Source organism: Ischnura elegans, chromosome X (genome assembly GCF_921293095.1).
Source record: "Ischnura elegans chromosome X, ioIscEleg1.1, whole genome shotgun sequence".
NCBI lineage: Eukaryota > Metazoa > Arthropoda > Insecta > Odonata > Coenagrionidae > Ischnura > Ischnura elegans.
In genome coordinates, this window is record NC_060259.1 from 88,310,320 (window position 1) to 88,382,408 (window position 72,089).

The 72,089-nt window shown below is 37.1% G+C and overlaps 1 protein-coding gene across 1 annotated transcript; it reads right to left on the reverse strand.

Moving 5' to 3' along the window:
- Positions 1-23,589: 23,589 nt before the first annotated feature.
- Positions 23,590-59,668, reverse strand: LOC124171204. Its single transcript, XM_046550346.1, has 14 exons — positions 59,464-59,668; positions 55,845-55,927; positions 50,433-50,863; positions 49,124-49,248; positions 48,127-48,168; positions 47,508-47,557; positions 43,652-44,302; positions 43,043-43,138; positions 42,057-42,161; positions 41,441-41,557; positions 39,803-39,977; positions 27,065-27,360; positions 26,738-26,980; positions 23,590-26,657 (listed from the first exon to the last, which is right to left on the reverse strand). The coding sequence occupies exons 1-14, from the start codon at positions 59,666-59,668 to the stop codon at positions 26,541-26,543; spliced, it is 2,736 nt and encodes a 911-aa protein (XP_046406302.1). The 3' UTR covers positions 23,590-26,540.
- Positions 59,669-72,089: the final 12,421 nt, after the last annotated feature.

A 72,089-nucleotide genomic window follows, 5' to 3' on the forward strand; every position in this document is an offset into this window, starting at 1 on the left:
AAAGAAATGATTATGCATATATAATGAAACAGTGTGATCATGGGACCTCGGATCAAGTCAAAGCGAGATATTTTCGCTCGGCCACCCCTACCGTATATCCTTCCTAAAATCCAGCCCCTTCCGAGGATAAAGGGTAAAAATGTCCACAACTGCGCACATACACAAATGGCCACATATACAGCGTGGATATGAATCGCGTGGGATCGTGTTTCCTGTCGATCAGGCAGCCCGCAATGCGAGACGGTACTCGTGGGTTGCAGGTCATACAATATATTCTCTTTCTCACCGAGAGACCACCTCCACAACTTTTTTGTTTTTATATGCTCTATCAACTATTTAAATTAAAAAAAACTACAAGTAAACTAAGGAGACAAAATATTCACATTATACGCGCTAAACCTCATTTCTATAGCTCAAATATTGGGAGAGAAAAGATCAAAACGGATGCAGAATGACTGACTGGCACTACAAAAGTGCTACTAATACTACATTGCAAAATTAAAATATGTAGATAGATAAAATACATATAGCCCACCTCGACACCCATTAATAGTCATAGCTGCTTTATCAGTCTCTTACATCAACTTACGTTTCTTCCTTTCCGCTGACGTAACCTTCAACCCCTAACCATCTCAATTCTCCCCTTCCCACCTTCAACTCTGTTATGTATACCCGACCAGTCGATAGAAATGTTATCCAGGTAATGGTACTTCTATTGTGTTAAAACCTGGATTGATTTTTCAATTTGTGTGTGGATTTAAGACAAATTATTATTTATTCTCATTTGGATGAATATCCGCTCTACGGCCACTATGTAAATTCGCGCTGAATGGATTTCACGGATAGCACCACGACGGTCACTTAAAATCTAGTAAAAACTAAACCTACACGACAAAATGCCGATGGAAAGTGTCTGAATGGACAGAACACACAATACACGAACATTAGGGTGTTGCCTTTTTTCCTCGGATTTTTTATACCTACCTAAATATGCTGAGGTGCACAATGGATATCCTAAAAATTTACATAACCATTTACAGGTCGTTGAAAGAGCATAAATGCAATGACATTCAATTTTCTCGATTTTTGGAAATAACATCATTTTTGGGGTCACGCACAATTTTACAGCCCTTACGTAAACCTAAACATTCATCACTGCAAAAGATGAAAGTGCATCGATTGCGACTGAAAATATTTGCTCAATGCACATGCACATGATTGATACAAATTTAAATGACGAAACACAATTTTCCGAGATAAATTCGATAAATAGGAAAACATTAAACATGCTATATTTTCCTAGCCGGTAGCCAAAAAAAAAAAAAAATTATTTTCGGCACCTTGATGCATCGCTTTTTTATCAATTGTTTTGAAACCAATTTTGTAAAATTAAGTATTGTAAATTGTAAAAGGGCAAGCGCAGCACTTCGATGTATATCAGCATCAACAAATCCAATTTTAAATCTCCAATACTCCGATTTTGTAATACTTCATCACCCTCTATGTAGCGTGTCATTCAGTAGTACACGGTACTTCCATTTATATTCGTCTCTCGCGATATATCCGCTTCTGTTGAGCCTGCCTCAATCAAGCCGACTAATTTTCCCTTCTCGCCTGGTGACAACGGTATTTCAAATCATGATAGGAGGATATCCTTCTCGGCTCAAAGAAAAACGCGTTCTGGCAACATGCACGTCAGTACTGCTAGCAAAGCTAAAGCTTCTTCAAAATCAACAATATTTAAATACGTGGCCCATCGAATCTGCTCGTTTACTGTTTTGCTTACCTCAAAATAAAGCTTCCTATGGCCCGCAGTGATTTATGTCGTTTCGTTGAGACTTTCGAGGGAAAATTCAGAGGAACGTTTCCAAGCGCAAATCATGTCGTCGAATACGCCTCAATTCTACGGAGTTCATCACGAGTCATTCTCTGGGTTGATGGAGACTCAGTGATCGGGCGCGTGTTTGAACGACAAAGAAAGAACATGGTTTGCCTTGTTTGAATTTCTCTCACCGAGCAAAGAATAACAGCCCGCTGGGAAGGGAGCCTAATTTCTCGTGGAGCGATAGTGGCGGCACAACCTTTGTTGGGATACTTTTTTCCCCCCATAGTACATGTTCCGTTCCAGTCCACGAAAATTGGTCATGCATTTAGACGTTAATTCGCACGGGTTTAAGCTGCGGATTAAGGGGGGGGGGGGTCACAGGGGCCGTAACACCCCAAAATGTACGACAAATTTTTAATTTGTGTTAATTTATTAGTTTTTCTATCCTTTTAAAGGAATAAAGGGAGTGTAGCAAATTTTAAAAGTAAATAATTCTCCCGTGTAATATTTTAAGAAAATTTACACGGGAGAACGCCCCTCTCTCTCGGGGGGTATTCTATACTCCATACTGGACCCAGCTCATCACCCTCCCAAAATTTGATGCTGAATACGCCCCTGGTTTCGCGTTGCCAAGTATCGTGTTGCCAGGCCCTGAATTTGAAATTTCCAAAGGATATTATTTCTATTAAGTCTGTTGTTCCGTTTACATAAGAGGGAAAAGCTTTCTTCTGGTCGCTGAAGCCCTTGTTTACGAAATAGTGGCTTCTGTGGTGGTATTTCAGTTTCCTTTTTCCTACCTAATTGCTTGAATGTACACGGAGATAACTTCATCGTTGAATCCATTTATGAGCAAGATGGACTGTATTTTTAAAAAATATTGGCATCAAGTATGCTTTTCTTCAGAGAAGTTGGTTCGGTTGCTTATTGTGCAGAAGCAGTGGATTTAGGCATTGATAACTCCATTCATTTTAGCTGGGCTAGAAAATTGGATTTTGGATATTCTGTAATTATGCTATTGCCGTCCTTGTTGAGCTGATGTAATAAGAGCTTGCATTGGAAAGCCGTCTTAATGATTTTCATATATTCTATTTCTCCAGGAATTATGGTGGGTGGGGGAGGGGATGGGGTTGGCCATCTTCTCCCCTCAATGTGACCATGAACAGAGTAATTATGAGCTTTTTCTCTTCAACATGGGCATTTGAAAAATAAGCATGTGTCGTAAGGATATATCTGTCAAACAGTTACAACTCTTTGCTTGAAATAAAATTACCTTCCATTGGAAGGACTAATAAAATGCAGAATGCAGCTCAAAAATTGCTATAAAGAATATTTTGACTATGATGAAGATGTTGAAGTATGCTTGTTTTCCAATTGTGTCCAAAAATGGAAAATTGCTGTAGAATATTTATAGTGACTGTGACTTGTTTGCCTATTTATATTTTCTTTATTTTGTTATTTATATCCAAACTCTAATACAAATATTTCTACACCAGTGGTAACCCAAAGCTGATGATTTCCAAAGATGGTGATTGCATTAGCTATTCTCTGTGCCTTTTCTTTTTTATATTTCAGAATATTCAATCAATTTAGCATTTGCTCATGCTGGAGTTCAACGCCCACCTTTGAAATTCCATTTGCTATTAATATTCAATTATATTATTTGTCTGGACTTCAGTGAAATCTCTATTGTGCAAAGTCAACTTTCATGGCAGAATTTATTAAAATTATTCGCTCTTTTGTGTGTGATGTTGGCTGTGGCAACTCACAGGAATTTTCTTCTGGACGAAGTCCCTGCCAGAGCAATGTAGAATCCTTTGAGAAAGGTGTTTTCTTTTTAACTTTTTTAACTCGACAGTCGTGTTTGTATTTTTAAATCCAATTATAATGGAAGACGAGCGGATTGAGTTTGATAGGGAGTCCAGGGTATTTTTATTGATGAGTCCTTTTTTATGCTTGAATATTTTTGCTGATTAAAGATAGTGCAATTGAAAATAAAAACACCTGATTAAAAAAAAGCTTTGACATTCAAAGTCAAGATCACCTATTTGTGTGGGTATTTACACCTTCATCAATTTATTACTATGTCCATAGAGTATTGCAGTAAAAATCTGGCTACCAACTAGCAAATTTTATCCTAATGCTAATGAAGGGCTGTTAGTTTGAGTCTACAGAGAGACACCCATGTTATTCAGTTTCCAAAATTTGGTTCTAGGTTATGTTAGCATATGTGCTCAATAGGTAGTAGTTAGAACTTGACTAGCATATCCTCAGTGCCCTAAGTTGTGGTGGATCCATTATTTATAAAGCATTTAGGTATAGGGTGATTATGATCATGATCAATCATCTAATGATGAACATATACTATACATATGTGGCAGATTTAGGTTTCTTTTAGCACGTGGAGTCAGGTAATCTTAAACAGAATGGTATTCAACCTTACTTTTGCTTCTTCTTTTGTATTATTAAAACTTTGAAAGTATTTTTTTGCAATTAACCTCATTAAGAGTAAATGAATTTATATTTGATGTTGATCATCTATGAAATGGGGTTCCCACAGCTCTGGTAATGCTGACCATAATTATAAAAGTGTTGTTTTTGATCCTGGAAGCTTACTCTTTGCAGAAGCTTTTTCAATGGATCATTTGATTCCATTTATGAATTCACTTGCCATAATAACACATTAGTTACATTCGTGAGGTCTAAGTTGTATGCTTCCGTGAATTAACTGACACATAAAATGTTACTACATAGTATGTTAATACCTTCCACAATTAGTTTCATGCCTCTCCATTAGCCCACATTTTTCCCACCTAAAGGAGGAAATGCATGAAAGAGTTAGCATTTTGAATGATATCCCAACCTCCTTGGACTTCATCCTTGCCAGAGTTTCCCTTTGAATAGCGCATCTCTGGATGGGATGGTTGGGAGGGCTCTCGGGACACGAAATATATTCTGCCTCACTTTTGAGTGTCTGCATTGTTTCTAGCACTAGGCACAGCCAATCATATTACAAAATTATGTAGCGATAAGTATTGATAAATTAAACATTGTCAGAATTATTCTCTGCCGTAATTTAGAGGAAAAGGGAACTGAAACATAATCAGACTTCAGGCAAATCAATCAAAAAGGCAATCTGGCAGATACAATTTCAATGCAAGTTAGTTGCAAGAATATCAAGAGAGCTAACATTGGATCAGTGAGGCTGAATCTGCATTCATTGTGCAATGGAAGCGAACCAGGTCAAATATTGGTTATAACGTTAAAAACCAGTATGGACACAGTCATTGGTAATTGGATAGTATATTTTCATCATTAGATGATTGATCATGGTTATAATCATCCTATGCCTAAATGCTGTAACTACCATTCACCATGAAAAGAAAAAACTTTATGTATTTAATGCATTTTTTTGGGGTCTCATGGGTAGTCAATGGCCACTGTTGGTAACACTTCGGAGAATGAAACATGCATTGGTTCTCATCACATCACTAGTAATTAGATAAGACAAGTACCAAAGAAATTACCATGTTGACTTTATTTGGATGCTAATGTATTGTGCCTTTGTTGTTTCCATGATTTCTTATTGACACCTTTCTATTTTTACCGTGGTGCACATTCTGATGGAGACAATAATCTGATGACTCAAGTCATTGACAAAGTGCTCATTGATGGCCTCCAGGCACCCTTCCTAACCCCCTTGCCCCTATCCTGAATCCGCCACTACCCGTTTTTTTTAAGAAAATCATTCTGATATTATTTTCGTGTTATGCTCATCATCCATATGCAGCATTTTTTGCTGTAAATAAGGCATTAGGGTGGCTATATTTGTTTCCCAGAAAGTAAGAACATTTGGGTCCAAAATGAGTACTTATAATGACTCAGTTCTCTAAATGTCATAATCACTTGTCAATGTATGTACCACTAGGGTGGTCCTTATTTTTAAAGTTTTTGAATTTATTTTGAGACGCCCCCCAGTTTTGTTCCACTTGGTGAGAAAATAAATCATGAAAATTATTTTTGCAATCGGATACTGGGAAAACGTTTCATCAAACGGGCATTAAGTTTTGAAATTTTGGTATTTTTGGGTGTTTTTTGGACATAAGTGAAGATGATGTCACTATCAGATTATTCTATCGCTCTTTTGTCTTCTATAACGACTCGTTAGACATCTGCGGAGTATCACCTCAAATTTCTTTCATTTCTGCCCTTTGGTTCCCGAGATATCGCACCACCCCAGAGTGCGTGCCACCCCAGTCAGACATTTTGGGTGACACGCGGGTAGCATACGCTCAACATTTGTTGATCATTCTCACTCATCGTAAAAGCATAAAATTCTTTAGATAAACTTTAAACTTCTTCAATATAACCTTGAATGCTATATTTATCATTTTTCATTGCCAAAACTGCCTTAGTAGCGACGGTTTATTCTCCATATCTAAATCTTATATCTTAGTGCTTCTACCTAAATTCAGCCTGGATGTTTGCAAAATATTAAACTTTTGGGCCCAAGCGGCAGTCATTAATAATTTCCAATTTTGAGAAATTTCAGATCTGACCCCCTAATGTAAGTAGGCAATAGGGTGGTTTCCTATTATTTATTTATTGCCTTAATCGAAAGATTATTACTCCTGGAGTACGTATTTCACGCTTTTAGATTTTTAAATGACAATATCTATTTTTCGCGATTAAATGAAAAGTGAAAATTTTCTAGCGCGCGAAAACGCGACGCTCAAGTATGAATGCCGGGAAATATCTCCGTACGTCGTATTTCTGGTTCTCCCTCCCGCCCGGTGAGGTGACCTTGAGGCGAGGATTAGCGCTGATACGTCGCAGGCTGCCAGCGGGTAGCTGAGTACCTTGCTGAAAGGTAGCGCTTGGCTTAAAAAAGGTTTATTAATACCTTATCAAACGAAGAAAACTTTCCGACCTTAGCCAGTTTTAGTAGGTGATTATTAAGACATGTTTCCCTGAGCTCTGTGCCTCATGCATGCATTGGTAACCTCAGACGATGTATAACTCCTATCCTCTCGTGTAGAAACTAGGTCCCTGTGACGTCACGCGGAGTGGAATCGCATGGGCGCCAATCTGGCCTTTTTCAAATGAAGATAACATTTGACCCTTGCCATTCGTCTAAACCAGTATTTCAAAAACCAAATAATTTGTGTATTATGAATACACTAATGGTGGGTAACGAATCGCAATCAATACCTTTCGTTTTCTTTGATGAAGGAAACTACCCTATTATTCCACATTTTGAAATCTTTCATTTCTGGCCTTTGGTTCCCGAGATATCTATTGATATTTTGTACAACCAAGGAAACTAGATTTTTTAAATGAGGTATTAGTATTTCGCTTCCATACTTGATGGAATGAAAAGAATGAATCAAGTGTGCATATTTTTATTTGTAAAATGAACAAATATTTTTTCTTTTAACAAGTTGTATACTATATTTACATTTTTTATTAATAAATCAATTTCCAATTACCCAATAAAATAGGATAAGATTTTTCCTATCATAATCACGGAGATTTTACCTTCGCTTACAGATAAAAATAAAAACTTGATGCAGTGCCCTTATTTACTGCACACAAAGGTTCTCAAAATTGTTTTCATAAAGTTACTCTGTGGCAGTCTGGAAAATTTTCGCCTTTAGTCTGTCACAGCCTTCAGCAAAACTTGTTTCTAGCTTCCATTTTTTGTTAGAATTTTATTTAACTCTTCCATCAACTTAACTCCTCTTTCAGTGGTAACATTGACCCCTTGCAGATGTTTTACTTACTTTAATCCATGCTTATATGCGTCGCCACTTTTCCAATTAACTGGATCCTTTCATATAAATGCCACAGGAATATTAAATCTTTTGAAAAGATTTTTCCAGTGTCTAGAAATAAAATCCTCAAGCCACTTACCAATGAAGTAGACTATATCATTTGGAGAAAGAGAAATTCATTTCGGTAACTTGTCTGTATTTTCTGTTATATCTGACTCTAAGGTCTTTCGCTTTTTCACAGTAAAAGTTCCTTTATGGGGTTGGAAAAGTGGGGGGATTCATTTCCGGGAATTCTTTACCCTATGCCAGAATCGTCTGCACCCGGACCCATGAAGTACCATTTACTATTGTGCCCTGTGCCCTCGCCAATCCTTCCTTTCTCCTCCTGCACTCCTACCCTCATTAGCCCCCCAGTTCCTTACCTACTTCTCCTTCTGCTGGTCAAAGATCCATCAAAATTGGGAAATCCACCCAACCTAAGGCCACTCCTTCTCCACCCATCTATTAACTCTCAACTAACACCACCTTTTCCAGATGGAAATAAATAAAATCTCATAAGTTGAAACCCAGAGATTGTACAATGACAAAGAAATACATGTAAGGAAAAGCACCTTCACATACCATTCAGGGGGTTAGCTCTCAGAAATGATTCACTGAATTTAGATAGAAGCACTTAGATATAAGATTTAGATATGGAGAATAAACCTTGCTACTAAGGCCGTTTTGGCAATGAAAAATGATAAATATAGCATTCAAGGTTATATTGAAGAAGTTTAAAGTTTATCTAAAGAATTTTATGCTTTTACGATGAGTGAGAATGATCAACAAATGTTGATCATATGCAACCCGCGTGTCACCCAAAATGCCTGACTGGGGTGGCGCGCACTCTGGGGTGGTGGGATATCTCGGGAACCAAAGGGCAGAAATGAAAGAAATTTGAGGTGATACTCCGCAGATGTCTAACGAGTCGTTATAGAAGACAAAAGAGCGATAGAATAATCTGAGAGTGACATCATCTTCACTTATGTCCAAAAAACACCTTAAAATACCAAAACTTCAAAACTTTATGCGCAATGCGGCACATTTTCCCGGTATCTGATTGCAAAAATAATTTTCTTGTTTTATTTTCTCACCAAGATTTATTTATGATTTAGATTTATGATACACATGCCCCAAAGGGCAGTTGCTAAAGTATCCATTGAAAAATTTAAAAATAAGGACCACCCTAATTTACCACTATGCTAGAAAATACACTGGGGGTAATAGTTTTTTACTCATTAGTGCGTTGCTGAAAATATATGTTTTCCTCACATTTGCATCAAAAGACAGGGAAACAATTTTGTATCATCACAATTTTAATTGTGAATATATAACTATGAATAACAATCAGCAAAGTTATGGCAATTTCTGTTCCCTTAAGGTCATAGAATCAATGACATGTCAACATAGTGCTATCCTTCCTTCACTTGTTATCATATTGGCATTAATTTTAACTTAAATTGTATAAGCTAGAATAGAATTATAGATGACTATTTAAGCTAGCATCAAATAATTTGTCAGCTGTTGATTTGAAAAAAATTTACATACTCTAGACCATTGATTTATGATACACATGCCCCAAAGGGCAGTTGCTAAAGTATCCATTGTCTGTTGAATCTGAATTATTTCCAGGCAAGGAATTAGTCTAAAGAGCCTCAGTTCATGCAATGGCATAACTAGGAATATGCTTTGGTGGGGATGGGAGGGTCTGGAGGGCAACCCTCCCAAGGCAGCGCTGAGAAACTACATGAAATCCCGGAAAATTAAAAAAAATGACATACCTGGAAATGCATTTTAGATCATTTTGGCCCTCAAACTTTGGGTTTATGCGCAGCAACAGTTATTACATGTCAAAAATATAGAATAGCTTTAAATATAATTTTATTTCTCTGAAGCTTTGGGTGGTAATCTATCTACCTCATCCCCCCATAGTTATGCCACTGAATGCATGTAGATATTGCTAAGTTAAAAATGAGTTTTATTTACAAATAAGGTGTAGTATTGGATTATTGATGCCATATTATGCAATTAGAAACAAAATTGGCAAATTTTGAAATTTTTAATACTGTGCACATAACCATTTCTTTCCATGTTTTAAATCCAAGTCCAATTGGGCCAATCGGAAGGTAGGGGACTAATCTAAATGAGGACATATGAAAACAATGGGTAGTACGCCCTTAAATTGTGTATTCCATCCAATTATATTTCTACCTGCTCATTTGAACTGCAGCCGGCTTGTGCTTTGAAGCCCCACGCACATAAAACAACACATCAATACATTCTCAATCCAAGGGCTTACCCAAGATCAAAATTGGGGGGGGGGGGGTCAAGCCACGGTTGTTCAAGTTGTAGGTAAGATTTAAGCATGGAAAAGGTGAATGAAATCAACATTTAAAAGAAACTGTAACAGCTCTTTATTAGTTTCTAAAATTATTTGCTTGAAAAAATATTATTTTCCTTAACCCTCTCCTTCCTAAACCGCCCGAAACCGGCCGTAAACATTTCCCCGTCATGCACGAAGTTTAAATACCCATTTGCCCCACTGGTAGACCTATTTTTCTCCGCGATGAGGAACTGACGCAGGTTACTTTAATTAACTTACAATAACTTGAAATATATTTAAGTGATTTGTTTTAAAATTTGTATACGTTTTAAGAATATATTAATTTATTGAAAGAAGTTGGTCTTACCTTATATTGAATTTAATTCCCTCCTTCAAATCCATTTTCTTGGTGATATTGATGATAACATCCTATTTTGCAAAGAGGTAAATCGCATCCGATGCATTTCCATGACGTTTCTATGCTCCGAACAGCAGGAGTTTTTCTTTTCTTTGAGCTGCAATAGGCGCACACTTTTTTTCTCCCCACGATCTTTACAAAAGAGGGTTGCTGTCTCTGTGAAAATGTGCCCATCGGAAGGATTCTTTTACGTCCCACTACTTTACACGAGGAGAATTTCCCTATCATCTGCCTGTAAAGTGCTAAACGAAAATTCTTCTGTGTTACTCCATGCCTAGTATTTGAGGCCATTCTATACGAGATGATCTTGTAGTAGCGCATGCGTATGTGTTATTCATAAGTAGTAATTTCATGAGAGACACACTCGTAAAAAGCTATCAAAGTACAAATGATGATTTTTCCCTAAATAGTTTTTCATTAAATTCATTACAACTTGCGTCCCAAGAAACATTTTACGATTTCTTTTATCTTTTTTCCCTAAGTACACATTTACCTGCAGAACGTAGCCATGGGAGCTTGCTAAAACCCAAACTTTAAATCCCCACTTCGTTGGCTTTCCTTAGATGTATTGTTTAATTTTATGACGTCCTTTAAAAGCAACCATCGCCTCGTCAACACTTAATTCTCTACCGGTTTATACTTTTGCTGAAAAGATTCCATTACATCAAGAACCGGCCTAATTTTATGCAATACATCGAAACCCTCCTCTCCCTGTTTTTTTCCTGAGTTATATCACTAATATGGAAATATTTTGAAATGTTTGTCCATCTTCCAAAGGTCATACAGTCACGAACAATTGAGCAGTCAATATTTTGGCTATGCCAGTAATCCTTGCTTTCAGGCAAATCGAATATTCCCATGTATACTAGCACTCCAATGTATGCCACCATTTCATTGCACGTACCATCTACCGAGTCTTTGTCAGCCTTTCCTGAGGAATGTTGAAGATGTTCTGCATATTTGTTTGTGTTCTTGACAATGTTGTGAAAAAAAACTTCGCCCCCTAGCATATATTTCAGGAAGGAAAATTCATTTTCACCTATCGCCAAATTATGAATATGCCCTCTCTCTACTTTGAACTCCGACGGTTCTTCAAAAATCAGGGTGTTTCTCCAAGAGTCATGCACCTGATCATCACCTTTTAAATCACTCGTGCTTGGGGTAACGTCATCCTCCAATGGTACATCACCTGATCTGACACTATCACTGTATCCTTCTTCTCCATTCAAACAACTAGAACAATCTGAATCACTCGAAAATTCACTTCTGTTCACTTCTTCTGCGATAGCATCCTCACTTAACCAAGCCATGGTCAGAACTGAGGGGCATTAGGTTTCTTTTCATTTGAGCTGAGCTTTGCCTCCTCGCCATATGAGATAGGAAAAGTGTGAGAGTGCCTGTGACCACCCACAAACAGAACTGAGGGGGATTAATTTTCTTTTCATTTGAGCTGACCAGCTGAGCTTCGCCTCCTTGCCATGTGAGATAGGAAAAGCGTGAGCTTGTGTGTGACCACACAGAAAGAAATATCGTCATTAGATGTGACAGTCACTCTAAATAACACATGGCAGGCCTAGAGTTTTCGTATCACACCATTTCAAAACTGGCCCTCCTAAAAATCCCATCGTAAGAGCTTAAACAACTTCTCAGTTAATGTGCCACGCTGGAACAAAGCACCTTATTGTCTCGGGATTTTAGCTCATGGTGACGACGTTCTGCTTCTTCTTAATGAAATGAGAGATAGGAAGGATGCTTGTGCTAGCAAAGATAAACACTCTCAAGATAAAACAGATGCCTATGAAGCTCAAAAGGCTGCCCCAAACAGAGCAGACCAAGCCGGGCGGATTCGGCCGGTTTATGAAGGAGCGACTTAAATGGCGGCGGCCGGTTTCGGCCGGGTTATGATGGAGCGGAGAATGAGGCATTTAAACTTCAATAGGGAGAGGGTTAACCCTTAGGCTGTGCAGACGTTTTTGAACGGTCTGCATGGTGAGTGTGGGAAAAACTTTTTTCAATGTTTGACCAGATGTTCTTACCAATGGAAGCCTTTCCCTAAGATTTTATTGCCATCCTTTCCGCGGTGGCTTGAACTCGGCCAAACCTAATGGCAGAGAGCACAAAGGCATCTTTCGAGGACTGGGCACCCTCACCACCGGTAGCACTACCCAGATTATCCCTTCTCCATAGAGAGAGCTCCCTGCTCTCCACGATGCATTCACAGTGAAAACAATTCCAATGAATCCTTGCATTTCCTAGGAATTTATTTATCTTGCTGTTGCCCATTAGCCGCGGAAACTTATTTGAACGCATTGGTCTCTCTTTCTTATACTATCAGTGGTGGGTTTTCCGTCCCTGCAGAATTACCAAGGACATATTATATTCATGGTCTGTCATTAAGGGGTAGGGTGGGCAGTCCCGGATTATGAGGGTCCACTACCTGCTAGACACACGCATGGGGTCGACAGTAAAACATTTTGCTGCTCATGTCCCGCACACAGTGGCAGGAAAATTTTGATGCTCCTGCATGTAAAGGGTTAAAGACATTTGCGAATTTTCTTCTAGGGGGGGCAGCTGCCCCCTCCTGCCCCTAGCTGGGTACGCCCATGTCTCCATCTGTGCATCATTCCACTCACATGATCAGAAGGGGAGACATTAGATATCAATCACTGCTAGCTGTGAATTCAGAAAGTCAATCTTTCTGCTAGGTAGTAAGGATGCACAGTCGTATCATCTCTGGAAGTTTTGATGGATTCTTCCCAATTGTGACAGAGAAATGGTTGTGCACTCTATATATTAAATTAATGCTTCTATTGCATGGATTTTGGTCCAATTGAATCTCGGTGATGAAGGGATTTTTGAAGAGGGTATTGGTATGAGGAAATGAAAACCAAACTTATAGCCAACTCTTTATTACAGCATCCTTTGTAATTTTAGTCGTGAAAATATTTCTCACAGCATCTTTCCAAATTTATGCATGTCATTACTCATTGACTCAATCCATGAACAACAAGTAGTCTTTTAACATTTATCACACAGCACCAGTTAGTTATAGCACAATTTATTTTAAATCACGAGAACTCCCATTGCATTTTTAATAACAGTTAGCTATGCAATTTGCTCAAGGAAGGGGTTCATCAGGGATTTTTAAGATTTAAAGACAGTGGAAGGCATGACATCCATAAGATATCTATACATTTGATCTATTGTTAGAAAACACTGGAAAATTTAATGCAGTTATCATGAAGTAGTTCCACGGATCCATTGCTAACATTTAACATTTTTTAATTTCAACTAGTCATTGAAAGACCAAGCTATTACCTCAACCTGAAATAACAGTCATAAAATTTATGTCTGTTTCAATGTTGGTAACACCACTTGATGTGATACCATTTTTCAATCAGTCAATGATATTCTGTAGTTGTGCTTCCATCTCCTGGTTCAGTAGTTCCATATCATATGTTGGTTGGAATAGGTTGGAGGACAATAAATCCAATGCATTATGAATCCCTTTGAGTTTGGCAACTATTCAATGGATGATATTTTCATATTCTAAGTATGCATTTGTACCTGAATGCTGTGCTTTTCCTGTAATGGTCAACTCATATAATCAGATACCAGAAATGGTACCAAGGTAGATACTAGACCATCAGCATTTTTCAGTGCCTGCAAGTGATTAAAGTTTTAATTTTTGAGTGAATGCGATAAATAATTCAATAGCTGACCCAACTAATTTGTATGCTAATTCAACTTGTTCCTTGGGCATTTTATAGCTATAGTGATTCATTATACACATATCATGTTTTTACCCCCAATCTATAATAGATAATTTAAATTTTATTCATACTTTTTCTGAATTAAAAAATCATAAATGGACCCCAAGCTCTGCAAATTTCCTTCCTCTGGGCATTAGTTTAAAGATATGAGCAAAAGAAGTGGAATGGTAATGGAATGAATGATTTAGTCATTCTTGGGGAGCATCATCACCAATTTAAAATAATATAAAGAGGGCATGAAGTGTTCTTTATCTTGGTAAAATATACTAAATAAATTATTTCCTGCTTGAAAATACCGTAGCAGCACTTATATCTGATTTAAACTCAAATTTAGACTTTTTATATCAATAAGAGTGATTAAAAGTAATTGATTACTTGGATGAATTCATTTGGGAAAAAGTCTACTCTCACTGTGATAATGATTGTTAAACTGTGATAAACCTCTCGCCTATGTGTATGCACCTCAACCAATAATGACTATGGAATGCAAGACCTCAATCATACAAAGTCTACCAGCTTCCTAATGGACCAATTTTATGCAGTTTCATATTTCTTACTTAAAGCTTTGTATGTGTGCGTGATATCAGTAGATAGAGAAAAAATAAAATGGCAGCACTCATTATCTACTATAGAATTGAGGGTATAGCCATATATTCATACAAAGTTTGAGCAATTATTATTATGTAGTCTCTGTGCCTGAATATTTGTTGTGAATGTTTATATTATCAATGTTGATATGAGTTAGAACCCATCACCCATTTTTCTTCGAACTTGAGTAGGTTATCAATTTTTCGAAATGATTGCATATTTGGATGATTTCAATGGCCATAAGAGAATACATTTATCAATCATTTATTTTCAGCAAGGGTTAAATTTACTGACCAAATCATTTTTTTGTGAAATTTTGCTACTCACTCTCAATAATTTGTGATAAAAAAATGGAAATATAAATTTGGGCTAATTCCAATTCTTACCTTGAAATTGCTCTAATTTTCTCTTTGAGTGTGGTCCTCCTATTTTTGTTATTTATTGATCTATATTGTGTTAAATTTTTATTCGGGATTTAAAACAGTAATTAATACAATTTGTGGTTTGAGAAATTCATATTCTCAGAAATACCATTGCCTCCTTTTACTTATCCTGAATGCATAGGCAATCATCCATGTAGATAATTGAAGTTTTTCTTAATACCAATTGAATTAAGCTGTAATTTTTGCATGCTTTTGATCCGCCTATATTTGATGGAGAACTATCCCCCGGCTCACATCCTTGTGTATTTCAGTTCTGAAAAAATTGACTAATCATAATTGAGGCCAATATCTTATGCTTATATACTTACTTCACATTGTAAAAACAGCCTTCACTTTAATGCCAGGATCTTTAATTCAAAAAAGTAAAAGATGTAAGATGCCTAAAAAGTAGGTGATGTTTTACTTACATTTAAATTCTAAACTCACCACTGCCTACAGTGTGTTATTCAAAATCATCCTTGAAAATGTTTTCTGGCACTCAATGAGCACCTTACGACAAAGTTCCTGGAGAAGCCTTTCTTTAGCATTGCCTGCCTAAAATTGATTGAGTTTTTAAATAGGAAAGAGGTAAAAATGTGTGTTGTGATGTGATTTAATTTGTTGGTATGGGTGTTATAATTTATGAGGCGATCCAGAGATTCATTTATCTGTCCACATACGCATTTGGCCTCAGTGTGTTAATGCCAGTACCCGTTAAAAATGATTAAAATGTTACATTGAATTGCCATTTCAGCCGTAGCTGCAATAAATCAGTTAATAAACCAGTATAAGCTCAATTAAGTGTTATAAAAATAAATGTGTTGATGGTGAGGAAAGTGATTCCGAGGAGTAGACTATGAAATGAAATTAATTCTTGAAGAGAAAAAGGTTGAATGCTCTCAAGCAACTGCAATATTTGACGTGTGGAAGTATGAAAGAAACGGCCTATTAGTAACAGTTCTTTGCTTTTGAAAGCAATCTTGCCATTTCTCCACCTCCAAATCCCAATAATTAAATGTAAATATGTACATATGTTATTTTTTATGTCTACTTATGGTCCTGATGATGTTACATGGAGGTAAAACTACTTTACCATAAAATCATGGCATTTACTATGTGGAAAGCAAAGCCTTTTTGATGATCAATAGTTCGCATGCAAAATGTAAATATGTTTGTAACGAATGAAAGTTTTGGTTTGTCATGATGGGGAAAAAAGTTATTCTAGAGAAGCATGAGGGCATACCCACTGCGGGTGTTCAGCATTTGAGGGAAGGGTGCCAAGTGCTATTTTAGCCCCCATTTAAAGTATTGGTATGTAGGCCCTGTGTAGGCTCAGTGCTCTCCAATAAACCCTTGAGACCAGGGGATCATATGCCCTTCCTTCCCCCTCCTTGTTAGCCTGAATTCAGGTGAGCTCTTCAATTGTGTTTCAGTTATTTTTTTCTGCCATTGTCATGTCAGGGAAATTGCTGTTCTCAATGGAAAAACATTGAGGAGGCCTCAGTCTGCCTTGTGGAATGTGTGTGTATGTACTACCACTTCCCTTATTTTGTAATTTGCTTTACAAATATCCTAGGTGCAGCAATGAGTGCAGAGAGATCTATTTCCTCCAAATTCACTCATGAGAAAAATCATCAAATGCATTGTTGTAAATTTTATGGATTATATCACTTCAATGATTAAGTTAAGCTAAACTGCCAATACCTCAAGTGGTGACTTTTTTTAACCCTTTGAAGTGCAAGTTTGTGGCAAGGTGACAGTGCATTTAGCGGCAGACAGGAGAATCCTCTGTAATAATATTCATGGCTGCTTCAATCCATCATATATATTGCTACATTCTAGATATCCTACCATTAATTTTCTGGTAGACTCTTGATAATGCAGACTATATGGGGTTTGGGGTTGCCCGGATTAAGCGAACTCTGGATTACCTGGGGAATCTTGTGAATGGAGCCTAATGGTGGAATCCAAACAGTAGGATATTATCTAAATATCCTGCCATAACTATTGCCTTCATGTGAGAAAAGGTCAAATATACTTAGATGAGGGAAGTATTTTGACTTTCTAGTATCCTAATTAGCAATTATTCAGAGAATATTATATCCATCGTTATACTAGAGTTTTGTAGTATCATCTCGTTTCAGAATCCATTTCTTTATATCCCATATTTAGCTTACAGCCCCTTGTTGTGAGAATGTCTTTAGGTTGAATTGCTTTAGGCCATCTCCAGTACTCACAATTAAATTAATATCAATATATAAGGTCACCTAAGAAATGATGGACTTTAGAAAGTAATCATGGCATTGATCTTAAATTCATAATGGCAGTCAGATGTATAGAATATGTGCTTCCTACTTATTCATATGCAGACACAAATTGGCCAAATGGATATGGTCAGATTTCCAGCCTTATAGTTTTTCTGTACTATTTTTTTTGTTACTTACACTAGAATTTTAGACTTTAAATTCTGTACATTAGACATGATGATTGCTAAATTTATTTTTAAAATTGGTTATTATGAATGAATTCATCTGAGCATTACGAAAATTCTTTTTAATCAGGGAAATTCTACATGCCAATTTAACAATGGCTGATACTCATTATATTGCCAAAATTGAGAAATGTGCCTCACTTTTAATAGCAAAGGCGGCCAGCAAAGTTCTGTAACCTTTTGCACAGCTTCGTGAGTAGGTCCAGTAATTTTGTTCACCTGTGGGGATATGGTATTAAATAATACGCTTATGCTCTCTTGCTTTTGATCTTCACTTCTAAAATATAGATTTTCATTAATGTTGGTGTATTTATTTTATTACAAGTCATTTTTCATCTCTCATATTGATGACCTAATTTTATAACTGATAATATATTCAATAGAGAGTTGCACATATATTGGGAGATAAAAAAAGCACTTCTTGTTGCAGTTTGTGTATCACAGGAAATTCCAGATTATCTTTGTGTGTTTGTGTGAGTTATCTGACATGTCGTCCAAGTTTATCCAATATATTGCCCAACCATTCCGAGCTTGTGAATTTGAGGGTGCATACTGGATCGGCTGTTTACATAAATACAATGCAAGGTTGTGAATAATGGGTTGTCTATCACGTGGATGCACTCCGGAGCGATTATCAAGGGGAACTATCTAGTATGCGATTTTATTGAGTATTGAATACCCCATCAATGTTACATGCATTAAACTCTTTTCATTAACCTTGCCCACTTAGGATATCCCCCACTGCCTGTACCAGAAGCAAAAATTAAATTAATACTAATTTACTGGCATTGTTTTCACATTTATGTTTTGCCTGAGTTTATCAATATTTGTCGTAATGTGGTGAACTTATTGGTTGATTATGGTCTCCTAGGGCATACATTTTTTGGGTGATGTGGTATTCAGAAACAAAACTGTAAAACCCAAACTGTAAGTGGTTGATAATCCACTTTTCCTGTTTGTTTATACACCTCATACCATTCAATGGCTCAGAAAACTGGAAGATATAGTTTCATAAATTAAGAACCGGTGAAAAGGACCTAAGTTTGAGAAAAAGTTTGAAGTAAGTGATTAAAATCTCTTCAATTTCCTCAAATTTAGTAAATATTAGACTGCTTTTGTTGGTGGCTGTGTGTAGCATAAAAATGTGTACATTTCTAATGGTGGAAATTTCATCAAAATATTCAAAGCTTTTCATCCTGTGCAGGCGGTGGTGATGGAATGATGGTCTATTGAGAGATGCATGAATTTTCCCTTGAGTACATATCTCCCTCAATATTTAGTGGACTGCCATTGCCTTTGAAAATTTTAATGGTATATCATGATCATTTATAGCTATACCAATCCTTGAAAACTATCATCATTATTTTGCCATTTTTTTATTTCTCTTATCCAATGATATATTATTTTTTCTGGTCTTAACTTTTCCATCATTAATGAATTTAAAAAAATGCATTGGTCTTTAAACAATGATAATTCAGCTATTGGAGTACATAATTTCCCGGAAGAAGTCAATTGTATCTCTTCTGATTTGAAATAGGGCTGAAGAAATCTAGAGTGAACATATTTATAGCATGTGAGGTTGAAGTCCATAGTTATTTGTCAAATTTATGGGTTATGTAGAGGGATAAAGTAACTAAGTGGACATTAAGTAGTGCAGCGCATTTGCAACTGTTATCTGAATTTTGATCACTAACATCATTCTCCAGGAAGCAATAACTGTTAGAGTCATTAGTAACAGCTGCATATATGCTAGTTTTGAATCATAATTTGCAAATGCTTCAAGGGATCATGATAGCTGATGATCATAGTTGGTTTTTGCCCAATGAATTTTTTATTCATACACTTGGTCCATTATAAGTCGAATTTTTATCATTTGCCTTCTGTGTAGAAGTTAATGCTCCATAATAAATGACATTTTTAAATATCAAAGAGGAGAATGGAAGCCATTTTCATTTTTCTCCAGTGGAGATCTGTAATTAGTGGGGACGGAAGGTATGTTGGTATGAATGCATCTTTGGTCATATAATACAGACACATCAACATGAATAGCTAACAGTCATTCTTTCTTACTACAAATATCACATGCAGTGGTGTAGCAAATTTGTGCTTGGTCTGGGCTCCAGCCACATGCTCCTTTTATAGGAAGCTTGTATATTTTTTCTAATATTTCTGTCCAAATGTTTTTGAAATTTCAGTACATAAAACATATCTTGAAGGATGTAACCTACATTTACTATTGATTGAGGTAATGTTAAAGTCATAGTTAATTAGGAGTGCATTACACTGCATTGACTCATGCAACATATAAGGGGCCCAGACCAGAATACACCAACAATGGTGAGTCTTATTCCTACGCCACTGATCACATAGGGCTAACAAATAACATACATTTCAATACACTTTTGAAGAACATTAACACATTAAGTTTAAAGCTTTTTTCACCAATATAAATATGAACATAGTGTCTCCAGTTTTTGTACAAATATCAATAGCAGATTTAAAGTCAAAAGGAACACAATTATTTTTAATCTGACTGGAAAATAGCAATTGAACGGCTAATTTCACTATTTACAACAAATTTTTACAAATATAAGATAACTCACATGGATTACGTACCTTTTGAATTATATTACATTTTACAGAAACATTTTCCATAGTTCATAAGTTCAAAATCAAATTTCATCGTCTTAGCATTACCACATATAATCAAAATTAATTTCCCTCCAGCTAACTATTACAGTTGTTCCTGCACTAATTCATGGCCTAATTTATAGTTAAACATGGTTCTAATGAATACACATAAATAATACTGAGCAGACCAGTTTTAAAAACTATTTAATGCAATTTAAATTATATAATTATATGAAGTCTAAAAGAAGGATGCTAGGGTATAATAAAAATCTAAAACTTAAACTTTTACTTGAGACTAATTGTAAGTTGGTCTCCATGTCCTTCTCCCTTTTGAAGAAGATAATGTCTTACACATATAAGTAATGTTTGACTTTACAGTACAAATTAGATGAGTTCACTTCATTTGATAATGCCAAATGAACTCATACTTTTGTAATACTTATATAATATACAATGAAAAATTGAGGAAAATACATTGGTATTCGTACAATTACTTTTTTATAATTTAAAGCAAACTAAAATTATTTTTATCTATATATCATAATTAAGATAAGTATAAAAGTATAAAAATACTTCAGATTTAAAAGCTTTTCCAGACTCAGTGGTCCAATTCCGTAAGTGTTATACAAATTCAGGCATTTAATTGACAGCTATTATTTTGTGAACTAATTGTGAAATTGTGGCAAAATGAAGCTTAAACTATGCACTTATTAAGAATTAAAGAGCAATATTCTTTCTAATCATTCACAGAATGATGGATGCTATATTTCTCAAATATGAAAGTCCATTTTTTAAGTACAAATTCTTAGATGAAATATATTGAGCAAAAAATATGTTCTAATTATCTTGGATTTATGAATAGCTCATTTTATTGAACAAATGCAGGTATACCTCACTTCATACTAATTAATAATTTTTTTCAACAAATTCTACAAAATAAAAATAATTCTTAATTTATGAGAAGGAGATCATAATTCTTAGAAAAATGTCCGATTACTTTTGCTTATCAATTTTCTTTACTAATCCTCATGAGTAATCCATTTCAATTAAGTTTATTTCTCGGGAAAAATCTAATTTTATGTTGTTATTAGGGGTTTGCTACGAGTTATGTGAGGTTCAAATGGTAAACAAGAAACCATTATCACTCTTCATAACAATAGGCCTCCCTTTTTCCTTGGCGTTCTTGTCTTTTGCTTGACATGAGACTGTTTTACTGCATCAGACCCATTATCACTGTCCCCTTCCTACCCTCTGTCATCATAGTAAATACGTATTAAAGAATACCTACCTACGTTATCAGAACCATGACTGGGTGTAAAGCTATGGGTTGATAAATCTTGTTACTCGAATAGGGAATACCAACTATAAATTTAGAAGGCTGTAATCTCTATCCTTTACCATTTCTTCGGATAATAATTTTTTTATTTCCTCATAATATGACAAAAACCCTAAATGATATTTTAATTCTTTATTACATATCCAAAATTAACCTTGACCATTAATTACTTGAATTATTAATAAGACTTACACATGTCCTTACTGGTACCAAAATTTGGAGTAAGTTGGATAACTAACAAATTATTTTAATATGTTGTATGAACAGCATGCATAATTAGTACTGTAAATCTTTGTAGAAGAGGTAGAGCTAATACAGGTTGCCCAGTCCCTTTGCCTGACGGCTTAACCTCCCTCCCCAAACAAAAGCAGGCAACATCTCCCTCTTCTCAAAACTCTTTTTGTGTTTATGTCTCTGGGCTGTGCTGGGTGCCAATCTTAACAAATTTTTATAGATGCTTTCATTAACTACAATGGTTAAATTTGATGAACTCCCTAACTTTAGATTCACAAGCCTCCACAAAAAACTCGATAATGAGTATTGTGTCGTCTACTGAACTTGTTATGTCCATAGCTCTCTCGTGGCAATGGGGGAAGGACAAGTAGCCTGGGACTGGTAACACCCTTTTTTCTTAACAGATGATGATACTTTTCTGCTTGGACTGTAATTAAATAGTTGTAACTCTAAAGATATTCAAGCCCTAGGCCCTCAGGATAGGAAAGTGGGGCCGTGATTGTATTTCCAAAAGCAATTCTGTTTTCATCACGGGATTGTAAAGCTTGAAAATTTAGAGTTGGCTTGTTGAATCTGAAATTTCTTTGCAAGTACATTATAAATAAGTACACTGTATGCAACCAGAGGGTAGTTGAGATTTGAAAAACAGGATTGCTCCGTTTGTGAATGACTTGTTATTTGAACATGGCATATGGTGTAATAGAATTATGAAGAAACGAAATTTTCCCTCTGAAAACCTTGAAAAAACATCCTGGGATTAATTACTGTTTTAGAGTAAAATGCCCCCCAATTTCACTAATTTTGTGCACCAAACTAACTTGTGTTATCAAGGTTATGCTGAATTAAAGTGCATATATGGCAAAAATGGGTTTGATTACTAATATGACTTGAGTTGTTGAAGATATCTCATGAATAAAATTGTTTCAGGCTTGATTTGGTGGGAGTTAAACATAGTTGGTGGGAGAAATACATGATAAAAACACATTTGGTAGTTTACACACTCAAATTCAAATCTTGACTGCCGACCATGGTTTCAACATAATGTGTCATTTTTAACATAATGTGTTGAAACCATGGTCGGTAGTCGAGATTTGAATTAAAGTGTGGAAATTACGATTCTTATTTTTATCATGAGGATAACTCAGTTCAGTTACAATATCACTTGAGTTGTTGAAGATAAATTCCTGGTGGAAATATAGAAGCATTCTGCTCCTGTTCTATATTTAATTAAATTAAATCTAAGTAGTAAAAATGAAAACACTAATTATCATGTAGCAGTTTTGTCCTGTCCACATTTCATGAAATGAAAAAAAACTATATGCTAGAGCTGAAGCACATATTTTCTTTATTTTTTTTGGACAGTAAGAAACCAGTCAGTGTTATGTATTATTTAAAATGCTGTTTCACAAAGTCTGATATAGTTGTATTAGTTTATTATAATCGGTGTGAGAATGTGTTCAAAGGAAGAGGGGCGCAGCCAGGAATTAAGGCTAGGGGGGGTTCCAGGCGTAACTAATAGTGGGGTGTCTGGGGGTATGGCATACCTGCCAGGGTAATCGGGAGGTGCGAGGGCCCTCCGCCAGAAAAAATTAAGATAAATGGTTAAAAATGGTGAACTTTACGGCCTCTGAGGGATATTTCAGTAATCCTTGCACTATTCTATAAGTAATACTAAGCCAAATAAATAAAATAGATTAAACTTAAAAAATTGCCTAAGCTCCGGGGGGGGGGGGGGTGGGTGTGTTTTATACCCCAAACCCCCCCTCGTTGCGCCACTGCAAAGGAAAGACAGGTTTTGTCAAGGACCAAAGTTTAGTGACAGCTCTTAACAAATCCCTGTCCCTCTTCCACCTGCAATTACAGGAAAAGTTTGTTTCTTTTAATACTAAGAAGTGTTTAAAAAATTATATATGCAATAATTAGTTACTGCTAACATTTGGTACTCATTGGAAAACTGATTTTTAAAAATATATTAAGACAACCATTCCTATTAAGGATCTGTAATATTTTGGATAGGGCAAACCTAACTCCAGGAAGGGTGCAGGGAGTAAGGAAGGAAGGCCTGCATACTATGTAGACTGCACAAGTATAATATGCCATATTGGATTGCTTTTAGCGTTGAAAGTGCTTGAGGAACCTAACAAAACTGACAGTCTTTCCATATAAATTGATGAAGCTATAAAAACATATTGATGAAACATTCATAAATTACTAAAAATCCGTGCTTGACCGGGATCACGAGAAAAATTAGGAATACATTCAATTTTACAACTTTTTCATAAACCCAGCTAACCTGGATCCACCAGCATAGATATCCCAAAATAATGAAGTCTGAATAGCGCAGTGGAAGAATATTTGCCTTGTAATGGGAGGAGCAGTGTTCGAATCCCTCCCATGCCCAAATTTTAAGGCTCAAAAGGATAAGCTGCTAGAGCCAATAAAATTTATTTATTTAAAACAATGCCAAATTCTTGGTTTCCTTTGTATTATATCATTTCAGGGTATGTGTGATGCATGAAGAAGTTAAGTACTACTTGGTGACAATACTAATTAGAATTATTGGGTTTACATCTCCTTAAAGTAGTGATAACATAATTTAGGATATTTATTGCCATCAAAAACTTGATCAGTTTCTGGTTTAATTCCACTAAAGTCTCCCATGGAAAGTATGTATATGAAAAACACCATCAGTCACTATCTCTTGTAAACAGCAGAACATATAATGCATTTAGAGTCTGGTAAATTCTATAATACACCCCAGAACATCAATTAAATAAAGCTTTAATTTAATAGTGTATTATATTTTACAACATCTTCAATCCATTTAAATGGCTTGACATTAAAGTTTTTATTCTACAAAGAGTGATGCATATGATTGAAGTGGTCACATTGCATGGCTAAAGAAGAGAGAGATTTTAAAACCATTCAAGTTTTTCACGGTTATCGGTATTAGATGTTCAGAAATGCTACAATCCAATGAGTGGTTGACTCATGAAAAAGCACTAATTAGGCTGAGTATAGCTACATTATTTTATAGCAATTATTTAGCTAATGGTAAAAATATCATGACTGAAGTGAGGTATACCTGGAAACATAGAATGACAGTACTTAGTTTGGTTGCTGTACTAATATAGGGATTACAATCAAATAGTTTAATGAAATGTTCTATAAGAGAATTCTCGTAGAAATATCATTCTTTCTTTGCTGTTTTATTCAATCTCTAAAATAAATAGTATTGTTTTCAAATCATTGTAACTGTTTAAAACCTTTAATTTGTAACCATTTTATGTGGCAGAATGTATTTATCCCACCACTAGTAAATTAGGTGATGCATACGGGCTCCTAAGCATTTGATTTTTCTGGGCAATATGTAGCTCTTTTAGCAATCACATGAAAGTATAATGGCAGCCTTTTCCATGTTTTCAGCATGAGTAAAAAATGTGCGCATTGCATCGAGTTTTTTTATAGCAGTAATTTTTAATAGAATTTCAATTATTGATTCTAGTTAATATTTTCAGGAACAGAATAAGAGCTTGATGATATCATGGAACAAGAGTAAAAAGGTACAACTGTATTAAAATTCGAAGTGCGATCAAAATATGAATTTTTAACAAAATAGTTTTTTTCTCATGCCATAATAATCATCTAATTATCCAGTGTGGAGTGCAGAAATATAATGCAGTAGAAATGAATTCTTTTTTATCTCAAAGTCACTCAGAACTACCAGTTTCAGGTTGAATTTTGAGAGAATGCTACAAGTTACATTTAAAGCTCATAAGTGAACTCTATTCTTTATTGAAATAATGCAAGTTTTTGGAAGTATTTCTTAGAAATATGTTGAAAAGGACAGCCAGGTATCAGTCATGTGTATTTATCAAAGAGAAGTTACGCCACAGGAATTACAACATCTTACTTTTGGGTGCTAACATAGCCTTAAATTGCATAGAACAAGTTCTGAAATCCAACACTTTTACACAAAAAATAGTGGTCTATTATTTAATAGATTTTTTATATTATCAACATAGTTTTTATATCTCATCTTCTTCTTTGACAGTATTTTAGTTGCTCTGCCTCTTAATCCATTTTTTCTCTTAAAAAATCAAAGGAAGCATTTGATTTAAGACAAAGAATATCTCATAGTCATGCAATATCTACATTTATAAATATTGTAAATGCATTCCAGCATGCTGCAATGCACATTCATGACAGTCAGGATTGCAAGAAATTTTAAGCTTAAGTTGCACAGACAGCCAACTGTAATTAATTCATTAGGAACTTATAACAAATTTGATTATAGGTAGTGCTAAACATGTTGAGATTAAAATATCTACTGCAGTTGGGATATGGATTTGATAGTAAGGATTTGATATTATTTTCTGGAAAATTACTTCCCAGGCTTTTCAATATTCATTGTAAGTGCCTGAATCTACAACTTACCAATCTGTCAGAGCTATGAAAGCCTGAAACCTCAGAAAATGGGGCATTCTAAATATTTTGTCTCAACCCTTTCTTGTTCTTTATGCATCAGTCGCTCATTAACTGTTATTCATTCAAAGGCATTTCAAGATAACAGTGCCCTGACAAAGGATTAAAATCTTCCAAACAACAATTTGCAAAGTGTCAGTAATTGAGATGAGGAGATTGCTATTTATTTTCATTGCTTTCATATTCCTCATCTTCCTCTGCTAGTCAGGTGGCTGACTTGCGACTGCTGCATGTTGAAAGCCGAGGTGAGCGGAACACTGTATGCTGCAGAGTACGCTTCCACTTATCCTGAGTGTCTCTCAGTTTTAGTAGCCAAGTTTGCTGATACATAAATAAAATACATTAGCATCCAAGCAAAAGTAATAGTTATTTTGTGGATTCATTTTGCCTCAAATACTTACTTTAATTTGATCAGAGGGTGCCTGAAATGTGTGGACAGCAACAATCTGTTGAAACCGATTTAGGCTTACAATAATAAATGCAGTGTCAATGCGGCAGGCGGCACTTTCAGGCAAACTAACATCATGGATAAAGAATCTGTCTAGAGATAATGGCTGCTTGTAAACAATGTATCGTAAGGCAGATTCACTTGATCCTGACCCACGACTACAAGAGCTTGGCCAGTTCTCTGTCAAAGATGATTTCTGAAGAATCAAAGAGGAAATAAGTACTCATTGAACACATCAAATCCACTAAGCTATCTAAGAAAATATTTGGAAAAAGTTTACCTTTTTGCTAAGCCCTTTCTTTCGCCTTGTAATCAGTAGCATATCATCAAAGAGGATTACAAACATTTCTTGTGGTTTTCCTGTATCCCATAATTGCAGTGGCCCTTCCAAGATAATTTGTCTTCTTGGACTAACAATAATACGATCACAAGGCTGCCTTGATAAGGCAGGCTTTAGGAACTCAGGAACAAACAATTTAGGATCCAGCTCCAAAACTGAAGGCCATACAATATTCCTTTGGATTTCGAGCAACCTTTCAAAATTCTTTAGCCACTTCATTTTATCATCCAACTCTCCTATAAGGGTTTAAAAAAAATTGGTTATACTATGGATCCACATAACCTGCAATTAAATTTAACCATTATTGAACAATATATACTAAGAATTATTATTAATAAAGAAGGGTTGGTTGTGATTACTTCTTAAGTTAAAAATGTATTGATAGTTTTTTTTCATTTATTGTAGATTGATACGGGGAAAGACATTTATTTGTAAGAAGCTCTCCTCTAGAGCTCCTCTTCCTTCCAGATCAACACAAAGCCAAGAGAATCAGTGGTGTTGGGGATAATGGTATGGCAGAGGTTAAGGTAATGTATGTCACATGTGCCAGGCACGCCGAGTTGGTATATGTTTTACGATCACTAATACACCACGTAATCTCTCAAACCAGGGGCGCTCTGGGGTGATTGGGGGTCCTTGGGGCTGGGGCTCATGATGGGGCCCCTCTTACTGGGGGGTTTCGGAGGTCTCCCTCGGGAAATTTTAGGAAATCGCATGCCTGGAAAGAGATTTTGAGGCTATTTTGGCTTCTAAAAACTAGTTAGAAGTTCATAAAAATAGAAATTTCGTACGAAAAGTTACCGCAAAAAGTGAGAATTTCTCAGGTTATGAAAATTAATAATTAACTATATCAGGTTCTCTTTTATCTTCTGAATACATTATTTTGTCTTTTTATATAATCTTTTAACACTGCGTATGTTGTAAATAAGCAATTAATGAAAATTTAGAATTTTATAATAGCAAAAAATCTTTGGTTCAAGTGATGTCATTTTTATGACGCCTTCCATATAGGCTTCACGATAGACGCGAGTGTTGTGGGGGTCCCCTAAGCTGCGGGCCCTCGGCGATTGCCGACCAGCCTTCGCGACGCGGCCAGACCGCCCCTGTCTCTATCCATTTTTTTGTCTTACCGTCTTTTAAATGAAAGGAATTTTATATTTGAAAGACATCAATTTCATATTTGATATATGCCGGCCACGAGATGTGTTTCTATTTATAAAATAGAATTTCGTTGCCCTTGGCCCACCAATTCGCTTCTCTCGGGCACAGCTTCTCTTGGGCTCGGACTTGAGTTTGTACTCATCCAGGGGTGGTCTGGGCCTATTGGGGGCTCTCGGCTGAGGCTCATAATGGACCTCCCTTACCGGGGAATTCGAGGGTTATCCCCTGGAAAATTCTAGGAAATTACATGCCCGGGAACGGATTTTGACGCTATTCTGGTTCTTGAAAACCAGATTTAAGTAAAGTTTAGGTAGAAAAAAATAATATGAAAAGTGAGAATTTCACAGCAAAAGCAACTTATGAAAACGCAGAATTTTATAATAGCAAAAATTGCTTGATCCAAGTAATCTGAGCTTTTTTTTATTACGCCTTTCATATATACTTCACGGTAGACGCGATTGTGATGGGGCCCCCCCCTTAGCTCCGGGCCCTTGGCGAATGCCAACCGGCCGACCTGGTCACACTGCCCCTCCATTCACCTTTCAATTTTTGGTGGCACAACACTTTTAATATACATCAATAAATTGCTTTAGGAATCTGAATCTTGCAGAATCCGCTTGTTGAGTTTGAATTGAGCCTGCTTGATACATACGGCGTAGTTAACTAAGAAATTCCCTTCATTTTTCAGATTGATTTGATAAAGGTACTAAAAATAAACTTCACGGCACAGTGGTGTAGCCTGGAATTTCATTCAGGGGAGGTCCGCGTGAAAATGTTTGAAAAACATGGTTCTGAGTAGAGGGTTTTAACTATTTTTAACACTTTTCATAATCTAAAAAACTTCATTTTTCAAAGGATTCTTTTTTAAATTCATAATTTTTTCTATATTTTGTTCTTTATTATTAAAGATGTTTTGTTTTTTATCTAAACAAAAGGACAAACATTTTTAACAACGATATGATCATTTATTATTTGTAAACTTTCTCTACTTCATGCTTCATTTATTTGTTTATATGTATTAATATTTCGAGGGGGCGGGGGTCCGGGCCCCTGGACTTCCTCCCCTCGTAACGCCTGAGCTCTGTTGTGCCCGTATTAAAAAAATAGATAAAAGCTCTTTTAATTTAAAAGACCGCAATTTAAACTCGCAGGCATCGTTGAAAAATGTGTAAGAATAGAAAATGTGATTAGAAAAATGTCTTTTACTAAAGCTTGGAAGCCGTAATATGACTTGTTTCTGAGCTATTGGCTGCCAAATTTGGTGTTTTTCTCTAATACCCTTGAGCCGTCTACTGGGGCTCCGATCCGTGGGAAGCTTCTATTACATCGAGAACAGCCCATTGTAAGCAGTGGAAGTTCGACCTCACTGCGGGGCGTAGGCCGAGTTTTCGGACTAGCCCTAGCCGGTCGACTGTCCCAGTCCGTCGCTGCGGAAGGAATCAAATTGCGGGCTCCCTATATATTTGGGAGAGCAAGAAGACCCGTGGCTTTTTTTGGGATTCGTCCGTTGTGGCATGTTGTGCCCTCTCAACTCAACGCCGCTCCTGGGCTGCCTCGCCGCCAGATTCGCCAAACTATGTAAGTTTGGGAGCCCTTTCTTTTCCACTTTCCAAATTATTCCCTTCACCCCTTCTCCTTTGTTCCGTGTGCCGTGGTCGTTTTTTTGGCAGGGTTTTTGGTTTGTCTTAAGTTCATTTTGTGGGAATAAATTGCATTTAAAAAAAATGTATTACTGCCTGCTTACTGCCACCACCTTCACCCATAGTTCACCCTAACAAACTGGTAATTTTATGTGTAACAACCAAGATACCATTATACCATCGTACCAACCAAAGTATCATTGAAATGCGTATCCGAAGCGAAGGATTAGTTTGAAATAACGGAAAAAAGGTAAAATAATGAAGCACTTAGTTTTCACCGTCTCTTTTCGTCATTTATTCATTTGTTTTCAAGCACGAGTGCACATAATTTCTTCGCCGACAGCAGTCAGCGGATGGTAATGAGGTTTGCGGAAAGAGCATTATGATTGTTTCACCGTCGTAAAATTTCTATTTATCGAGTTATTCCATCGTTATAGACCTGCGATACATCCGTCTTACGAATTAAATTACAATGCACATAATACGAACACCCTTTTGGTTCCAGCATGATGTAACCAAAGCTTTCCATTTCAAATGCTTCCTATTCCTGTTGACAATTCCAACAAAGTTGAAATTTTAAATAATCTTCTAACGTATCTTTTGGATAAATTTGCCCCGGAGAAATTGGTACATATCTCTAAACCAAATGCACCTTGGTTGAATGCGGAAATTAAACAATCAATGTCAGCCCGAGACTTAACCTTTAGAATTTTTAAGAGAACAAATGATATCAATGCATTCAACAGGTACAAATGTCTCAGAAATAAAACGAAGCAGCTAGTAAGGAATGCAAAAATTAAATTTTTTCAAACTGCTACTAAATCTAAAAATTCACCAACCATTCTCTGGAAGCAACTTAACTCAATCGGCATAGGTAAAAGCAAGAACATTCCCAGCCCAACGAATGTATCCCTTGATAGATTAAATCAAACATTTTCACAGCCACCAAATGAAATTCCAAATGAGGACAAGGAGCGAGTCATACAAACATACTCCATCAAATCAGCCGCGACACATAACCATACTAAGAAGCTTACTTGGAAACCTGTGACTCAAATGCAAGTACACTCTGCGTTTAAGTGCATCAAGTCTAAAGCTCAAGGCTCAGATGGTATTCCCCTTGAATTCATTAAATCATTACTCCCATTAATTCTACCATACCTCACCAACATTTTCAACTCGTCACTATCACAAGATCATTTTCCAATTCAATTAGTTAAACCCATACCAAAAAAGGGAAACACTCAAGATCAATTAACTTTTCGCCCAATTTCTTTTCTTTCAATCATTTCTAAGGCTCTAGAAAAACTTGTTCACGAACAAATCACTACCTTTCTTAAGCAAAATAAAATACTCAATGATTATCAATCTGGCTTTCGGCACGGACATAGTACCACCACTGCTTTAGTTAAAATAACGGATGATATGCGACGCTCCATGGACAAGAAAGAGATCACAGCACTCGTACTGCTAGACTTTAGTAAAGCCTTTGACTCGTTAGACAAAGACATTCTTGCAGCTAAAATCCATTGCATGGGTTTTTCTCCTTCTGTTGTTAAATGGATTACTTCTTATCTCTCTGATCGGAAACAGAAAGTAATTGCTAATAATTTGGAATCCTCTTGGATCCACCTTACTAGAGGAGCCCCACAAGGCTCCATCCTCGGTCCACTTCTATTCTCACTTTACATCAATGATTGCTCATCAGGACTAAATTGCAAGTATCACCTCTATGCAGACGATCTACAAATATATTTGCATTCCACAGTCAATAATTTAAGCAATAGCTTGATTTCTATCAATGATGACTTAGCATACCTCCAAGAATGGTGCAATAATAACTTCCTATGCATAAATCCTAATAAATCTCAAGCAATACTAATTGGTTACCCAAGAATTTTAGCGAGAATGCAGAGGGATAAACTGCCAAATTTACGTATCGCCGATTCCCCAATTTCTTTTTGCGATGAAGTCAGAAACTTAGGATTAATTATTGATCAAAATCTCTCTTGGGCATCACATGTAAATAAAATCACTAAATCTGTTAATCAATCACTTTATCCCCTATTAAAATTTAAATATGTCATCCCTACATCTCTTAAAGCGCAATTGGTATCTAATTTAATATTACCTTTATTTGACTATTCTGACATTGCCTACCAGGACCTTTCTCAAGAACTTAGTCTTAAGCTTCAACGTTCCATGAACAGATGCATTAGATTCATATTTAACTTACAATTATCGGACCATATAACCGATTATATTAATAAACTGTCATGGCTGAAACTTGACTCTCGACGCCGGCTGCATACTCTTTCTCTCCTATATCAAATTCTAAACACAAAAACACCTCCTTACCTATCATGCGAATTCAGGAGTCTTGACACTGTCCATATGACTAACACAAGAGGGAATCACAATCTTGTTATACCTCATCACCGAACTGTCATTTACAACAAATCATTTACCGTTACTGCATGTAGGGAATGGAATAATCTTAACCTTTCAATTAGGAACTCATCATCATTGGCATCTTTTAAGAGGAGGCTACACAAAGCACTTTTCACCTCACAACAAGTAGGTATACATGACACTGAGCAGCACCTGGGACAAAGTGATATGCATCACTGAATGCTTGTATATATATACATGTTATATTTTATATCTTAATTGCTTGTGTAATATTTGTGTATCCTATGTATCTCATGAGCTATGTTGTATTTTGCATGTAACATGACATTAGCTTTCACTCAGTAGGTTTTCGCAGGTTTTTCACGCCCCCCTTCTTGTGTGGGCGTTTTCCTGCAGTGGGTTTTTTCGCTGAAGGATATTACACCCTTATCCTCATGTTTTTTCCCACCAACTTAAATCTTTTTTACACAAAAATTTCACATATAGTTGTTTATATTTTTTGACATTTCACAAACAGTGTATATTGTATATTCTTGGTACTGTAAACGTTTGTCTAATATTTTATAATATGCTCGCATTGACGTTATCGAGGGGTTAGGTGGAAGAGGGGACTTTCCAGTCTCAACCTCGCCCGAATAAAGGCATTTTATTATTATTATTATTATTCCTTGGATGCATTCTTTACGGTAGAATTTCTGCTCAGCATCCAACGGTACTCTTATCGAGTTTTCGTTTCTCTTATTTTAAAATCATATGGACACATATTCCCTTCCGTTTGTTATAACTGACACAGCGCAAGCCACTCGAAAGCGAAATCAAATGGACCGTCGTAAACAAAATTACTTTCAAATAGCACACTGTCCAATATTCTCCATAAAAAATGAAGGCCAAGTCATGAAAGTGGGTCTGTGTTAATTGTTTTCGGTGCGCGATTGAGACATAAATTTCAAACGGCTGTACAATAGGGCGGATCGCAAAAATCGATTTTTTTCAAATCCATCTGGCCCAATGAAAAAAAGTTGTGGGACCGATCAAAAATAAGGCCTGAAAAATTTGAGACCTCTACGTGAACCCCTGACCCTCGCTCAAATGCGATTTAGGGGGGGAAGGTCAAAATTCGAAAAATATAAAATTTTATGGTCATTTCCTATAGATTTTGCCGAGTTACTGCCCTCGAAGGGCAAAAATTTCGTGCATTTTGACGTATCTGCCACCGTTTAGCCACAAAATGCCTAATTTGAGTCCGCGCCCGCGAAGAAAATATTACAACGCCCGCGCAGCGTCGCGGATACAAGAGCTGCTAGCCGATCCCGTCCCCTCCCCGCTCGCTTCTCCCCCTCCCATGCCTCGAATGCAGCAAAATTCATCTCGCGTGTGCTGCTAGGAGGGCGTTTATCTTTGATAATATAAATCGGAAGATGGTAGAAGGTAAAAAACGGTGCGTAGTGAGACGACTTGTCCCTTATTTGGAGCCTCGTCGGCGTTAAACAAATCGATGTTACCAACTTATAGAGAAGTGATGAAATATTTTTAGATCTGCGAACGCAGGAAAGGAGCCTGCGGTCTACGAAGCGGCCTCTCGAGTGGCTATAAAGGTGTGCGAACTATGGTGACGCGCTTCTCTTCCATTGTGAATGTGACTAAATGGATTTAGCGGTACCACAGGAAGTACTACTTATAACTTACGGAAAATTAGAATAGACAAAAAGTAGGGTTTTATTGAAGTATAAAGCTCAAACAATTTTAAAGGAACATGTTTAATTATGCGATATTTTTGCGTGTAAGTGCAAGGAGGAGCATAAGTTTCCCCCAATGAAGAAGTAGTTTGAAAGACAAGCTGACGAAAAGAAAGATGATAGCTGCTCGATTGAATCCTAAAGAAACTCGACAACTGAGGAAAAAAGGGAATAATCGGTGATCGATGAGTCAACATCGTCAATTCTTGTACGGGAAAATAGTATCAAAAATTTTCTTCATCAATTCATTCGAAGAAAATGAAATTAGCCGATTTGTATCTCTACTTTCCTCATAAAATAAACATTAAGGACTATAAACTCAAATTGGAACTTCTTCGGGGAAAATGCGTCTGCCAACTGTGATAGAGGTATATGCAAGAACCAAACAACAGCAATGATCGTTCCCGCAACTTTAGCCGACGCAAAAGTCATAACTTCGTAAGATACATCAAAGCTAGTGTACCAGAATCACTTACGTACACAGAAAAAGATGCTACATACTGACAAATCGCTGTCGAGTTTACAAAATTATCCGAATATTAAGAAAATGTTCATCAGATTTAATACAAGCCTATCCTCATCTTCACCAGTGGAAAGACTTATTTTCACTTGCTGGGTTTATCCATTTCCCTGTGATGGGAGCTCTGTCAGACAAACTTTTTGAAAAACTTGCATTCCTCAAGGGGAATAATTCATTCATAGAGAGCAACATTTGATAATTTTTATTTTGAAAAATCTCAAATGTATATGTGTATGTTAGAATTTTTATGTTTATTTATGTGTTAGAACTTTTTAAAAGATGTCTTAGTTTCCTTACAAGTGTATTTTGTATTTTAAAAAGTATTTAAAATACTATTTTGTATTTCAAATACCGAAGTCCAAAGTATTTGGTATTTTGCATTTCAAATACATTTTGTGCAGTATTTTGTATTTCAAATACTCCTCGGCCTGTATTTTGCCCAGCCCTGCCTACTGTGGATAAGAAAAGAGAGATTTCATCAAAGGGCTCCATTTTATTGGAACGAAAGACGATGATGAGAGGACAGCGAGATCTCTTTCCGCACCATTGGAATGGTCACGACTGAGACGCTGTGCCATCCTTACTTCCCTATTGCCCCAGCTACCTGTCTTCCCATACTATACTCTTGTCTGATGAAAAAAGGCAAGAGGACTTATCAATACAAGTTTAGAGGGGAATGTGTGGTGTTAATTGAAGAAACAGGGTCCCACTTTTGGAGGTTTGCTTCGCCCGTCAGAGGATTAGCAAAAGTTATAAAATTATTATTATGCGATTATCGATTCCTTTCGGAGTGAAAAGTAGATACACAAAATTAAAAAAGGAGGCATCATCCCTTTGCTATAAGCATAATTCCAACATCCCTTAAAGAGTAAACTCAACTCGGGATTCCCACCGGGTTAATTTTTCCATAATGGCCAACATTTCAATCTCCGACTCGGGGCTCATCATGAGAGATAAATTTTGTTGAATCCCGAAAAGAGTTAACCCACATCATTCGTCGGGAAAGCATTAAATCCGTGTTTCATCCCTTACTGTGGTCTATTTGCTAATTGCACTATGCTGACTTGGATTTGCGACATAAACATTGGGAGGGTAATCTAGGGACCCAATTTGCGTTGCTGCAAGGATGCGTTTGGCTACAAATCCGAGATTTTTTTAATTGCTGGGTTTTAATATCGACGTAAAGGACTACACGCTGATGATATATTGGAGAGAGACTCCGGTTCCTTCGGCTATATCTGACATTAGCGCTGTGGAAATGAAAAATCTATTAGTGAACGTTCAAATTTGAAGTTAAATATTCTTTTTATTATACATGCGGACGAGATATTCGTGAAAGAATTCACCAAAACTTTGTTGACAGCAGCGAAAGACGAGGAATGACACTGATATAAGAAATATAGAGTGGAAAGAAGATAATTGAGTAATTCTTTCGTGATTGTTCCTCACCGGACGATGCTGAAACATCAAATATTAGTAAGACCAACGAAGAAAGACGCACTTGGTATGAATTTTGGTGCATTTTGGGCGTGGATGAGGCGAGCGGGGAGGGGACGCGAGCGGCCTTCACCCAAAATCCATTTAGACACAGCTGTCGGACAATACCGGAATAGAAGTGTATATCCTAAGTTCGCACACCTTTATAGCCACTCGAGAGGCCGCTTCGTAGACCGCAGGCTCCTTTCCTGCGTTCGCAGATCTAAAAATATTTCATCACTTCTCTATAAGTTGGTAACATCGATTTGTTTAACGCCGACGAGGCTCCAAATAAGGGACAAGTCGTCTCACTACGCACCGTTTTTTACCTTCTACCATCTTCCGATTTATATTATCAAAGATAAACGCCCTCCTAGCAGCACACGCGAGATGAATTTTGCTGCATTCGAGGCATGGGAGGGGGAGAAGCGAGCGGGGAGGGGACGGGATCGGCTAGCAGCTCTTGTATCCGCGACGCTGCGCGGGCGTTGTAATATTTTCTTCGCGGGCGCGGACTCAAATTAGGCATTTTGTGGCTAAACGGTGGCAGATACGTCAAAATGCACGAAATTTTTGCCCTTCGAGGGCAGTAACTCGGCAAAATCTATAGGAAATGACCATAAAATTTTATATTTTTCGAATTTTGACCTTCCCCCCCTAAATCGCATTTGAGCGAGGGTCAGGGGTTCACGTAGAGGTCTCAAATTTTTCAGGCCTTATTTTTGATCGGTCCCACAACTTTTTTTCATTGGGCCAGATGGATTTGAAAAAAATCGATTTTTGCGATCCGCCCTACTGTACAACCAAATTATTTTGCGTTTCACTGCCAAAATATATAAATAGCTATTCTATCCTGGTATTATGTATTGTGAAAATATAAATATTGAAAATATATAAATAGCCATTCTATCCTGGTATTATGTATTGTCATGGTCCGACGCCATCACAAAATTTTGAAAAATTTGATCCGTACTCTTGAGAGCCGATCGTTGAAGGTGTTCGCGATTTTGGCAAGAGGGGTTTATTTTTTTTTCTTTGTCAAAAATTCTACATTTGTTTACATGTAAAAGCACAGGGTGCCTTTTTATTTTTATTTTGTGCTATAAAGTGCAAAATCAGTGCAGTGAAATTGGTCGTCTGCGTTCGAAATAACCGCTAAAAAAATGAATATCGAAAGTGGAGACGTCAGTGTGGGTGGTGCATTCTGGGAGGCAATGATACCTATATAAGGCTTTTCCAGAGGATAGAAAGAGGATAAAAAGTGGAAATTAGGGAAGGAGAGAGCGACCTGAGTTGTGGTCGAGCAAGTCGCAGCAGGGAGTCCGCCGTCAGTGTGGAACCGAGAAGAAAAGGCACGAGAACGCGGCCAAAGGAAGCAGCGAGTTGAACCCTGCAAAACAGTGGTGTACCGGGCAATATTTTAGTGCGGAAATAGTCGTCTCATTGACCCGCCGTCCAACGCCCAAGGTTCCTGCAGGATCCATTCCTCGCTCAACAAAAACGTCGCAAGAATTCTCGTCGCCACATGTTCCGAAGGTTCCCACAGCTTCAATTATCATTGACTCCCAACATATTCCTTTGAATTGCGAACTCTCGTAACTTACCTCAGTCTTTTTGTTCTCCCTTGGTCATCAAATCCTCAGAAATAGAAGACAAAGATAATGAACTTAAAAAGAAATTATCCATTTCAGAAATTGTGTTAATCAAGGGGAAGTCATTTGGGGCGATGTCATACGCCCTGCCCGAAATCTGGTTTTCCTATCATTTTTTGGTGTATTTGAAGGTGACGCCGTGTGTGTTTTGAAGGGTTCATTATTTTGTCTATTGAAAGGTGACGGCGTGTGCTAAGGAGGGTTAATAATTTTTTTGTGCATTTGGTGGTGACGCCGTATGTGTTATTTTTGTTCTGTCATTTTATTTTTTTATTAAATGTGTCGTAAAAAGGACGTATTTTGTTTATCTTGCCAAAGTCGTAGAAACATCCCTCATTCGATCGCTTCTCAGAGTAACCACGGGGAACCAAAACTGTGCCCTTATTTCATTTACGCGACTAAAGTCTGGTTGTGGAGGGGCATCAATCGCTCTTCGACCGTACGGAGTCATCGTCCGTCACGGCCGAACAGCACCACTTTTATTTAGCGGAACCACGACTCATCATCCCCGATTAAATCCCGTGGGGAAGGTAAATTGGCACGAACCAGAAAGGGATCGGGACCACTACAGTATATCCCGTGGTATTGCTGGTCTATATTCAAATACCATCCAAGAACTCTTATCTATCGCCATTTCTTTCGGTTGAATTATCTATGGAGGGTGAAGCCACATAGTAAATGCACAATTGTCGTCATAGTCGTTAATTTGCATCAAGAATAGAAAAAGTAATAGCCCTATGAGTGGCGTCCATTTGTTAGTACCGTATACGTCCGCCGAAGATGGCATGGTATAACAAAATATAAAGAAATTATTCGATTACATCCAATTTTTCACTCTCTATCCCCATTTCAGCCAAATAGAGCTCATTGAATGTATTCCAGGAGTAAAATTCGGGCTTGATGCCACGAAAAGTCTAAAAATACCTCATGTTGATGAGGCTCGTACCGGTTCGGTCACTAACTATTCAATATTCCAGCCTCTTTACATCGCTGAGCATCATATCATATTTAATTCCTTGAATATGTTCGATTTTATAATATAGTGAGTTACCTTTTAGTGTATGAAACCGGACAGAATTACAAATTATTGGTAAAATATCAAACTACATGCTATGCATTTTCCTATAACACCATTTCTCTGTTGTTTCACTGTGAGCAATATAAATATCTCGTATGATATTTAAGACAGAAAAATTCTTCGAATAAGTGATATGCTGTAATAAGCGGTCGATGTATCTCAATGAATTATTTACCTGCTACAATTCACTTTTTTGAACACGTTCGGCGAATTATAAATAAATCTACAGTGGATCCTTGATTTACGACATGAATCCGTTTCGAAGGAGAGATCGTTAAGCGAAATCCATCGCATCGGCAATATTTCAAAGCGAGGGACCAGTGTGATGAACCTCCGCGCATGCATACTGCTATGTTAAAAAGGTGTTTTTTTTCTAATAAGAAGTAGAATAACATAGTTGATGGTATATTTTGTGAGTGAAAAAATCAGAAAATTTCGATGTTTTCATAAGCGCGCGCCAAATCATCTAAATTTTGACATTTTATACCCTTTTTCCCAGCTGATGGCGGGTGACCATGAATACGCTCGAGGCCCACCCACTCTTCTAGCCAATCATAGAAAAGTGGCAAGTGAAAGAATTTAGGAGGCCGCAGTCTCTCTCTGACTTCGTGCAGTGAACATCGCTCTCCAGCTTGCAGTGTTGCCAAATTTAATCTGTGGAGACCGCGCTCGCACTACCTCTCATACAGTTATTTCCACGGCCTGGCAACGCTGGTCGGCCGTATGGAGGGGAGCGGAGGGGAAAAAGGAATGGGATGGAGGGTAACTGTGAGGTGGAAGGGGAAGCGCTTCGAATTGGCTACTAGCTCTCTACCGCCTAGCCGCCAACAGTTTGGAAAAAGGGTATAAAAAGTGCGCCTCTCAGATCGTTTGCCGAATCCATCGAAATTCGAAACATTCGTAGAGCGGGGGTTCACTGTAGGTGAAAACTTAATATACTTACTATACTATATAAAAAAACTTAACTTAAATAATTTCTCTACAATTGTGCTATACTACTCACTCAATGAATTTTCTTCCATCTCTAAAATCTGACCAATTTGTTCGCGCTCTGCGGCGTCTTCCGTTCGAGATTCTATCTCCTTCAAGATGAGCGGCACTTTCATTATGTGCTGAACTGGAGCCACAAGCAAATCGGTGAGCTGTAATTTCTTGCAGCGAGGATCTCTGTTGCACCACTGTAAAGAAATACATGGAAAGAAATTACTTAATGTATCGTACTTAGAAATGTATCGTACTTAGAAATGTATCGTAAGTAGAAATTACTGAAAGTATATCGTACATATAATATTTAATTATAACAGTTTAATTCTAATGAATGAAAAGTCACATTGCTTTCTGACCGCGAGAATTATGAGGAAGTGCTAAGTGGAGTCTTTAGTCTCCCTGAGATGAAGACTGGACTAGGTGACCCGCCGGCCAACTCAACGGGGACATAATTCTCGAAGGACAAGTGGACGGGAAGAAAGCCACAGGATGGTGTTCTAGTTTCAGAATGGTCGTCGTCTCTTCTCATATACTGCATACCAATACTTCTATTGAATTTTCATTGATTTTCTGGTCATTATCTTTTCCAAAACGGACAGAATTTTCTTCAGGCCTCTCTCTGCCTATGCTATGACTATTACGTCGTCAAAAAATCGGAGCATGTCAATTTTTCAATGTAGATTTTCACTCCGGGAGCTTTCTCTTTTATTTAAATGATAGATTTCGCAATGAACATATTGAAAATTACTGGAGACAGAGGACGTCCTGTCTCACTCCTTTTCATATTCTTGCTTCTTCGCAGCTGGGTCCACAGTTAATCACAGATAGTTGGTTCTTATATGAATTGTGGACAATGCTCCGGAATTTGATAAAAATCCAATTCTTTCTGGATTACGGGAATTAAATTCCGATCCACGTTATCAAAACAGGATTGATTTTTATGTAAACAAAGGTGTTGAATATCGGTTTGTTCTTCTCCATTATCTTCTCTACGAGCAGCGTAAGGGCCGATAATGCTTATTTTTTGCTCTTGACTTTACTATCCCTGACTTGGCCTTTATCCAGAATGCTTTATATAAAAATAATTGGTCTCTGTGCTGGTTGGTTAATCGACTCTTTGCATTAAATCGAATGTCGATGATCAGTGGAATACTGAAGACCAATTTATAACTGATGGTTTATGGATGATTTTAGAAATGTCTCCACCGCCAAATCGCCTATCCAAACCATAGTTGCTACCCACGATTGCAAACGATCATAAATTCTGGCAATGGAGTAAGCTGGCTTTTAAATTTCCTCTATTTGCGTCAAACAGAGATAGAATTCCAACGAATGGATGCATAAGATTATTGCCTTCAAATTTGTGATTTTTCATTTTAAATCGCTCATTCTTGAGGGAGAGGAAATATGCTATAGAGTTCCATCTTAGTTTCGCTGCGTTTAGGTGAGAGTGGATCTATTGCCACAAAAATATCGAAAACTAGTTGTTCCTTAGTCTTAGGCCACAAGTTGCCATCTTGTAAAGATTATTTGAGAAATAGGTCAGCTTGAGAGGAAAGCGAATTTGTAAAATTCTATAAGATTAAATGAAGACTGTCAAATAATATTTCCTAGTTTAAAATTTTTAACTAATGAATGGGTTTTTCTGACTTACCTTTTCGAATTCACAGAAGTCGATGTGCCGTCTTAGGGTTTCCAGGTAGTTTAAAGCATTTATATAGTTAAGAGCATAACAGTGGTATGCTTGCGATACAGAATCAGCCTTGGAACTCTGTAAAATAGTAGGCTACAATCAACCCAGCTCCTAAAGGTTAACTGCTAAACTAAACCTCAACAAATAATCATCAACAGAAGATTTTATTTAAATGAAAATTTTCTGGTATTTCATCTCAGACATTGGCTCCTGAATTTATTTTCTTTTCTGAGGTGTGATGGTTGAAGGTTATATTTAGGAAAAAAAATCATCTGATCCGAAAAAGTACTCAGCTTGCAATAGCTTAAAATTACATGCAAATATGTTATAATGCGTTTTTATTACTCATTAATAATGATTCAGGAAAATGGATTGAGCGCTATGCAAAGTCATCAGTTACTATGAATTAAATTCACATTGAAAAAATTGCTTGGAATATGATTCTTAGACAAGTAGATTCTCGAAAACTCTCTTAGGATGGTTTTGAACCTTATTAGCTCCAAGTATTTTAAGCCCCAGATTATTTATAATTGTTGTATCTTTACTATGTATGGTAAAAAATATATTCACGACATACCTTTTGAAATAATTTCACTAAAACTTCAGTGGTAGGAAGATCACCATTTGCACCAACATGTTGAAGTATCAAATTAATAAATTCTTTACAAAATGCATACGTAACCTGAAAATGTAGATATTTCCTGTCAGTATAATAGATAGAGCTATTTCATGAAATAGAGCAAAAAAATTCTAAGTTCTAGATCCAGCTACATGTATATAAAATTAACCGGAAATAAAATGAAGCCATTGAGAGAGATATAATGCTCGGAGAAATATTTTAGAATTGATTTCACAAAGGCGCTGAACTCCATTGAATCAGTTTTTATCCACCGTGAATGCATGGAAATTAGACACATGGGTTATGGTAGTTTATAGAACCGAATTTGAGGTAGTTGAGTGCATAGTAAGAATGCCGCTTACAACGCGCACAACTGGATCAATCAATTGTCTTCATAAAAAGCAGCACCATGAGGTGACGCATTAATGAAATCATATTATTCCAGAAGTGGCACATTTAAAATTTGTGAGAGACACATCAAGTTGCAGACTTAGAAGAAGTTCATATTTAAAAATGATATTTAGCCAACTTGCAGAATTCAGTCTTATCTTTTTCCTAAAAACTTTATTTATCTTTCAACGTGTAGAATACTGCATACTATATTAAAAAATGGATATAATAAAATTGTACGAAGTGAAGCCTGAAGCCGTTAAGTTACGTTCTTAGTAGAAGTTTTTCATTTTTAAAACTAAAATGTCTAATTTTTAACATCGTTGGACGTCACATGTGAAAGCTTCATTTTTCAAACCAAATATGCGGGGAAGGTTGAAATTAAGTATTCATTTTGTGTCTTGGCGAAACCTTCTCAAGTGAATATACTCTTTACATAGCAACATAGCATGCTGTAGACACTATGGCGACCTTTATGCTGTAGACGATAAATTATTTATTGCGTGAAGCGGATGAATGTAGTAGCTGAATTTACTAGGAATTCAAATACTTACACAGCAAAGCTCATCTAAATTGCCGAAGAGAAGCTCAGGTTCTGCAAACATGGCATAGCCTTCCACTTGGATTTTTTTAAGTGGTTCCATATATACCTGAAAAAGGGCAATAGTAAATTCTAAACTGAAAGATAACGGTAAAGAATTATTTGTTTTCACTTCATTATTTCATTGCAATAAAATTGAATTGAACGAAACTAGGAAAAACATAGAAAGATGAAAATAGGAAGGGGGTGGGCGTGGAAATCCAAAATAGGTAAATTTATGCCGAATAAAAATATGTTTACTTAGAGTTTTCAAAAACATCATTGATTCACTTCCGCTGATAGAGAATAATTACAGGATTAATATCGGAGAATAATAAAATATTAATACGTAAAAAATATCTGGCAAATTTCTACTAATAGTTTAATTAATAAATTTTGTATCATCTAAGGGTCACCTGAAATTAACATTGAGACCGGTTGTGAGGTAAAAATAATGGTGGAGAATTGCCAGTAACTATTAATTCGCGAAGCACTTTCACTTATTGAACGAAAAAAATAAAAATGATAAGCGTTCAAAAATCCCCGTGTTGCTCCCAAACGAATGTGCATGGTATTCACTTACATTTTTCAGCACCATGAGATGGTCATAAAGGAAAGTACATTCACTTTGGTAAAGGTCCCAGATGGCCTCCCTCCTCTTGCTCTCGTTCCTGCTGGTGGTGGAGACGGGCGATGCCAGCGCCTCCTTCGACCCCAACAGGTTCTTCTCGCTGAGGGTCTGCACCAGCGGACTCGGCCGCAGCGGTAGCACTCGCTCCGGGAGCGCCTTGTCCAGTCCGCGCCACATGGCCCCGGCCACGCGGCGCTCGAACGACTTCTCGCTCTGCGTCCTCATGAGCGGGATGCGGATCCTGGGCCCGGGTTTCTCGATCGGCATGGGTTTGCAGGGCGGTGGGCTGATGTGGGCCTTGGTGATGACCGGCGAGGCGCTCTGCTCGGGCGACGGCATGCATTTGGCGTCCTCATCGTTGGCCGCTTTCTGCGTGGGGTGAGGGGAGGGGGTGGGACTCGGGGAGGAGCTACAACTGTCACTCGACTCATCGTCACTGGATTTGTGCCCTCGGTCCGAGTCAATGTAACTGACAAAGTCTGACCAGCACATCCCTTTGAAACGATGCAGCTGCTCGTCATTGAACTCCATTTTCTGCATGCAGCTCAGCACTTCCTCCAAACCGCAAAGGCTTTCCGATTTCCCTCGGCTCGATCGGTCAAACTGGAACGATGGACAAATTTCAATATAGGCACTTTTTTTACTCGCTTTTTTCGTGCCATCCGTAGAGTTTGTTTTTTGAGTGTGCCCCGTACACTAATTTCCGTCAGAAAAGTGACTAGACTAGGCCACAAAATGTTGTTCGGGAATTGTACCAAAAGTGTACGCGGGATACACCCGCAAAATAAATGATTCAGTTTTAATGACCTGCGAAAACTTTAACCACTAAATTTAATCTAATTATTTTATCAGAGAAAGTGTAGTGTACCTATTATTTCACGCTTTTTAAAAACTTCCTTCGTGTGTCTGTTCCATTGATGGAATCTTGTAAGTAATTGATTTAAACCCATTTATTAATGTCAGATCGGCTTAAAATTTTGCACCCTTGCTTACTTATGATGACGATGCAATATTAAATGATTAGGCACTTGAAATTTTGTTCTATTGTTATCCAGTAAATTTCAATATGGAAAAATAATTTTTATTTTGTCTATAGATCGCCTTAGTTTCTTCTAGAACTTTTGACTCTGGAAGTAGTTCGACGAAACGACTCCATCCCGAAATTTTGCTTTTCAAATTTTAACTGTTTTCATATTTTACAATCTGTTATTAGTGAAAATAATGCTATATACGATTGAGATTCTCAGATTCAATTCCAAAAAGTAAGCGAGAAACAAATATCGATTGTATGATTCATCACTAAAAAGTAGAAAATACAAATGAAATAAAAGAGATGAAAAACACAATTTTTCCAAAAACTGTATAAAATGCACTAAAGAGTAAAAAAAGCTTTTTTCCTTTTGTCGGAGAATATAGCGTGGGTGCCAATCCTTGCTCATCAATGAAATTTGAATGAAATAGTGCAGCAGTGATAATTATAGCGTAGAAAGAATTTGTAAATTTCTTAAGTCTGATATTTACAGAAGCATTTTTGTGTATTATAATGAACATTGTAATACCTATATGTTTGCACAATTTATCGCTAGGAACTTCAAAATCTATCCAATCCGTGATGCTTGAAATGAATGGATACTTATTTTTCGTTTATCTTTGATAGGAAAAATTAGTATAAAATGGTACATGCACAGAAATTGCCATGAAAAAAATTCCCCTATGCTGTGAATGAAGCCAAGTTCCCCTATGCTGGGAAAGAATCTGGATAGCGATCTTAGATAACGTGGCCTGCTATTGGATATTTAAAAGTTTAAGGTTCAATTCTCCGCCTGACGTTTTTTCATGACAATTAAAGTGAATTTTACCGAATTTCGTGAAGAAATTGGACAAAACATGTATTAGCTTCTACATCTTACCAGACACTAGTACCGTGTTTTACATGATATGAATGGAGATGAAAAATCTTGACCCCAGATGAAGGATGAATGGAAGATGATCAGTCTCGTCCCTCCTTTGGCACAGCATCTGTATTCGTGGATATCCACCCAAAAGTCAATTGATTTTCATAAAATTTTGTTGGGAGAATGGGTTGAGAGTTACTACGAGGTTGTCTGTATGTTAAGTTAGTTAAAGCAAGTTAAGCAAAGTTATTGCAATATTTCCGTAGGATCTTTTCGAACACGACACGTTTCGTAGTTACAACAACATTATCAAGTGCCTGTCTGCTATAGGGGGTTCTGATCATCGCTAGTGATATCACGTGATTGAGAACTTGATAATGTTGATGTACCAGCGAAACGCGTCGTGTTCGAATAAATCCTTCGGAATTATTGCAATATTTTATCTTAATACTATTAAGAACTTCCACCTAATCGTGCCGCATATCATTCGAGATGTATGTAAAGCGATCAAAACGGAAAAAATTATGGACCTAAAATTGTTATCGATTCATTGGAGAAATGAATACATGGATGTTTACATTTGAACTCGGAGAAATTGAATGTAAGTCTGATATATACGGTCATCAGGTCGAGAAATTGATATGTCTCGACGTTTCCATAGTGTCGATGTCATCCAGCAACATCATGGTTAATTGAGGCGGCTCTGAAGAAAATTCGTAAAACAAAATGTCGGCAGAAAAGATGTTATTCATCTGGTTGAGAACCCTAGTTTCCTTCACGATCGCCACGAACAGGGTCTTTCTAAGTGTGGAAATTATCTCAATGATTGCTCTCCATTCAGGCAGTAAGGATGATCAAATGAAGAATACCATGGCTCATCATGCCAAAACCTATTTTGGTGTGGCATGAATGCGTTCTACATATACAAGCTACTCCAAAAACCGCCTTTGCGTTTGGGGCGGTCGGCACCGGTCATTTACAAAAAGAAAGCAAAAGAAAGTGTGTGGTGGATTAAATATATTAGAGTAATGTAGTTCGGGTGAAAAACGAATTACTCTACTTTTCAGTTGGGCAAATTATAACTCGTTTCTGTCGGACCTGGAAATATAGTGAGATTCTAAGGTAATGTTCTCCAACAATGTAAGCCTAAAACGTAACCTCCGAGTCTCTCGCGGCCTTGGGCCAAATTCGTTTGAGAGTTGTGCCACACTTTCTGTTCACCTGTAGAAAATTTGACGAATCTCGCAGCTTTTCTTTGAATTTTATTTAACTCACGTCACACCCCTCTCAAATATCTGGCAGTTTTTGGCCTTGAATTAGAACCTATACCTATGTAAAGGGCACACTATTTAGGAATTTAAGCATTCGCATTTCAGTGTGAGACAATCGAGAAGAACGATTCAATGGTGGTGGTTGAGACTTTTCCATTTAAAAAATTTGGCCCAACGGGGCCTATGGGCTAAATTATTTCATCCCTACAGTTTAGAGTATTGCTGAACTCGCATTATAGTCGCATGAGTTTTTTTCATTTAAGGGATTACTTGACAAAAGCTTAAAATTTAAAAGTAAAAGTCTAATTTCGGTTACACTGGATCATGGTTACTGTATCAACGAAATAAAAATGCTGAATTTTAGCTCCCTAGTTAAAACCTGAAGTGCTTTTCCATTTGAAACGCGCGGCGTTGCGATTGAGCATATTTTCAGGAAATCAAGAATACGCATAGGGCGATTTCGGCTGACGATTCTAAAAATCTATGGAAATCTGAAGGAATAGGTTTAAGAGAGCTTCAGCCTCACAGCAAAGAAGTTCGTATACTACATCCTTTATATATTGATAGTTTCGACAGTTTTTTTTCCTGTTATGGCGCAACATGGTTCAGCTACTAACTCCTTAAGAATCTTCTCCAACTCACCAAACGTAATAAAGACCAAGTATTCTTTCCTTTCCTAGAGCTCACTGCATCTGGAAATAGACAAAGACATCCTTCAAAGAAATTCCAGATTTTCTATTGTGTTCACAGAAGAGTGATTACTTCTAATAGGAATGAAGAAGGTGTTAGCAAAGAAGTGAGCCTTTGAGCTCGTGATTATTTATTATAAAACTCAAACCAATTGAATTGAATTCTTCTTTCGAGAAATTTCTTCAAAAGAAAGAACAAATCAACTTAAAATACTCAAAGTGCAATAAGAGTGACTTAAGTTGATGCAAATGAAATCAATTGGCCTGATAAGCTATGTAGCTCTGAAAAAATGGTACAGCTGTTAAAATGAAGTCCAACTTTTCATGAGTAAAGCATCAGTATTTAATATCCAGTAATTCACACTAGACTTGTGATGCAACATTCTCGAGGAGAAATTCAAAGAAAACGAAATTTAAAAAACATGACTCCAACCACTCTAGATATAGATTTTATCTTGTTATAGTCATTTTATCAAAATACAATATGCTAAGTGATTTGATTGATGTAACTTCTCCATTAATATAGGTGGGGAATTTTGAAAGGCGGGGATTCAAGAATTATCGAAACTTACCTGCATCGGAAACCGTGAGGCTAGGTGAAGATCCGTCGACGTCTAGAAAAAGAAATTGATATTGGGAAGGTATAATATTTAGAAAAATTATCAAATATAAAGGTTTTAAACAGTTTGTTAGGTGTAAAGTTTCTTAACCTCCCTCATTTTGAACTAATTACAAGCATCACTTCTCTTTCAATTAATTTAGTTTGCCGAAAGACATACGGTGAAATGAACTGAGCACTTGAGCAAGTGCAGAACATAGCCGATCATGATTCATTTGCTTTTGTATCTAATTATTGATGGCAAATAAACTATTTGGTATTTTACATAGTTAACGCATCTCAAAGCACAGAAAAATATGACTAGTTTCAGTATTTTTACTTCTGGTGACTGCATATTTCCTTGAGTGTAATTTTTGGGCTATGGCTTCTATGTTTTGCGTCAAAGCTTTTTCACCAGCGGATTCGGTCAATAACAAAGAAAGAAATTATTATTAGACATTATCAGTTTTAGATGTTAAAATATTTGTTTTGGTTCCACCCCATCGATATAAATAACATATCATGAGATAGTAAAATGAAATAGAATAAATTATTTCAGTTATTAACTTGAGCATTTAAGTGAAAGGTATTTCAATGATCGATCGGACATTTATACTTAGGTCCGCTACTCATTCATCTATGCTTTATGCTATTAGAATAGTTGAAATAGGAAAAAGCAATAAGTTGTGCTTTACTAAGGTGATAAACCTTTGCTTTTATTTTGAGACTGCTACAGTTATTAGGCTCTCATTTAGTGAGCAGAGCAGGGAGATTAAATCAGAATCAAAGGTTTCATTTGGTTTATAGGCAAATCAGCTCGTGAGAAATTAACCCCCTTGAAAATCAAGCAGATTTAACATATTTTTCCATTTATATGTTTTTTATTAATGTCTCTACTCCACCAAAATCCATAAATAATGTGATAATACTGCTCTCTGTGTGATTTTGCAAGCTAGGAAACTATATCTTACCTAGAAGATCATTCCTTTGAGTTAAAACTTTGCTGTACACCAGCAGATCTCCAGGGCAGATTTGCATGGGGGGAATGACGACAATGGAACTCCTTCGAGCTCTGGGGGTGTTCCCATCCGATCTGCTGAAATATTTGAAGTGTTAAATCAATCTCTTTGAAGGTTTGAATTCAATAAAGATCCAATTAAAATGTCCTGATTACATAAAAGTCAAATATAAATGGATTTGTTATACTCAACCAGTATTTCAGTCATAATAATGGATGAAGTCGACCAATATTACTAAGCTGCACACATTATTAGGACCTGATAGGAACATTTTGGAACGGATAATATTTAAGAGTAAAATGCAATCCTTTTACTTGGTCTTTCGGATTTATATTGACAGAAAGAATGGGTTTCATAGGGATAGAGTTTACGACATAATGTTTTTTTTAGTGTAAATGCGTGAGCCACCTAATATTTTAAAGCGAGCGTATTCCGAAATGCAAAGTTACTTCCGCATTCATTCCCATTCACTGTTGATGCCGTTAATGAGTGACGTGATGCGAATTTTCTGCGCGTATTGTACCAAATGTCAAGTGGCCGTGGAGAATCGTGCACATCGAGCCTTTAGTCTGGTCTACAATGGACGTAATTGACGACGTAATGGGTGCCATAATATTGCACCCGTTTCGGGTTATGGTAAAAATTGTTGCATTATGCAACATACTATTTATTTTATGTTGAATTTAATGTATCTTTTGAAGGTATTTGGAAATTATAATTATTATTTCGTACTGTTTTCTAATTTATAGTAGCAAGTGAAATTTTTATACATGTAATTTACAGAGGTATTACTCGTCTAGAAATATCATCATGCAATTTTCAGGGTACGAATTGTTGATGAAAAGAGGTATTACCAATTTGCAATATCTTGAAAATAAAAAATTTTCCCCTGCAAATATGCTTAGGTTAATATTCGTAATTGAGATACGGACCATTGTTAAAAAGAGACACTCACTTAACCATGAATCAAGATATTATCGTCCGTTTTAGACCAGTAATTGTTTAATGGAAAATGACTTAACGAGCGGTAGTTATGCGATTTCTTAAGTAACGTCTAATTTATTTCTGATGACTGGGCTATTTAAATGGTAATGGTAAAATTCGGTTCAACAAGTGGTAGTTTGACAACGTACCGAGCATATTAATGAATCAATCATCCAGAACGGCCAATATTGGTTCTCTGTGATTTGTTATCGTGATAAATTTCGGTTGAACAATTGGAAAAGTGGCAAATTTCCGAGCATAGCAATGAGGCACTGACCTAGAGAGGCGTCGGCTGTCGGCACTGCCGCCATCTTCGTCCCCATCGGAGAGCAGCTTGGGAGGGATGAGAGCCCTTCTCCTGGTGAGCGCCGATGCGGGTGGGCCCAGGTCATCCTCGATGTCCGAGTCGGAGTCTCTCTGGTGAGAGCTACCGAAGCTGTAGTTGGGGCCGAGGCTGAGGGGAATGTGGGTGGAGCCTCCGCCGCCGCTGGCCCCGGATCGAGTCCTGGGCCGTGATCCGAGGTTCATGATGGTGCTGGCCGCCCCGAGGGAGCCGGATTTGGTGGCCGCTGCCACGGCCGCCGCTGCCGCCACGGCCAACTTGTCGCCCCCGATGGCACCGGCTAGTTCGCCCTCGCCTCCCGGCTCGTCTTCGTCCTCCTCGTTGTAGGAGAGTGGTTGTTGTTTGAACACACCTTCATCATTCCCCTAATGAATACATATTTTGTGGTGCAGTGAGGTGATTCTATGGTAATGGGTGTGATAAGATCTGTTCGATTAAGGTGAGCTGCTAATAGGCTTCAAGTGATTATTGATAGAAGACTATATAGTTTCTCAGGTTTCCGTGGAGAAGTTGATGATTGCCTATCTTTTAGGGTTCCCTCCGCGTATCAATTTCTGAGTGACCGCGATTTCACCCACGAATTTATGTATACGGTGTCCTCGTCGGAAGTGGATGCTGCATATTAGCGTCTGATTCCCAACCTTTCACCTTTCGGAGGTCTCCCAAGTCCTCAAGGCCTTCGCGCGCTTTTTCACCATTTGGTGAAGCAAGCTTTGTTCAGTAAGTGAAAAGGGAAGAAGAACCTTTAAAGATAAATATGATGTCTTATGTGATGTCTAAATAAACCAATTTTTTTAAAAGGAAATCAAAACCCTCTATCTTGAGATTGTTGACTATTAACCCTTAGAGATAAATAACTTTGATGATCCTAGTTTTGACTGTTGTTTTCTAAGTTTGCCTAACTATGATTAACGCCTTTAATACCATATGGGAGGGTTGGCTGAGATACTATCGCCATGGTAAACTTTGCTGTGGAAACGCCAGTTTCGTCACTCTATACGCGGTGAAAACCCGAAAAGGCGGTGAATGAGATGGTTATATATGTGATGTGGACCTTGTTGTCTTTACGCAAAACTATATTGGCTTCTACTTATTTTTTTGAGACGGTGAGTGGGCGGGATAAAAGCAAATGGTTGAGGTTGCTCTTTGTGTAAGCCCGGACACTTTCGGTGGGCGCCTTAGATGGGGGAGAATATTTGTCAGATGAATAAGTGAAAGGTATACTTTTGCGTTAGGTATAATTTAAGCGCATTTCAAATATGTTATCTTCCATCAATGCTAGAACGATGCTGTTCATAAATATCGCCTTCCTCGGTAGAATTCCGAAGAAATGAATAATTTAGAAACCATTCAAAAAATGGAATATCATCTCGGCTACCGGATTTAGGGTTGGCTACGGTAGTCATCAACGGGAGGAAGAATTTAGTGTAGGCTGAACAAGTTCCAGGCTTAAATAGTCAGTCGAAGCATGGCTCATGATGAGTTAATTCCCAATTTACCTTCCCATGGATGGTTGCCGAAGTGAGCAGAGAATGTGGTCTTGAGTATGTTAATTCTGCGTGTTGATTGTCTTTTAGACTTTTCATTTCTTCGGAAATAATCATAAAATTTTGCGCATACTCGGCTGTAATGGGGTGGGGACTCTCGCAAGGAATTCTTATTGACTGTCCATGGTCGCCAATGCTTTGATGTATAGCTTACCTGTGTGTTAAAGGTTTATAAAAATAATACCCCGATTGTGTCTTTAGTCCTGAGGATGATGGAAGAGCCGGACATCGAAACTTAAGTAGCTGTGGACGACCAGAGCTAGAGGGAAACACTAGAAGATTGTCTGTAATAGCTGTGTTAGAAAAGTCATGGAAGAAGCAATGAGAAAAGCGTGAGGGCAGGGAGGCTGAATGGATAATGACTGCTGAAGGAAAAATGATGGAGAAATTGCAGGTAAATGGAGATGATTTGTTGCAGCATGTTCGCTATTATAACCGCCACGGCGAAGGAAGTCCGATGACAGCTTGTTCGGTGGAGGAAGGGTGGGGGCATCGCTACCAGGTATCTTGTCCAAACAAATGTACGAACAGTCAGTTACTCACAGAGACAATAACGAGAAAAAAGTTTGCAGCCGTATATGACAACGCTGAATGAGTTGGTGAATGAGCTCAGCTATTGGCCCTAGGGTTCGTAAGATCCCACCCCACTAAACTTTTTCTTTTGAAGCTGTTATCATACAACTCTCGCCGTGACGACTGTAATTAATGTACTCATATATTTGAGTGATACAGACTTAGCGCTATCCATATTAATTTGTTTGCTATGGGTTAAAGTGGGACAAATATTTTAAGTATTCTATCCCCTGCAACGTGTTTGACGCTTAGGAGCCGGTAAAAATTCAGCAAACTTGGTGAAAACCCAACTCCTTAGATAGTCAGAAGTAGAACAACAATCGATATACGAAATAATTGAGATCACCAAAAATACTATTTTCACGAATTTTCTCAAATGAAAATATTTTATATATTATTTTCATGTGCAAATATGAAAAAAGTTCGGTGGACTGTTATCCGTAATAATGTTCGATGTTGGCCGGGATAGTTATCACGATTCCCACAAAATCGATCGTTAAAAATCACTATTGCCAGCTACTAAGAGGTTATTTTTGAATGAAATTTTGAAGATTATAAGGAGAAAATAAATGAGAGGCTTCAAAATCATTTTTATGACAAAAGTCTTAACGTTACAGAATTTTTATTCGTGCATTTTGGAATGCAAAAATAGGAAATATTCGTATAGGGTAAACACGGCCTTTGTCCATCAAAAAGGCAAGTCACTAATTACACTAAAGAAGTTATCAAAAATGGCTTGGATGAAAAAGAAAAAAACTTAAAATTGTGGAAATTTATTCGTGTCGTACATCATAATTTCACAAAACTTTTAGGACGCGTCCGTTAGATTGGGTACTTCCACCGAAATTTCAAATTTTCTTTGTCGCAGTAACTCATATTACTGGCAACAATAAGCCATTAAATATACTTAATGTCTAATCTGTGATGCATAATCAAACCAATTTTTTAAAAAGCAGTCAAAACCTTATATCTTAAATGTATGGAGATTGCTGACAAATATATATTATGTAAGGATTCATAAGATAATTTTAATTTTAGAAGGTAAATAACTCTTATAAAATAAATTCCTGGTAGTTTTATTGAGAGTGAAAGGAACGCAGACACTAAACAAACTGCACAATAGTGATCGATTAAGAAAGTTAACTTTAAACACGAGTATCTACAATTCAGGCTATTACGTTACATTTTCAGGATCAATCAATCAATGAAAAATATCAGTAGAGTATTTATGAGGTCAATTTCTTGGAATTTTCTTGTTGGATGAATATATTTTATGAAGAATACAGCCAGTGAAATTAAGAACTAATCCGCACTTGACCGTCAATAAAAGTACCTTTTACCAGAATATTTTCTGTTTCACTGAATTTTAGTCATTTATAATGAGGCACGGTATACTTTTCTGAGATTTTCAGCAGTCGAATGAAAAGATCTAAGGTATTAGAGAAGCCGAATAATTTTTTGCTTAAGAAACAATTGTTTTCTTCAATTGAAATATCCGATTCGGAAAATTAACAATTTTTTGCATAATTTTGGGTGAAAGTACGTAATTTGCAATGCAAAATAGAAAGTATGACCTTTTTCCATCAAAAAGGCTAGTCTTAGATACAGATTTTTTACACAGTCTGAGAAACTGGTTATGAATGGAATGGACATGAACAGGAAAAAAGGGCACGATATATGAATATGGTTTTATGAAAATGTTTTAGTCAGGAGTAGCATGCATCATAATTTAAAACATGACACCCCTCTCGTTATATGATGAAAGACTGATTTCTTCTACATGGAAATGAGGGTAAATATAAGGATTCTATGCTAAACTTGTACCGAAAATCGAAGGTGACATCGCATGACATGCGGAAAGAGGAGGTCATCGGTTGGCGAGGGTGGGTGCTTAATACGTTCGAAGATGAAATATGAGCTAATGAGAAAGATTAAATTCTCTGTTTTATGCATCATACTCCATACCAATTTGACAATAATCTTACTTTTCTGTATATTGAAACTTCAAATTGCAGAATAGTATTGTCAAATTCACTTAGTTGTGAAATATACATTTCGGAAGTTTCAAAACTTAACTTTTAAACAAGTACCGTAAGATAGGTACCCATCAGAATAACTTTGGCCCACACTCTTTTTTTCAGTCAAAATTGTCATAGTGAGTCAAACTTACCATTAGGTGGTAGCACTAGCTATGGATTCCTACAGTTTTCATGACTCACGTTTGGAAACACTATGGAAGTGTAATGTGTTGGTCAAACTTCCATCTTGGGGTAAAATTGGCCCATCAGTAAAAAAAATCATAATAACCATGAAAAATCATACGTGGGACAAAGTAACCCCAGGTTGGGGCATCACTGGTCCAACTTTAAAAAATAAACAATCACAAGGGAACCATTGTATCATCTGAAATTCATGTAACACATAGTCGGAGAAGTAATTAGGAAAATATTTACCGTCAGTAAGCATCAAAATTTACTAATGTAAACATATATTTTGTTCGTACAAGTAGTGAAGTGGGCCAACAAAGTGGGTAACCCCATCTTACGGTGAGAAATGAGGAGCTAAAATTTGACCAGTCGAGTTGGAGTGGCGCGTCCTCTCAATAAAATACAGATACTGGGGTCGTATTCAGGAAGATATAACTTTTTCTTTTCACAAGAGTGTAATAAATCAAAAAAGAAATACATAGTGCTAATATTTGAAAGACTAATCTAAGGTATAAAAGGCACTGAGTAGCGTATGAGCACACACTCAGCGTAAAATATTTCGTACATATTTATTTCTGATGAAACCGTCAGTCATTCCTCTAACCGGAAAAATAGCAGGTAATTCATGGAAAATACTTCTATGGCTAAAGCAAACTTATCGTATAACCTTGTTTATTGTGGTTTTAAAAATTGTTTCTTGTTATATTATCATAAATACATTCATGAAAAAATTAGGAATAGATGAAACGAAGAGTCGCCTGGCCACGCTAATGAAATTCTCTAATTTACTAAATCAAACAGTTTACAAATTAGTCATTTTATTTTCTATTTTTGAAAATAAAATGACACAATTTAATGCTGAGATCATTGCAAGTACGCAGGCCAGGAGTTGTGGCTGCAGAATCATTGCATAGAGATGCGAGTATTTTTTTCGGAATGTTTCTACTGAGGTTTATTTCTACATTTAATCGAATAGCGTATAAACATATAATTAGCGTTAGTAAAGGCTGCCCGTTTACCTCGCTCTGCACATTTGGAGAAGGCAGGTTCATATAGTGAGTGCCACCACCCTCACGGCTCCCATCCCGGCTACGAACCAAACCTGTAAGGCAATCGAATACACAAATGAGAAATTCTTTAGAACTGGAGAGAGGTAGATGTTTTGCCCAAGATATATTTGACCGTCAGTTAACAGCGATTGGAATCAATTCCAATAAATGTATCCACCAATCTTTCAATGTGTATTATATCCCTGGATTATTACTTACATGAGTAGCTAAAGTATCACAATATTTCTCTTAACAAAATTGATGATAAGTGTTCCAGTTATTTTTTGTTACCCAAAAAATACGTGAGTAGTAAGACAACCACCATTAATTGAATGTATTTGAATTCTCTAGAATTACTCGCTTTTACTATTTAAATAAATGCTGAGGGAATCCATGCACCCTTGCACGTGAAAAGTAGGGATGATAAATCTGCTTCTCATTCTCGTAGATCAAGCCCTTAGCTATGTCTTTCATAAGTGGTGCGTAAGTTATAGCTGTATTCAGTGCTGATAACATTATGACACATATTCTATTATCCAGAACAGTTAAAAAAACATCATGTAGTTCCACGCTACAAAATCGAGGAAACAACATAAATTTAAAACTTGAAGTTCGTGAAAATATCGAAGGTACTTGCATAGTGGGTGAGAAGCTAAGGCATGCATTCAGAACACTAAGCATCTATGAGGACACTCATTGCAGTAGGAACATGTCAGTGTTATAATATTTGATGCAAATATAAATATGAAAATTAAAGAAAATGAAATATAAAATAAAAGTCGTTTACTTTGATAAATGTTTCGCTCTCCAGGCTCCGAGGCTTTTCAAGGGGATGTACCGCCCCTCGGCCACCTGCTCACTCGCTCTGCTCTTTGTTGGAGGCGTCCGGTGTGTAATCACACGAAAGAACTCAAGGTGTTTGAAGCTTCCCCTCAGATCTCAATGCCTAAAACATTTCGAGGACCAAATAATCATTAAGAGAATGCATATCCGTGATGGGTATACTGTATTTGTGTGAACCGTTGCTGTACCAATCTGTAAGTTAGTATGACCTCTTTGATGTGAGCAGTTGGGGAAGTTGGATCTTCATCATTCAAGCAGAATCACCGGTAAATGTCCACACTGTGTATAACCTTCACCACCAACCACGGTTTTTGCACATCGTAATATCGCAAAGGCTGGTGAAAATTAGAAGTGTCTTGTTGAGGTCAGTTAATGGAAAAAATAGGAAAAAAACTGAATTTAACACTCAACAAAAATATTGCCTCAAAAATGACAACTAGACGATATATCGTTGTTCTAATAAATTGCATCTAACTTCCGCACGCGCACATATTAAATTTAGCTGATTGTGAGTTCATTCATTTTGTGGAGCTTATTTCTCCATTTAATTATGATTTCTACGTATTTATCTTTTCCGAAAACGTCTACCGTTATTCAGAGCTCGAGTTAACCAAATGCCTAAAAAAGCGATGAAAAGTTTGAACGCGACACTGCGCACAAAAGAAATGTCACACTAATTCAGACTAAATTAAAAGTTCCAACCTAACCGTCGGGAAATACAATCTTTTGAATGTTCACACATATTGCTTCTTATTTGTGTTGTTCACGGGGGTACAATATTTTTTCAATCTCCATCTTTTACCCTTGAGTTAGTAATAGCTTTCTCTGGGTTACAGTTTCGCTATTTTGTTTTTTATGTGGAGCTAGTTGCTCTTCGATAATGATTTCTTCTTTTGTGCTTCTTTTTGAATGACTGCCGTGGAACATAATTCCATGAGACATTCCGTTCTATTTAAATTTTAGACTTAAACATTTTGCATGCACATGTATTATGCCAACATTAATCCATCTGCAAAGATAAGTAAGTTATAATAAACTGAAAAGGGCTTGATAAGATGAAAAATGTTGCTATTAAAGTTTTGAAATATATAAATTTTTACTGATTTTTCAAAAATTGAGGTTAACAATTTTTTAATCATTCAACAATACGCATTGCAGATTTTGAAGTAACAAGGAAGCACATTTTCACATGAAATATGAAGTTTTTCGTTATTAAATGGTGCAATGTCTATTTAAGCTTTTCATGATTTTTACGTATGTAAATATGATTAAATGAAAACTATCGAAAACTTTGGGAATTGCACAGAAATATCTTTTATTAACTCGATAGATTTGAGACGCGAAGATGAAGGCATACCGCTAAAGGCCCTGAGATGGTGAAACAGCTTGTATCAATTAAAAATTCTTCTTGATTTTACCACACAGTGGACACAAACTTCCATGAATGTATGCGTGAGAATATTTTGTCGAGTTTTTAACTTTGTAAATATGCTATTTAACGTTTTAACCATAGGTTTAATGGCTTGTATTTGAGAAATTAAGGTTTGCTAGGATATTAAGGACTTGCTAGAGATTTCCATTTAAAAACTAAAATGGGCTGAATATTCGACGAAAAACAATCAACTGTAATGCAAAAACCTTGACTCTGCTATACGCATCTATCTCGATTCATTTCGGCTAGGCTATGATAGTGCTATTTGCCCACCGCTTTGGGCCCAACCAAAGTCATCAATAATTTAATTGAAGTTATATGAAGTTATCTCCACGATTTTCTCTTTTATGGAATCTAAATGATTTAATTAATTTAATATTAAGTTGATATAATATATGAACAGGAATACATTGGAGTCATCTAATGCCTTTTTAGGTAATGGTGAAAACAATATTTATGTTAGCTCTATTTATATGAAGTATAAGTTCTGTAAACACGTCATTTAGAGAAAACCCTTTGAAAATGTTCAAAATGAAAGAAGTCAATGCTACTCTTGAGAGTCATTTCAATTGAAAGGATACATATTTTTCTTGCGCTATTCCAAGTCAAGTGGAACGTATCTTTCAACCTGAGTACCTACTTCAAAAATTGGTGTATGTGCTACGTATACTTAAGATTTCCATATTCCGCCTTTCCGGCATCAGGTGGCATTAGGAAACGATGATGCCTTGGAGTAAAAGAAAATAAATACCGACAGTCGGAAAGCAATTTTTTTGCAAACTAAATAAAGGGACATTCCTCTATTGACATTGAACAGGCATGTCGGAACATTGAATTTTCATGCATCATCTAATAAAGGATTACCACATTTTATAATGTTACTAGCACATTTAAAGCAGCCCCGTAATGGCATTATATTCTCCTTGATACTACAAAACTAACTAGTCATACACATTCACTACATTAAGGTACACGAAAAGAGGAAACAACATCGGGTGCAACAGTAATTTCTACGTATTACATATGTAGGTCAGAAGCAGGTGTATATTACTTAAAAATGGGCCAAATGGGAAAAAATACTTTTACTTCGACATAGGCTGATGGGCAGAGGTGTTTCTCTTGTAAAGGAAGGAGTTTTCAAAATGATAAACTGCGGGATGGTATCAATGTCATGCGTTTTCAATGGGAAGCATTGGCTACCTCCACACTGAATATACTTCCATCAAAGTGTTCTCACAAGGCTATGTTGGTATGTGCAGATGTTAAGGAGACATCCAGATAGTATACTCTATGAAGTCTGTTTGGACGTGTTACCTCCGCTGACAATCTTTAACCGGTTCTCATCGTGGATGGAAGTGCTGGACTGTTTGCAACAGAAGTGGCAAGGTGGATCAGCATCTGGGTAGTTTAGGTCTGTCAGATGTTCCACCCCCAGTTCAGGATCAGAGTGCAGCTTCGACTCTAAAACTGTGAGATAATGAAGGACTTGGATTTGTATGTATGTCCACAGGGTAAACATTTCATGGGATTAAAAATGAAAGGATGGCTACAGTACCCGTAAGGGATGTGAACAATTAGAAATTACTTTTGGACTAATCTTTGAATTAATCATATTGGCGCTATTATCAAGTTTTAGCAATTTCTAACGACATGGCTACCATACTGTCTTGTTTTAACTCTTGTTACTGAATCTGAATATATATTATATTATATGTCAATACAAAGCATGCCAAAAGTTCTGTCTAAATACTACAGTAGTAACATGGAGATCCACCAAATGCAGAGAAATAACCTTGTGCTCAGGCTATGTTATCTCTTCAATACTGCCTCCTATTTGCACCCAATACAGCAGTAGCATAGGCAGCGTATCTACGGGAAAATGCCTCTTTTCATTTCATCAACAAAGAATTAGCATGCATTAGAAGGAAGACGTGGTTATTGGGTTAGATTTCATATGAATTTTTACATGTAGATACCAATTGGAAGTGTACTCTTATAACAAGGGAAAAATTGACGATAGGGCACACCTAGGAGTCATAACACTGTCATTTTGACCACTCAAAATACCTAAACTTTGATTGTGACAAATGGTTGTTGGCTATTTCCTGCACTGAAGAGTTGGTTCAATTTGACAATGGGATCAAATAGTAGAATCAGAAACGTATCCACTAACGTATTACTTGAAAAATCCTGGATTATTAAGTTAATTTGTCTCTGCCTTATCAGAATTGTATAAAATACTATATTAAGGCGAAGTAAGTATGACCTAAAAGGAAATTTTATTGGCTAGGTTACATTATTACACGGTATAAATAGCACGTGTACCTCCCAGCTGTGGAAGCAATTATGCCCGTTTCTTTTTGTCTCATTCTTAAATTAACGCATTGGAAAAAATACTGAAATGAGATGAATCGGTTTTTGCTTCCAAGTAAATGCCTTGGACTTTCCCCAATGTTATAAATCTTCGGCTACTGGTTCGTTCTGAATTACAGGGCAAACATAGTCGATGGCCATGGTTGCTGTATAGGAGCTGGTCAGGAGATTAACGGTAGAACACACTAGGAAACTCAACATACCTCCCGCCTGTAAACATGTCTTCCTGAATGAAGAATACGAAGTCTGAAAAATCTGAACTGAAAGCATTATTAGGGGTGGGTGCCTTATAATAAAATATTATCGGCAAAAAGTAAAACACAATCTCCCCTCAATCGTGTTTGAACATCCCATAGATGTATAGAATGAGACTAAGTTAATATTGGCTGTTGAGCTTAAGGTACAATTTGAATTGATTTTATTTAGTGGTCTATCCTTGTTGTCAAAAGGTATCCCGAACCAATTTGCTTGGATTTTTTTGCTATTGGCGACTTAACCCTACGTTAGTCGCGTCACCTATTGTAAAACTATTTGTCGCGCGCCATCTCACAGACACCATCTTGGAATGGTTAAACAAAGCCATGAAAGTGGAAATAACTGTTTTAACTACAATAAATCATTTATTGAATACTTAATTTTATGAATGGACAACAAATTAACACTAGAACCGCTGAACTTTCCAACCCCACCAAAACCGCGGCATGGGACTTTTTTGTCCCATTGACAAAATACGTTGATCCTGTCATTTTAAGTGTAATTGACGGTTTTTTTGCGGTTTGTGTGAACAAAATACGTGTTTAGGTAAGGTATAAAACGTTTTATTAAGTATAACTAGGAATACAGTAAACTTATGTTGGTTGCAAGCTCAGACCTGCAGACGCGCCGGGCAGAGGTGACGCGGCCGGCGCTGCGTGAGTTGGCGGCCGGCGCAGTGCACAGATTATTCCCTTCTGCGCTTCTAACTGGCAGAATAACGGTATCTGTGCATCGATCACCTTCTTAATAAACTGTTATTATTCTAAATACAAAATAAGTGTATAAAAAAACTGAAATTGTATGTTTTCCCCATATGGGACAAAAAAGTCCCATCCCGCGGTTCTAGGTAAATCGTCGTTTTTCTCGCGAACCAAGCATCGAACAATATTTTCGGTATAACCATTTGAAAGAGCACAAAAAATGAGTAAAAGTCATGGAATTTCAAAGGGATCAAACCACTAGTACATGAATGGCAAACATTTGCAAAGGGCGAAAAAAAGTCCCGTCCGCGGTTCTAGTGTTAATGCATGATAACATTGGATATTTATGTATTTATAAAAGATTAACAACTACTTATTTTGAAGTTTCTTATAGTTTTTCTTTCATCGAAGTTCTATCAACATGTTTAATTTGTACAATAAGTGCAAACATATTTTTTACAGTTCCACAGGGCGAATTTTGCTAATAACCTAACAAATAATTTTGACTTCACGGGAAATAATTGATTTTGGAGACATTTTATATGGATTCAGTTGAACTTGAACCTAAATATCTAGGAAGGTTAGTATCCAATTCAACCACAAAATTGTTACGTGTATGTTAACGGCTAATTTTATGCGTCTACATCAATGTTATAACCCACCATGAACGTATTTTACAGAGGGGAAAACGGTGTATTATACGCCTAAGTTCACTCAAATTATGTGAGAACCATAGTCAATTCCTCGCAATAATAGTTTTATTCAGTTGCTAAATTGATTACAATGAAAAATTCGTAGTCATGAGACGTATATACAAAATTTTAATGCTTTAAATAGTTGTTAGTTTTAATTATAAACGTATTTAAAAACATTGCGAAGAATATCACGAAGCGATTAGCATGTAACGTATTGCAACTCAAGTTGTCGCGTGGCGTCTAACGGACTCAAAAAACAACAAAATATCAAAATTAATTCCATAAATGTGACAAAACATATAATCATATTGGTAACTATTTCATAATCATAAAATAATAAGATACAATAAATATGATTTTCTTAACTATTAAGGGTTTTGAGGGTAAAGTACATGAAAAGTCATGTAAAGTCTTCAAATTACATAAGCATCTATAGGAGTCGGAGGTAAAGTTATTTAAATATCCGGTTATTGTAGGAAATTTGATTTGATTTTTACGGTCTCAATAATTTTGAGGCTCCAAGTTTGAGCTTATTCCAATGTGCATTCAATACCGGGGCAATTTTATGTGGGGACATAATGCCTTCTACTAGCGCTGGGAAATGAATACAGTAGACTCGAAAAAGGCACAATTGAACTCAATTAGGCGGGAAATTACTTAAATTCAATGACGAAAGTTTCAAGGTATTTCAATTTGCTTCCTTAAATTCCAAAGTGCGGTACCCGTTTGTCTCCAATGAATTGCAGCTGAGTCCTATTTGAGACATTATCCTTCCTTTGAAGCTGTTTTTTTTACCAGCTCTAATTTAGCTCCTTGGAAGAATTTATATTATTTAGTCTAAAATGAGTATTTATAGTTTTATTCAAATTCACCAAAAAAAGGTTGCGAGACCCGTTTCGGTTGGATTCCGCACAGGCGAAGGTGCTCGAGCGGCTGAAGAGCTCAATGACAGCGATGAGCCTTATTGTCGTCTTCACGCTGCGTTTCAAAAATAGAACTCTCTCTCGAGGGCAAACCGCAGCTCAAACTCGACGGAGCTGTAAATTAATGAGGCCTCATGTTCGCTGGACTCTAGGCTCTTGTGCAGAAAGGTTATCATGCTAGAAAACCCACAGTTAAGGTAATGCTCAGGAACAATAATGGAAATAGATAAAGCACGCCAGAAAAGCGTGTGTAAACTGTAAAATGAAGAAAATAAGAAGACGCATCCCACTCGCTCGAATTATGTTCTGAAATGTTCACAATTTTTATAGAAAATTCTAGTTAACGTTTGCCTCTATCTCAAATTTTAAAATTATAGCAGTATTTTCTCAATGAAAAATGTTAAAAAATATCTGAGGGACAGGAAATATTTACTAAGGTCTGATGTATGTACGCTAAAAGTTTCAAAAATAATGCATTAATTTATAAAAAAAGTGATGAGCCACGCCAATAGGCAAAAGTAGACCGGTCGAGAGGGTGTGATACGGCCTCTTAAGTTTGGGAATTTTCGTGATCTTTCCGGTAAGTACGTACTTTTAATAGACTAGAAATTATTTTACCGCAACGACGTTATTCCTTGAGAGTAGCATGGAAATCGATTTTATGTCGAGTACCTGGCACCAATTGAAAACGTTATTCTTTACATTTCCCGTGATAGTGAGATTCGATAGCTGATTCTGTGGAATGTAATGTTCAGTACCTGATTGAAGCCATTGAAATTAAGCATGTTTGGGATCATTACCATGTCTTCATAAAATTTTGCATTTCCTTTCGAGTGGTGGGTACTTCGTCACAGCCAAGGGGACTTCTTACAGGAGGCCCAATTCTGTCGCATGGAAGACTAATTTCTGTTGCCACTTCCGTCGTATTTTAATTGGATTTCAAAAATGCCCGCGTCACGGTGATTGAGGGCAAAGCGATCCACTTTTTTCCAAATTTTGCAGAATAACATTTGTCATCGCGAACCAGGGCATTGGAAAGTTATGTATTGGATAGCTCAGATCATCATGTGGATAAATATCGGTTAACACCCCTAATTATACCATATTTCCTCGTGAAACTCGGATCACTTCGTCCGTCAGTGACGCGAGTGGCGACTTTAATAAACCCATTTAAATGCGCGGTGGGTGATAGAACATTTAGTGACCGGCTTAAGAATCCTCTTTTGAAATATTCATGGTCAATGAAGGCCCTTATTTTTCAGAATTAAGAAAAGAAGTCTCAAAATGAACCAAATGAGATTTGTATTCACGTGTTAAAATTTGGTTACTTTACAATAACGGGATATCTAAGCACTGAGGAGTATGTTAAATAAAATAAGGGGCTTCTAAAATACGGGTATCTAAGTACTGAGGATCTTCAATTAAGTTTTTGGGCCTGATAAAGCACTCTTTCAATGTAAAACGGGAAAGTCAAGTCTTTTCGGACCGAATTTATGTTTGTTTTTGACTATCTCTAAGCGTTTACGAGATATCGTCAGTCGTAATGCAATCCACCCCCAAGGGTGCTACCCCGCACCGCGGCGCCGCTGAGGTACGACCCGTACCACTTACTAGAGACTTCACCTCCACACCCTCCCCTCCCTCGGCAAAGTCTTTGCTCCTCCGGGCAAGATCTAGCCACTGAAGAAATGTGCTTTTTTAGATAGGCTTTAATTGGCATGACAAAATTTCCAATTAAAAGTAATTTCACTTTATTTCGCAAAGTCCATGAATTTAAATAAATATCAACCAAAATAAGGGGCATTTTTTATTGTATTTCTAATCTTTCACAGGCAGACAGTATTTGACAATTATCTTTGCGCACGTTATGGGTTGTACTACGATGGAAATTTGCATTTAGTAATTAATTTTGAAAGCTCTCTTCCTTCTTAGTAACTGTCTTAAAATCTTGAATTAGTATCACTCCCCTCTCTGCACAATTATTTACCACTTGAAGACCCCTAATAATTTGCCAATCGTTTTAGCAATCAGGATGCTCATCCCATTCTCGCTTGGGCACATCCAAGAATGCAGCGCATATTTCTAATGTATTTCATAGCTATCTCGAATTACCAGTTGCAACATTTATTATAGAAAGCATAGTCAGGTCTTTAGGTTTTGTAGGGTTCCTTCTCCGGTGGATCATATTTTCCCTCACATGTCCTCATATGCCGTATCACGTTTTATTTTTCACACCTAGAAAGGGATCAGTGAAACAATGGCAGTCCTACCAAATCCTCGCTCAGGTAGCACAAGTGGTTTGAAAACTTCTTTTGTGTTGCTTCCGCTATGTCCAGGTTAACACTTTCGTAAGTTACAACCTTTTTAGGAACTGAAGGTCACTGTTGGGAGCAGATGCAGCACAGGGAGCGGAGGAGCACATCTGGATACATAAATTCACTGCAAATAGGGAGACGCGCATGAGACCACCTTCTTGAGCCCGGCTCAAGTGGGACTGCGAGCGAAAAAGCCAAACCTTATGAAATAAATGGCTCTGGACATCCATCGGGCATTATGCATCGGGCGCGGTTGCTTGAACCGAATGCCTCCTGGAGGGACTCCTACAAAAAATAATATCGTCAACTCCAGTATATCTCTATAGTAAGCTCGTGGATGTAGATAATGTAGTTATTTCACTATTTTTCTCCTACAATCCTCAAAAAATTAGCATTTCCTATCACGAACTCTCTCTCCACATCGATCCATGAACTGATTGCCTTGTTTCTTCTTCCTTGAATATTTCTATAAAATGGTGGAGCCCTGGAAGCCTCTCTCATTTCCTTCATTCCCTCATAATTCACATACCCTATTGTATCACATACTTATAATATTTTGTGTAAAAAGAGCATTTTGAAACAAAGCATGCTGGAAAGGTGCGCGGCCGTATGGTGGCAACAAATTAAGGTTTAAAGGGTTGTTACCCAGCTCGTAGGACGGCGTTGGAAGGTTAAAAGTGACATTGTAGGTTTTAGTAGTACTAATCATGACACAAGAGGAACAACCTGTTCAAGTGTGTACCACTTGAATGTAAATTTCTTCCGTGGCCACATCTTGCCAGCAGGAGCAAAGACTTTACCGAGGGAGGGGAGAGGTTGGAGGGGAGGTCTCTAGTAAGTGGTGCGTGGTCAAAACAAATATAAATTCGGCCACAAACGATTTTACTTTCGCGTTTTACATTGCAAGAGTGCCTTTTCAGCTCCAAAAAACTCAATTGAAGGTCCTCAGTACCTAGAGTCCTTGGGGCACGGGTTACCATAATTTTGAAGCAATCAAATTTTAACGTGATTATAAACCTCATTTGGATAATTTCGAGACTAGGAAAACATAACTTCTCTCAATTCTGAAAAATAAGGGCCGGTCATAGCTAGGATAGTTTATTATTTATCTTGGCTAGGGAAGATGGTTAATGTAGGACCTGGTGTAGCATGAAATTACAGGTGTGTGTAATAATGATTAACAGCCGATGTTCCCTGTTTATATTTGCATCTTAAAATTTTGCTCCTGTGAGACGGAATAGATTCCTCTGCTTGATAATAATTGGAAGACAACGAAGAATTAGAAATAAAATTAGGAAAGAAATAGTACTGCTGCAAGAATATGGAGGAAAAGATTCTTGATTGCAACTTACAAATCGTTCAAAGATATTTCATAAATAGTACCCATCGACGAAAGAGAAATTCGGATTCATAGCATGAAAAGAAGTCAGTGAAAATATTTGGAAATTAATCATATATCTACCCTTGCGGGGTGAATATGTCACCATTACTATTTCATTGACGTAATTTTATTTCATTTGAAAAAGGCAGTAGATGCTTATAAGTGGAAATTTAGCATGGCACCGTGTCTGCATTTTATTTTCGCAATTCATTTCATACATGTTCCGATTAAATTGGAGGACTCTTTTCAATTGATTGGCTTTAATGAAATTCGCTCGTGAATCGAATAAAAAATAATATGTCCTACTGAGTAAAACAGATTCATTGTAATATTTTTTTCCGTGAACATCTAAATTACAGGTGCTGGGAAGTGGTGTTGTGATGGTTTCGCTCACGGCATTGAAATTCAATCATGAGACAACGTTTAGAAAAAAAAATATCAGCAAGGAAATGACGCCGGAGTATTTATTATTACTTCCATTAAATGTCAGCATCGACGTGAACGCACACGACTCAGTCGATAATGGTAATTTCCCTTCGCCAGCAGGTTTTTCTACGACGCAGGTGATCTCTGTATTTTGAGCTCGATCGCCAGGAGAACATATTGCTCGCCGTCATATCTCCAATTAGACCGTTCAAGAATTTCATTCTGGACGCGCAAATTTTCGTTATTTTTCGCCGCGAATGCGAACAAGAGAATCGTTGAATATTTTTTAGTATCCCGATCAGGGAAAATGATTTCTCCGGCGGAATTTCCTCTAAAATTTAAATTTTTATTCATTGATACATATTTTTCTCACGATTACTAATCACTTGAAAAGCAAGCCTCCAAAGCGGACTCTCTGCAAAAAATCCTGTAAAAAATTCTTCGTAATGGAGGCATATTATTTCTTTTGTCATTTGTTCCATACATATGTCACTACAGTTTAGCGATAGTATGAGCCTTCATAACATCAATGGTTACATATTCGAGATGAATTTTAAGCTGAAACATGTCAACGCTATTAAGGTGTTTGATGAAGTTGACGACTTTGTAACACACCTATTCTATTCGCGTTCAATGACTCGATAAAAGACATTCCTGTGGATAATTGGGCGTATTTGCTTACTTTTTATTTTTAAACAAGAACAGTGATGAATTGAAAGGGCAGCGAAACGAGCTAGCCCTTCTTCAATTGCTTTGTGTTGATATTTGGCCTTTAGTGCCTATAAATTACTTCTCGATAGAGTGTACACATTTACCAGCGTAAATGATACTTGTGGAGCCTAACTGGTGTTAAATATACTGGTACCAATTGAAAACGATTTCCTTTAAATTTCTCGTCATATTGAAATTTGGTAGCCAATTCTGCGGAAGGTAATTTTCGGTTCTTGATTGAAGCCATTGCAGTAAAGATTGCTTGGTATCACTACCATGTTCGTATCATGGCCGGAAGTCACGCCAATGGTAGTAATATAGTATGATGAATGCACTGTAGAGATTCTCATTCTGTGGTTTTTTCATCTGCTGTGAGAGGTGTTCCGAAAAGGAAATTGGCGGAACAGTGAAAGGGCTCACTGGGAATGGATGAAGTGCATAAGCACCAGAACGGCCGACTTAATGCAACGCCTGCGTCCACCTGGGGATATCTTCATTTCCAATTTAAACGTTTTTGACAGTAATTTCAAAAATGAGTAAGGAAGTCTAATTTTACACACAAATCGAAAATATTAGTTTTTTTTTAAGTTTTATCCATCATCATTAGTCAACAATCCAAAGATTGGTTTGACGAAGTTCTCCATTCCTCTCTCTTATCCGCTAGCCTTTTAATAGCGACGTGTTTCTTCTCTTCTACATCTTACATAACCTATCCTATGTACCTCATTCGCGGTCGTCCCTTGCCCTTCTTCCCTTCCACCTGTCCTTCTTTGACTGTTTTCATCACGTCATCATGCCTCATAATATGGCCAACTAAGTTGTCCCTTCTTCTCCTTAATGTTTTTAATAGACCTTTTTTTCTCCCACTCTTCTTAGCATTTCTTCATTACCTATTCGGTCGATCTATTTTATTTTTATCATTCCTCTGTAGCACCACATTTCGAATGCTTCCACTCTTGACTTCTCTATTGTTGTCAGCGTCCAAGCCTCACCTCCATAGAGAAACATGGTCCGTATGTAGCATCTGATGAATCGTTTCCTTGCTATTATTACAAAATGTTTTAGAATTACAGGCGCTGGTCAGTATTTCGAGAGATGCATTGCCTCATGTGAAGTTTAAACTGGCTCTTGGACAGCGTTAAAATATTCCCAACGATCGGTCTGGATGGCCATCTGCCGTTTCGACCGCCTCATCCAGTATAAGCCCAGAATTCTGGGGAGAGTTTAATTGACTCACGAAATTAACTCGCCTTTGATTTTCATGAGGATCAGCGCAACCTTCGTCTATTTGAATCAACCTTCGGGTTGAAGCCCTGAGTGCTATAAATGATGCCGTATTGATAAGAAATTTATGAATGAGATATTGATATGGTATTGAATGATGTGATGTTGATAATATATGAATGATATATAATAAATAAGAATTTTAGTAGAAAGAATATTTATTAAGAAATATAATTAGTACGCTTTGCAAAATGGTGATATATAAACATAATTGGGCTCATGAATAGGAGTTCACTGCCAGCGCATCCAATTTCGACGCATAAATCAAGCTTTATAATTTGAACGTCGGGGCTACAGGTCACTGAAATTTTTTACCTCTCCAAGCTGTAGGAAATTGAGCTATAGATATGGAGAATGATGAGAGCTAAAATGGGAAGAAAATGGAAGAATCAGGAAATCCCAGAGACGAACTCAACTCGCCTGGGGAGCACGAGAACTTGGAAGAGGAAGTGATTGATAAGCTGTTGGAGGAGATGTGAGTAAGGAGGCAGTGTTTGGTGGAGAAGATGAGAAGCTAGGTGAAGCCCTATGGAGAAGATGATTTCTAAGTGCGCGAGACAATAGACTTCCTGATTGGGAATTATAGGCCAGCGGCGACTAACAATCTGAGAATGAGCCAACAAACACGAATTTGCTGTGCGCACGTTGTTAGGAATGACATTTAGATTCTGATGTGCGATTTAGTATACACGTGAAGAGCTCTTGCGTTTGAATCTAATAGCTGTAAATTATTGCCTGCTGCGGCGAAATTCCTTTTGTATATCTAGGAGAAAACAGCTTGTTATCAATTTCCGCTCCAACGAGCAATTTTCTCTTGAAATAATGTGAACTTCATCTCTTTTGACGCGAAACAAACGAAATTATTTTCTTTAACAGTGACCCCTGGTGATTATGGATCAAATAATTTGTTCGAAATCATGCCGAAGTTTACAGCATTGCATTCAAGACTCTTCCAACAATGCATTTAAATCTCTCCTCATTTTTCCTCATAGCAATTGAAGCTAAAAAATAGATATATTTTCCTTATTTACAACATTAAGTGACCTACTCTGGCCATGCAGAGTCAAAAATTATTTAAACACATGTTTTTTATGCTCTTTTTCGATTAAGTTAATTCATTATTCTCTGCCATATTCTTCTAATGGGCTATACTCCACATTCTTCGGTGAGAGTCATAATGTATTCCGATCATATTTTATTTTTTTCGTTGATGGACTGAGATATTTTAGTATACTTGCGTAAAAGGAGGTTTCTGTGCTGTCATTTATGAGAGAGTTCATTTTTGTGTTCATTTTCATGAGTGCAGACTTGACTCTTAATGTTCTACTTCATTGCTATGCTTAATTTCATGCAGGTTTTGCCACAAAATGGATATTGTGTAAATATTGATAGGTTTTTCAATTATTAGGTGCTCAACTAAGTTCCCGCTGTTTGTTATTAGGTGGCTCTAGCAGTGATTGCAGGTCGATTTCGACTCATCGGAAACGTTATGAACCAAGCTTAGACATTTGGTAAACAAACCACTTCACGCAATAGTGAGTTTGTGTTGGCGTCAAAACCTTATTGTTGCGTGAAAATGTCCGAGATATGTCAAGTAACCGTCATCTGTGGGAAGAGTTGATTTTTTTCTTTAATTCGAATGAAACGGCGGTCGAAGCGCATCGAGGGCTCAAAAAATTTTACGGACATGCTGCTATAAGTTAAACAACGTGCCGTGATTGGTTCCGTCGCTTCAAAGACGATCATTTCAACGTTGACGACCGTTCGCGTGGAGGAAGAACAAAAACCTTCGAAGACACTGAAATGGAGGCATTTCTCTATGAAAATCCATGCCAAACTAAAGAAGAGCTTGCTTCAGCATTGGTAGTTACTCGCCTAGCCATTTCCAAGCGGTTGCATGCGACAGGAATGATTCAAAAGTAAGGAACTTGGGTTTCCTATGATTTGAAGCCAAGGGACGTTGAGCGACGTTTTTTCACCTATGAAAAACATCACCATCGTCAAAAAAAGAAAGGTTTACTTAATCGCATCATGAATAGTGATGAGAAATGGATTTATAACAGAAATCTAAAGGGAAGAAAGTCTTCGGGACTGCGTGCTCATAGCTCTCTGTCGTCGGCTCGGCCGATATTCACGATGCGAAGGTTATGCTGTGTGTTTAGTGGGACCAGGGGCCATATTCTGGTTCTCTCTGAATAGCCAACGCGATTTGTTGAAATTTTTGGCGAACGGTGACTGCATTCGTATCCTCATTTTCATTCGCCAGCTATTTTACCAGGGAAGCTTCGCTTCGTTGCTTTGGCGACGAAAAAGTAATACTCGTTCTGTCTGGCGAGAATATAGCGAAAGTAAATATTCGCCAAGAGCGAATTTCGCTAGCGACGACACTGAAGTCGCTCTAGCGACTTGGCGAAGGAATTGATGAGAGAACAACTCGTGGTTTAATTACAGCTATACACCATTATTATGTTATATTTTTGATCCCAATTAGATTCATTGTTATTCAAATGTTTGGCATACAACCTGTGTGTTGTTTTACTCGTCATGTCGTTCTGCATAATTCAATAGAAGGGATTAAAAGTGGGTTCGCATTTAAATGAACCGCGAAGCTTTTGTCTGGCAAGCGAATTGTGTTATTTTGGGAGTGCTGTTATTCTGAGCATAAACATGTGTTGCATTGCCTGAGAAAACTTGTTGTTTCGGTTCTTATACTCGTGAACGCTTCATCGGGAACAATAAGAAAGACACTGACTGGAGTTTTTTTTTCATATAAGAGCATGCCGTATAATAAATGAAGTAGTGGTGTAGTGGGTAGCACGGCCATCTACCAATCATAAGGTTATAAGGTCCAATCCTGCCATAGTAACTTTTATTTC

What these genes read in the sequence shown, in the direction of transcription:
- LOC124171204 (XM_046550346.1), bottom strand. Translation starts at nt 59,668, where the DNA reads ATGTTTACCCTGTGGACATACATACAAATCCAAGTCCTTCATTATCTC. An exon ending in ATTTAGATGAGCTTTGCTGT is followed by an intron (nt 42,162 to 43,042) that starts GTAAGTATTTGA and finishes CTACATTTTCAG; the next exon opens with GTTACGTATGCATTTTGTAA. An exon ending in TAGTGAAATTATTTCAAAAG is followed by an intron (nt 41,558 to 42,056) that starts GTATGTCGTGAA and finishes ACTATTTTACAG; the next exon opens with AGTTCCAAGGCTGATTCTGT.